The 72,089-nt window shown below is 38.2% G+C and overlaps 1 protein-coding gene and 2 pseudogenes across 1 annotated transcript; 2 read left to right on the top strand and 1 right to left on the bottom strand.

Moving 5' to 3' along the window:
- Positions 1 to 38,414: 38,414 nt before the first annotated feature.
- On the top strand, positions 38,415 to 39,681 carry LOC119522789 (charged multivesicular body protein 1b). The gene has a single exon (XM_037821428.1). It carries the CDS (start codon positions 38,476 to 38,478, stop codon positions 39,073 to 39,075), a length of 600 nt encoding a protein of 199 aa, XP_037677356.1. The 5' UTR covers positions 38,415 to 38,475; the 3' UTR covers positions 39,076 to 39,681.
- Positions 39,682 to 50,992: 11,311 nt separating this feature from the next.
- LOC119522220 lies at positions 50,993 to 53,781 on the bottom strand (annotated as a pseudogene).
- A 10,955-nt stretch (positions 53,782 to 64,736) lies between these two features.
- LOC119522219 lies at positions 64,737 to 66,249 on the top strand (annotated as a pseudogene).
- Positions 66,250 to 72,089: the final 5,840 nt, after the last annotated feature.

Here is a 72,089-nt window from a genome sequence, read left to right as displayed (position 1 = left end):
AAGTTAGAAAGAAAGAAGTAAAACTTCCACCATTTGCAGATGACATGATCCTATATATAGAAAGTCCCAAAAAATCTACAACAAAGCTACTAAAGCTAATAGACAAATTCAGCAATGTGGCAGGCTATAAGACCAATATTCAAAAATAAGTAATGATTCTATTCACTAGTTATGAACAATATGAAGAAGAAACAAGAAAACAAATTCTATTTACAACAGCAACTGAGTATCAAATATTTAGGAATAAATTTAACCAAGTACATAAAATATTTATACATGGGCAACTACAATACTTTGCTAAAAGAAATCAATGAAGATCTAAATAAATTGAAGGATATTCCATGCTCATGGATTGGAAGACTAAATATTGTCAAGACTACAATTCTACCTAAAATGTTTTACAGATTCAACAGAATCCCACTGTGATGGTTGGGTTCATGTGTCAACTTGGCTAGGTGACCCAGCTGTCTGGTCAAGTGGGCACTGGCCTGACGATTGCTGTGAGGATATTTGAGGCTGGTTAATAAACCAACAGGCTGGTTTGTTGGATCATCAGTCAATTGACTGCAGCTGACTGATGACTCATCAAGGGGCGTGCCTTCCACAATGAGAGAATGCAATTGGCTGGATTTGGTCCGGGTGATCAGTTGAAGGTTTATAAGCTGGACGGTTAGAGAACCTTCACTTCTTCCTCGGCTGCCCAGTGAAGCATTTCCTGGGGAGCTCGTCGAAGTTGCTGGTTCGTTTCCTGAGGAGTTCATCGAGCACGTTAATCGAAAATCCCAGTTCATTTCCTGAGGAGTTCATCAAAGTTGTCAGTTCATTTCCCGAGGAGTTCATTGGACATCTTCCTTGGAGTTGACAGTTTGTTACATCTCTCATTGATTCTGTCTCCCTAGAGAACCCTAACTAATACAACTTGGTACCAGGAGTGGATCACTAGGAGTGATAGTGAGTGGTGCCACTCCTGTTTTCACCCCTTGTTTCCTGGACCCATGAATCCTGGCTATGGGAGAAACAGCACCATAGAGTGGACGCTGATACAGAGCATACACAGCCTCCTGTAATCACCTCTCCTGAGGAAGCAGCCCTCACTCCTTTGTCTGGAGAGATTAATCCTGTTTAAGAGATGAAAATGCAACAGAATGTCCTGAGGTGAATGGCTTGAGAGATAATTCTAACTCTTTTCATGACCCACCCCCACCACCAGTTTTTGCTTCAAGACCTATAACTAGGCTAAAGTCCCAACAAGCCCCAAAGGGTGAGGTACAAAGTGTGACCCATGAGGAGGTACGCTATACTCCAAAAGAACTGTATGAGTTTTCCAACTTATACAGACAGAAACCAGGGGAATATGTGTGGGAATGGATATTAAGAGTGTGGGATAATGGTGGAAGGAATATAAGGTTGGATCAGGCTGAATTTACTGATATTGGCCCACTAAGCAGAGATTCTGCATTCAATGTTGTAGCTTGAGGGGTTAAAAAGGGTGTTAACAGTTTGTTTGGGTGGCTGGCTGAAACATGGATCAAAAGGTGGCCAGCATTACCAGAGGTTGAAATGCCGGAACTGCCCTGGTACAATGTGGAGGAGGGGATTCAAAGGCTTAGAGAGATTGGAATGTTAGAGTGGATTTATCATGGAAGACCTGCTCACACAGCCCTGGAATGTCCACTCACAAGGTAAAGAATAGTCTCTTTAACAAATGGTGCTGGGAGAACTGGATACCCATATGCAAAAGAATAAAGGGGGGCCCTGTCTCCTAACTTATACAAACATTAACTCAAAATAGACCAATACCTAAATATTATAGCCAGGACTAAAATATTCCTAGAAGAAAATGTAGGGAAGCATCTTCAGGACCTTGTGTTGGGCAATGGTTTCTTAGACTTTACACCCAAATCACAAGCAACAAAATAAAAAATAGACAAATGAGTCCTCATCAAAATTAACTTTCATGCAACAAAGTGAAATGACAACCTACTCAACAGGAGAAAATATTGGAGACCACAGATCTGATAATGGCTTAATATTGAGAATAAATAAACAAATCTTACAACTCAACAATGAAAAGGAAAAATACCCATTTAAAATGGACAAAATACTTGAAAACACATTTGTCCAAAGAAGTTATACAAATATCCAAAAGGCACATGAAAAGATGCTCAATATCCTTAGACTTTAAGGAAATGCAAATCAAAACCATGAGATACCATTTCACACCCATTAGAATGGTTATTATTATTTTAAAAATGGAAAATTACAGGTTTTGGAAAGAAATTGAAGAAATAGAAACACTCATTCATTGTTCTGGAGAATGTGAAATGGTGCATCTGCTGTGGAAGGTAGCTTGGCAGTTCCTCAGAAAGTTAAGTATTGAATGACTATATGGCATGGCAATCCCACTTTTAGGTATATACCCAAAGGAATTGAAGCAGGGACTAGAACAGATATTTGCACTCCATTGTTTATGGTAGCATTATTCACAATTGCCAAAATGTGGAGGCAACCCAAGTGTTCATCAAATGATGACTCAGTAAATAATCTGTGATATATGTATAAAATGGAATATTACTCAGAAATAAAAAGGAATGAAGTTCTGATACATGAGACGACATGGATGAACATTGAAGACAACATGTTTATTGTAATAAACAAGAAACAAAAGGACAAATATTGTATGATATCACTGATAATAAATAAACAAAATAAGTAAACTCAGTCATAATCAAGAATATATATACCAGGGAATAGGGTGGGGTAGGGAATGGAGAGTTAATGATTAAATTGTAGTGTTTCTATTTGGGTTGATTTTGTATTGTTGATAATGGATGGTGACGATGAAAGCACAACATTGTGAATGCAATTAATACCACTGAATTATATATGTGAGTGTGGTTATGTTACTGGATTCAGCTTCCAAGTTCTTGGCCATGCTGTGAGAAAGAATTCAAGGGCACCACACAGCATAGAGTAAGCAGGCAGAAAATTTGTCAGGTAAACATGTGAGAGTGTAACCAGAGCTCCATTGTGATATGAGCCTCTGTTGTAGGCTCAACATCTTGTTGTGAGAAGGAATTCAACGATGAGACAAGCAGGTATGAGCAAGTGAGAAACCTTTATTGATGAGAAATAGAGTACATGCTTAAGGGGTAAGCACAGGTGTGCTCAAGGGAAAGTTGTTCCAGGTCATTTGGCACATGGGTTTTTATTAGTTTAAACAGAGATGAGGACAGAGACATTGGCATATTAGATCAGCAGTGACACTGGATTTTTGTGAGGAGGGCATGAGTAATTTCTCAATCTTCTGTTGTTTTAAGCATGCCTTGTTTCAGCTCCAGTGATCAGATTTGTATATTGATGTGCAAGCTCTTACATGCAGGGTCTTCATGACTTTTTTTAGCTGATCCTCAGGAAAGTCAAACTTTTGTCTTTTGAGGAGAAAGTCACTGATTCACTGGGCCACAAGGTGTTTTATGCTATTCTGTTATCTTATTTTTGAAAGCAGAACTGAGAAGATTTGGTTAATGTCCTTCTGGAACTAAGTACAAAGAGTAGATTGCTAAGCTCAGCTAGAGTAAGCATATTTTTCAGGTATCAGTTAAAAAGGAGAAATTTTAGGTTGTTTATATGTTACTATAGTAAATTTAAAAAAATCTAAACACAGTAATGTAGAACCCAAGCAGTGAACCCTATTGTGAATATGTCATAGTGAATAGTACAATCATAAAAATGTTCTTCCATGAATTGTAACAAATGTACCTCACTAATGCATGGTGTTAATAATAGGATAGTATATGGGAACTCTGTATTTTTGCATGATTTTTGTGTAAACCCACATCTCTAATATTAAAAGGAAAAATCTAACCAAGAAAGGAAAGAAATTTTTCCATCCATTATCCAGTGTATTGCCAGATGAGTAGAAAAATGGGGACAAAGAGTAAATTAATAATAGGGTGCCATGGGGGTATGAGATGTCCTGGGTGATTTTTTTTTTACTTTTTAAAATTTTTATTCTTATTTTTATTTTTGGAGTAATGAAAATATTCAAAAGATGATTGTCATGATGAATGCACAACTATATGATGATACTGTGAACAATTGATTATACATTTGGATGGTTTACAGTATGTGAATATATCTCAATAAAATTGCATAAAAAAAGGGAAAGGAATATAGACTGATCAATGATCCAAAACTACCTTTCCCACTTAGAAGAATAAATAATAATAGGTAAAAATCAGTATGAATGATTCAGCTGAATAAATGGCTTTGGGAGCAATACAATCAATAGCCAAAAACAAAAAAAAAGAATGACATTAAATGTGAATGGATTAAATAATCAAATGAAAATGCAGATATTTTCATGCTGGATTAATAAAAATGTGATCCAACTATATGCTGGCTAATGGAGACCTACCTTAGTATCAAAGATACAAATAGAATGAAAGTAAAAGGATGGAAACAGATATATCTTATGAACAGCAACCACAAGAATGCTGGAGTCATTATACTGATATCAGGAAAAAAAGACTTCCAACAAAAAATGTTAATAGATACAAAGAGGGACACTTTATAATGATAAAAGTCTGTAAATTAGAATGATACAAAAATTAAAAATATATATGCACCTAACAACAGAGCAGTAAAGTACATGAAGCAAAACCCAAAGAAATTTAATGGAGAATTTGACAACTCAAAAATAATAATTGGTAACTTCAAAACCCAACTTTCAATAATGGGTAGAAGACAGAAGACTAGCATGGAAATAAAGACTTGAACAGCATTATAAACTAACTAGATCTAACAGCATCTACAGAACACTGCACTCAACAACTGCAGATCATACAGTCTTCTCAAGTGCACACTGAATATTCTCTAGAAAAGGACATAGCCAGGAAGTAAATAAACCTAAATAAATTTAAAAGAATAGCAACAACACAAAATATTTCTATGACAACAATGCAATTGAATTGCAAATAAGTAGCAGGAAAAATTTTGTGAATCTAGCATATATGTGGAAATTAAACAACACATGCATAATAATATAAATCAAAGAAGAAATCAAAAGAAACAAGTAAATACATTGCAATGAATGAAAATGATGACACAGCATACCAAACTTATGGTATGCAACTAAAGCAATTCTTAGAGGAAAATTTTTAGATTCAAATGCATATATTAAAAAAGAAGAAATAACTCAAATCAATAACATAATCTTCCACCTTAAAAACTGGAAAAATAAGAGAAATCTACATCTAAAGCAAGTAGAAGGAAAAAAATAATAAAGGTTAGAGCAGAGTATATGAAGTGGTGAACAGCAAATTAATAGAGAAAAACAAATGAAACCAAAAGCTGGTTCTTTGAAAATAAAAACCAAACTGACAAACTTTTAGCTAGACTGAAAACAAAGAAGAGTCAAATTACTAGAATCAGAAATGAAAGAAGTGCAGTTGAGTACTGAACATGGCTTCTAATCAAGTTTGAAATGCTGGGTTCCTCCAAAAAGCAGTTTTATCCAGCCCAGAACACAGGTCTGCATGGTCATTGTTTCAACACCAGTCTTTAGAAGTTGAAGAAATATGATCCCTCCTTATGGTGGAGGGGAAAGGTTTGCCAAAGAGTGCTATTTGCTGGGCAGGCCAGGACAGCATTAAGGGAGGTGAAGGAAAAATATACCAGCTTTTCAGCATCTTTCCTGACCTCCACTACAGGACCCATTGGAACTGGTCTGTGACCACTTTGTGGATCTCTGGACCTTTCTTGAAAAGTTAAACATGGTCAACTCTACTTATTTAGAATAAGTTGAGCTAAATATCAATCAAGAACCTTACTTGTGTCTCTAAGCCAACTCTGCAAATTAACTCACTACTCTTCCCCCTACATGAGACATGAATCTCAGAGGTGTAAGTCTCCCTGGTAACTTGGGACATGACTCCCAGAGATGAGCCTGGCCCTGACATTGTGGTATTGAGAATGCCTTCTTGACACAAGGGAGAAAAGAAATGGAACAAAGTAGTTTCAGTGGCTAAGAGATTTCAAATACAGTCAAGAGGTCATTCTGGAGGTTATTCTTATGCATTATATAGCTATTCCTTTTTAGTTTATAGAGTATTAGAATAGCTAGAAGGAAATATCTGAAACTGTTGAACTGCAGTGCAGTAGCCTTGATTCTTGATGATTATTATATAACTACATAGATTTTATCATATGACTATGTGAGTGTGAAAAACTTGTGACTGACACTCTCTGGATCCAGTGTATGGGCAGATGAATAATAAAATGAAGACATATATATATGTGTGTGTGTGTGTGTATATATATATATGTATATGTAATAGGGGGATAAAGGGATGTTTTCATTGTTCTGTTTTATTTTTATTTTATTTTTTCCTTATTTTGGATTTATGAAAATGTTCTAAAATTGATTGTGGTGATAAATGCAGAAGTATATGATGATATTGTGAACCATCGATTGTATACTTTGAATGGATTATATGGTGTGTGAATATATCTCAAAAAATTGCATTTAAAAAAATATAACTACTAAAAAGAGTTTCATCAATTGTAACAAAATTTTCACACCAATGCAAGTGTTGGTGATGAGGTGGTGTATTTGAATCTATTTTATGCATGATTTTTCTGTAAACCCACAACATCTCTAATAAAAAAAGTTAAGAAAAAAATAAAAAAGGAGAGCCTTAACACAATGTCAATCAACAAACCCTAGACAAGAGAGAGAAAAGGATCATCAGAGGAAGCATGTCAAGATAATCAGATGCCTAGACATCAGCAAAAAATTACAAGCCATACTAAGAAATAAGAAGATATGGCCCAGTCAAAGGAATAAATTAAAGAGTCACACGACACAGAATTTGGAACAACTATACAAGGTGCTCAAACAAAACTCCTAAATCAATACAAGCAGATGAAGGAAAACATGGTTAATGAAATAAAGGATATTAAGAAGAAACTGGGTGAGCATAAAGAAGAATTTGAAAGCATGCAGAGAAAAATAAATAATAATACAGTAAATGAATAATAAAAATAATAAATATGCTAGAGGCATTAAACAGCAGATTTGACCAGACAAATGCAAGAATTGGTGAACTATAAGACAGGAAAATCAAAATTTTACAGACAGAAGAACAGCTAGAGAAAAGAATGGAAAATATTGAGCAGCGGCTCAGGGTATTGAATGACATCATGAAGTGCACAAACATACATGCCATGAGTGTCTCAGAAAGAGAAGAGAAGGGAAAAGGGGCAGAGGAAATAATGTAAGAAAATTTCCCAACACTTATGAAACACATGAATATACATATCCAAGAAGTGCAATGTACTCAAAACACAATAAATCCTAATAGATCTACCTGAAGACATAAGAATCAGATATCAAATATCAAAGATAAAGAGAGAATTCTGAAAAACACCAAGAGAAAACAGTTAATCACATTCAAGGGATGCTCAATAAGAGTCCCAAATTTTCATCAGAAACCATGGATGGGAGAAGGCTGTGGTATGATGTATTTAAGATACTGAAAGAAAAAAAAAATCTGCCAGCTAAGAATTCTTTATCTGGCAAAACTGTCCTTCAAACATTAGAGAGAGTTTAAAATATTCACAGATAAAGAGAAACTGAGAATATCTCCTAAAGAAAATACTAGAGATTTCTGCAGGTTGAAAGGAAAAGACAGGAGAGAGAGGCATGGAGGAAAGGGTGAAAATGAAGATTGTCATTAAGGGTAACTAAAAAGGTAAAAAGAGAGACAAAAATAAGATATGACATATAAACACCAATGGAAATAATGGTTGAAGTAAGTAATACCTTTACATTAATATTGACTGTTAATGGATTAAACTCACCAACCGAAAGACACAGATTGGCAGAATGGATAAAAATATGATCCATCTCTATGCTGTATACGAGAGACTCACCATAGACCCAAGGACACAAATAGATTGAAAGTTAAAGGTTGGAGACAGGTATTCCATGCAGTGTCCAGAAAGAGCTGGGATAGGTATACTAATATAGGACAAAATAGACTTTAAATGCAAAACTGTTATAAGAGACAAAGAAGGATATTATATATTAGAAAAAGTGGCAATCCACCAAGAAGAAATAACTATCATAAATGTTTATGTACCTAACCAGAGCCCCAAAATACATGATGCAAAGTCTGTCAAAACTGAAGGAAGTAATAGATATCTCTATAATAATAGTTGAAGACTTCAATACACCACTCTCATCAATGGAACATCTATCCAGAGGATTGTAAGGAAAGAGAGAACTTGAATAATATGATAAATGACTCTGAGCTAACAGACATATACAGAATATTGTACCACAAACCAACAAGATATAAATTCTTCTCAAGTCCTCATGGATCATTCTCCATTATAGACCACATGTTGGGTCACAAAACAAGTCTCAATAAATTTAAAAAGATTGAAATTATACAAAGCACTTTCTCTTATCATAATGGAATGAAGCTAGAAATCAATAAATGGTAGGGAACCAAAACATTCACAAATATATGGAGGTTAAACAAAATAATCTTAAACAGTCAGTGATTCAAAGAAGAAATTGCAAGAGAAATCAGTAAATATATCAAGAAGAATGAAAATTAGAGCACAATATATCAAAACTTATGGGATGCAGCAAAGGCAGTGCTGAGAAGGAAATTTACAGCTGTAAATGCCTGCATTAAAATAGAAGAAAGAATTAAAATCAAAGACCTAGCTGTACACCTGAAAGACCAAGAAAAAGAATCACAAACTACTCCTAAATCAATCAGAAGGAAAGAAATAAAGATTAGACCAGAAATAAATGAAATTAAGAAGAAGAAACAATAGAGAGAATCAACAAAACCAAAAGTTTGTTCTGCAAGAAAAGATCAATACAATTGGCAATCACTTAGCTAGACTAACAAAGAATAAAAGAGAAGATGCAGATAAATAAAATCAGAAATGAGGAGACATTACTACTTATCCCACAGAAATAAAAAGATTATAAGATAATGCTATGAGCAACAGTATTCTGACAAATTAGACAACTTAGATGAAATGCACAATTTTCTAGAAAGGTATGAACAACCTACACTGAGTCTAGAAGAAGTAGAAAACCTCAACAAACAAATCACAAGTAAAGAGATGGAATCAGCCATCAAAAACCTCCCCCAAAAGAAAAGCCCAGGACCAGATGGCTGCACAGGTGAATTCTATGAATCATTCCGAGAATACTTAATACCAATCCTGTTCAAAATATTCCAAAAAATTGAACAGAAGGGAATGCTACCCACCTCATTCTATGAAGCCAACATCTCCCTAATATCAAATCTAGAAAAGACAAAAAAGAAATTACAGAACAATATTTCTAGTGAATATAGATGCAAAAATTCTCAACAAAATATTTGCATATCACATCCAACATCAGATTGAAATAATTATACACCATGACTCAAGTGAGTTTTATCCCAGGTATACAAGAAGGGTTCAAAACAAGAAAATAAATTAAAGTAATATACAGTATTAAAAAATTGAAGGGGAAAAACCATATCATCATCTCAACTGATGCATAAGTCTTTTGACAAAATACAGCATCCTTTCTTATAAAAACACTACAAAAGATAAGAACAGAAGGAAACTTCCTCAACATTATAAAGAGCATATATGAAAAAACCACAGCTAACTTTGTACTCAATGGTGAAAGACTGGAAATGTTCCCTCTAAGATCTGGAACAAGACAAGAATGCCCATTGTCACCACTGTTGTTCAACATTGTGCTAGAATTGCTAGCTAGAGCAGTTAGGCAAGAAAAATTAAAAGGCATTGAAATCAGAAAGAAAGAAGGAAAACTTTCAGTATTTACAAATGACATGATCCTATATTTAGCAAGTTCCAAAAAATCTACAACACCATGTTACAATATGCTGTTGCCCTTCTGCACTCCACTAAAGTTTCAGCTCACCAGATGCCCCCAAGTGTGGCCAGGGTGGACACCAAGAGCCACATGCTGTTTCCTTTTGGGTTGGGACATGCCATTGGGTATATCTGGCCTTGAGTGGGGCTCATCGGGGATGCAGACCACAGAGTCCATCCCTTTTAATGACAAGATGTCAACATGGCTTTGGAGATGTCTTGAACTTGCTCCATTATCTCAGTACTGCAGCCTTCAATGGGAAAGATTTAGGTCCCATGAGCCGCCTCACAGGTTGTGAAACAGACAAACAATGTCACAACACTACTCTTCTGGCTGCTACAGACTTACTAAAAAGGCTATTCCACCAGGCCCACTCTGCTTGTGCTGCTAAGGATACGGGGCTTGCAAGCCACAAATATAGTATCTCCACTCAAAGGGTAGATTATAACCTTTGAAAGCAAATGAGGTTCCAGGGCAAAATGGTGGATTGGTGAGCTGTATGTTTTAGTTACTCCTCCAGGAAAGTAGGTAGAAAGCCAGGAACTGCGTGGACTGGACAACACAGAGCAATTTGACTTTTGGCATACTTCATACAACACTCATGAACACGTCGAACTGTTGAGATCAGCGAAATCTGTAAGTTTTTGTGGCCAGGGGACCCGCACCCCTCCCTGCCAGGCTCAGTCTGGTGGGAGGAGGGACTGTCAGCACTGGGAAGGAGAAGGGAGAACTGCAGTGGCAGCTCTTATCGGAAACTCATCCTACTGATCCAAACTCCAACCATAGATAGACTGAGACCAGACACCAGAGAATCTGAGAGCAGCCAGCCCAGCAGAGAGGAGACAGGCATAGCAAAAAACAGCAAGAAAAACTCCAAAATAAAAGCGGAGGCTTTTTGGAGTTCTGGTGAACATAGAAAGGGGAAGGGCAGAGCTCAGGCCCTGAGGCTTATATGCAAATCCCAAAGAAAAACTGATCTCTCTGCCTGGTGGGCCTTTCCTTAATGGCCTTAATTGCTTTGTCTCTTAGCATTTCAATAACCCATTAGATCTGTGAGGAGGGCCCTTTTTTTAAAAAATCTTTTTTTCTTTTTCTAAAACAATTACTATAAGAAGCCCAATACAGAAAGCCTCAAAGACTTGCAATGTGGGCAGGTCAAGACAAGAGCAGAACTAAGAGAGCTCTGAGACAAAACGCAATAATCCAGTGGCTGAGAAAATTCCCTAAACACCACAATTTCCCAAGAAAAGGGGGGCATCCTCTCACAGCCATCATCCTGGTGGACAGGAAACACTCTTGCCCATCACCAGTCCCATAGCCCAGAGCTGCCCCAGACAAACCAGTGTGATGGAAATGCCTCAAATAACAGGCACACACCACAAAACTGGGCGTGGACATTAGCCTTCCCTGCACCATCAGCTGAGTGTCCCAGAGTTGGGAGGGTAGAGCAGTGTGAATTAAAGCCCGATTCAGCCATCATTTCAGCAGACTGGGAGCCGCCCTAAACAGCCCAGCAGCCCAGAACTTCCCTGGGGGGATGGCACTCACCTGTGACATAGCACAGTCATCCCTCAACAGAGGACCAGGGGGTGCGTGGCCTGGAAGAGGGACCCACTTCCAAGTCTCAGGAGCCATACGCCAATACCAAGGACTTGTGGGTCAGTGGCAGAGACAAACTTTGGCAGGAATGAACTGAAGGATTAGACTATTGCAGCAGCTTTAAAACTCCAGGAACACCAGGGAGATTTGATTGTTAGAGCCACTCCCCTCCCTGACCACCCAGACACACGCCCCATATACAGGGCAGGCAACACCAACTACACATGCAAGCTTGGTACACCAATTGGACCCCACAAGACTCACTCCCCCATTCACCACAAAGGCAAAGCAGGGGAGAACTGGCTTGTGGAGAACAGTTGGCTCGTGGATGCCACCTGCTGGTTAGTTAGAGAAAGTGTACTCCACAAAGCTGTAGATCTGACAAATTAGAGATAAGGATTTCAATTGGTCTACAAATCCTAAAAGAACCCTATCAAGTTAAGCAAATGCAAAGAGGCCAAAAACAACAGAAAATTATGAAGCATATAAAAAAACCAGATGATATGGAAAGCACAAAAGAAAGAATGGGGAAAAAAATCAAAAAAATTGAAATGGACCTCAGGGATATGATAGATAATATAAAACGTCTGAATATAAGACTCATTGGTGTTCCAGAAGGGGAAGAAAATGGTAAATGTCTAGGAAGAGTAGTGAAAGAAATTGTTGGGGAAAACTTCCCAAATCTTCATAACACTATAAATACACAAATCATAAATGCCCAGTGAACTCCAAATAGAATAAATCCAAATAAACCCACTCCGAGACATATTCTGATCACACTGTCAAACACGGAAGAGAAGGAGCAAGTTCTGAAAGCAGCAAGAGAAAAGCAATTCACCATATAAAAAGAAAACAGCATAAGACTAAGTAGTGACTACTCAGCAGCCACCATGGAGGTGAGAAGGCAGTGGCATGACATATTTAAAATTTTGAGTGAGGAAAAGTTTCCAACTAAGAATACTTTATCCAGCAAAGCTCTCCTTCAAATTTGAGGGAGATCTTAAATTTTTCACAGACAAACAAATGCTGAGAGAATTTGCTAACAAGAGACCTGCCCTACTGGAGATACTAAAGGGAGCCCTACAGACAGAGAAACAAAGAAAGGAGAGAGATACTTGGAGAAAGGTTCAGTACTAAAGAGATTTGGTATGGGTACATTAAAGGATATTAATAGAGAGAGGGGAAAAATATATATGACAAACATAAACCAAAGAATAAGATGGCTAATTCAAGAAATGCCTTCATGGTTGTAACGTTGAATGTAAATGGATTAAACTCCCTAATTAAAAGATATAGATTCGCAGAACAGATTAAAAAAAATGAACCATCAATATCTTGCATACAAGAGACTCATCTTAGACACAGGGACACAAAGAAATTGAAAGTGAAAGGATGGAAAAAATATTTCATGCCAGCTACAGCCAAATGAAAGCAGGTGTAGCAATATTAATCTCAGATAAAATAGACTTTAAATGCAGGGATGTTTTGAGAGACAAAGAAGGCCACTACATACTAATAAAAGGGGCAATTCAACAAGAAGAAATAACAATCATAAATGTTTATGCACCCAATCAAGGTGACACAAAATACATGAGAGAAACACTGGCAAAATTAAAGGAAGGAATTGATGTTTCCACAATAATTGTGGGAGACTTCAACACATCACTCTCTCCTATAGATAGAGCAACCAGACAGAAGACCAATAAGGAAATTGAAAACCTAAACAATCTGATAAATGAATTAGATTTAACAGACATATATAGAACATTACATCCCAAATCACCAGGATACACATACTTCTCTAGTGCTCATGGAACTTTCTCTAGAATAGATCATATGCTGGGACATAAAACAAGCCTCAATAAATTTAAAAAGATTGAAATTATTCAAAGCACATTCTCTGACCACAATGGAATACAATTAGAAGTCAATAACCATCAGAGACTTAGAAAATTCACAAATACCTGGAGGTTAAACAACACACTCCTAAACAATCAGTGGGTTAAAGAAGAAATAGCAAGAGAAATTGCTAAATATATAAAGACGAATGAAAATGAGAACACAACATACAAAAACCTATGGGATGCAGCAAAAGCAGTACTGAGGGGGAAATTTATAGCACTAAATGCATATATTAAAAGGGAAGAAAGAGCCAAAATCAAAGGACTAATGGATCAACTGGAAAAGCTAGAAAATGAACAGCAAACCAATCCTAAACCAAGTAGAAGAAAAGAAATAACAAGGATTAAAGCTGAAATAAATGACATAGAGAACAAAAAAAAACAATAGAGAGGATAAATATCACCAAAAGTTGGTTCTTTGAGAAGATCAACAAATTGACAAGCCCCTAGCTAGACTGACAAAATCAAAAAGATGGAAGACCCATATAAACAAAATAATGAATGAAAAGGGTGACATAACTGCAGATCCCGAAGAAATTAAAAAAATTATAAGACGATACTATGAACAACTGTATGGCAACAAACTGGATAATGTAGAGGAAATGGACAATTTCCTGGAAACATATGAACAACCTAGACTGACCAGAGAAGAAATAGAAGACCTCAACCAACCCATCACAAGCAAAGAGATCCAATCAGTCATCAAAAATCTTCCCCCAAATAAATGCCCAGGGCCAGATGGCTTCACAGGGGAATTCTACCAAACTTTCCAGAAAGAACTGACACCAATCTTACTTAAACTCTTTCAAAACATTGAAGAAAATGGAACACTACCTAACTCATTTTATGAAGCTAACATCAATCTAATACCAAAACCAGGCAAAGATGCTACATAAAAGGAAAACTACTGGCCAATCTCCCTAATGAATATAGTTGCAAAAATCCTTAACAAAATACTTGCAAATCAAATCCAAAGACACATTAAAAAAATCATACACCATGACCAAGTGGGGTTCATTCCAGGCATGCAAGGATGGTTCAACATAAGAAAATCAGTCAATGTATTACAGCACATTAACAATTCGAAAGGGAAAAATCAAATGATCATCTCAATAGATGCTGAAAAAGCATTTGACAAAATCCGACATCAGTTTTTGACAAAAACACTTCAAAAGGTATGAATTGAAGGAAACTTCCTCAATATGATAAAGAGCATTTATGAAAAGCCCACAGCCAGCATAGTACTCAATGGTGAGAGACTGAAAGCCTTCCCTCTAAGATCAGGAACAAGACAAGGATGCCCGCTATCACCACTGTTATTCAACATTGTGCTGGAAGTGCTAGCCAGGGCAATCCGGCAAGACAAAGAAATAAAAGGCATCCAAATTGGAAAAGAAGAAGTAAAACTGTCATTGCTTGCAGATATGATCTTATATCTGGAAAACCCTAAGAAATGGACAATACAGCTACTAGAGCTAATAAACAAATTTAGCAAAGTAGCGGGATACAAGATTAATGCACATAAGTCAGTAATGTTTCTATATGCTAGAAATGAACAAACTGAAGAGACACTCAAGAAAAAGATACCATTTTCAATAGCAACTAAAAAAATCAAGTACCTAGGAATAAACTTAACCAAAGATGTAAAAGACCTATACAAAGAAAACTACATAACTCTACTAAAAGAAATAGAAGGGGACCTTAAAAGATGGAAAAATATTCCATGTTCATGGATAGGAAGGCTAAATGTCATTAAGATGTCAATTCTACCCAAACTCATCTACAGATTCAATGCAATCCCAATCAAAATTCCAACAACCTACTTTGCAGACTTGGAAAAGCTAGTTATCAAATTTATTTGGAAAGGGAAGATGCCTCGAATTGCTAAAGACACTCTAAAAAAGAAAAACGAAGTGGGAGGACTTACACTCCCTGACTTTGAACCTTATTATAAAGCCACCGTTGTCAAAGCAGCATGGTGCTGGCACAAAGATAGACATATAGATCAATGGAATTGAATTGAGAATTTGGAGATAGGCCCCCAGATCTCTGGCTGACTGATCTTTGATAAGGCCCCCAAAGTCACGGAACTGGGTCATAATGGTCTTTTCAACAAAAGGGGCTGGGAGAGTTGGATATCCATATCCAAAAGAATGAAAGAGGACCCCTACCTCACACCCTACACAAAAATTAACTCAAAATGGACCAAAGATCTCAATATAAAAGAAAGTACCATAAAACTCCTAGAAGATAATGTAGGAAAACATCTTCAAGACCTTGTATTAGGCGGCCACTTCCTAGACTTTACACCCAAAGCACAAGCAACAAAAGAGAAAATAGATAAATGGGAACTCCTCAAGCTTAGAAGTTTCTGTACCTCAAAGGAATTTCTCAAAACGGTAAAGAGGCAGCCAACTCAATGGGAAAAAATTTTTGGAAACCATGTATCTGACAAAAGACTGATATCTTGCATATATAAAGAAATCCTACAACTCAATGACGATAGTACAGACAGCCCAATTATAAAATGGGCAAAATATATGAAAAGACAGTTCTCTGAAGAGGAAATACAAATGGCCAAGAAACACATGAAAAAATGTTCAGCTTCACTAGCTATTAGAGAGGTGCAAATTAAGACCACAATGAGATACCATCTAACACCAATTAGAATGGCTGCCATTAAACAAACAGGAAACTACAAATGCTGGAGGGGATGTGGAGAAATTGGAACTCTTATTCATTGTTGGTGGGACTGTATAATGGTTCAGCCACTCTGGAAGTCAGTCTGGCAGTTCCTTAGAAAACTAAATATAGAGTTACCATTCGATCCAGTGATTGCACTTCTCAGTATATACCCGGAAGATCGGAAAGCAGTGACACGAACAGATATCTGCACGCCAATGTCCATAGCAACATTATTCACAATTGCCAAGAGATGGAAACAACCCAAATGTCCTTCAACAGATGAGTGGATAAATAAAATGTGGTATATACACACGATGGAATGCAATTGAATATTCCTCTTCTGGAAATTCTGTTGATGAAATAAGAACATCCTGCCCCAAGACTATTGCACATATTTTCAAGATTCAATTTATTTTAATAAATTTACAGCAGCAAAAAGAAAATATTTTTTAATCTGAAAATGGAAAAACCTTTTCCCTTTATTCAGAAGTTACTACACATTGTCAGTATGCACTTTTAAAAATAAGTAAGATAGAAAAAAATGCTTTTGAAACCTCACTTATCTTTTAAATATTTGACACTTTTTTCTTAATATGCTTGGCAAAATTGTTCTTTCAAAGGAAGCAAAAATCAAATCTGAATAGCTCATAATCTTTCTTTTTTAAACCACAAAAGGAATAAAATCATAGAACTTTGGACATACACAACCACAGCAGTTTTTATTACACACCATTAAGTTACTACTTCAAGTTCAATGTATAACTATAGCACTTATTTCTGGATCACTTCACATTCAATTTGCACCCCTTTGTCATTTTTCTCAAGAAAAATACAAACTGATCTCAAGCATATTAAAGTACATGTGTGCACTAAATCCCTATTTAATCCCAATAAAGCTATGAGAGATAATAAACTGGTTCAGCATAGTGGCATGATACAAAATCAACATGCAAAAATCAGTATTGTTTCTATATATTAGCAATGAGAAATCTAAGGAGGAAAACAAGAGAAAAATTCCATTTACAATAGCAACTAAAAGAATCAAATATATAGGAATAAACTTAACCAAAGGTGTAAATAGAAAACTAAAAAACATTTTTAAAAGAAATCAAAGGAGACCTAAATTAACGGAAGGACATTCCATGTTCATGGATTGGAAGACTAAATGTCATTAAGATGTCAATACTCACCAAATTGATTTACAGGTTCAATACAATCCCAATCAGAAATTCCAACAGCCTAATTTGCAGAAGTGTAAAATCGAATTATCATATTTATTTGGATGTGTAAGGGGCCCCAATTTGCTAAAAACTTCTTGAAAAGAACAATGAAGTTGGAGGACTCACACTTCCAGACTTTAAAAGACATGACAAAGTTAACATGGCACTGGCATAAAGATGAACATATTGATCTATGGAATTGAACTGAGAGTTCAGAAATAGACCCTCACATTTATGGCAAACTGGTTCTTGACAAGGCTGCCAAGTCCTCTAAACAGACAGAACTTTCCCTTCAAAAAATGGTGCTGGGAGAACTGTATATCCATATCCAAAAAATGAAAGTAGACCCCTATCTTACAATGTATACAAAAATTAATTCTAAGAAATCAAAGACCTAAATACAGGGGCCAGGATCATAAAACTCCTAGAAGAAAATATGGGGAAGCATATTCAAGATCTTGTGGTGGGTGGTAGTTTCTTAGACCTTACAACCAAATCACAAGCAATAAGAGAAATAATAGATAAATCATATCTCTACAAAATTGAATACATTTGTGCTTCAAAGGACTTTAACAAGAAGGTGAAAATGCAGCCTACTCAAACTTGAGATTATATTGAGTAACCTTGATGACATTATATTGAGCGAAATAACCCAGAAATGAAAGGACAAATGTTGTAAGATCTCACTAATTCAAACTAACTATAATGAGAAAATGCTGAAAATTGAATTTGAAGAGCATAGGTTATCAGGGGATAGAATGTTGGCAGAGAATGGTCAATCAACAATACAGGAGTACAGAATGTTCAATAAAGCTTATTGTAAAGGTTCCTAGACTGTAAGCTTTTAGAGAAGTCACATCTATTCCTGAGTTTTAACTATTATTTAAGAAATGTTTATTTGGTACAAAATTTTTATTTTCTGTAGCAAAATATCTAATTTAACCTGTGTGGTCAGTTTATTGAAATAGCATAATTGTATGGAACCTAGAATATGGAATGAGATCATGTTATTCTGTACAGATTAATGTAATACCCTGATTCTGCCCAGAGTATTTGGGGCAGAAAATAAAATAAGTATTTGTAAATTCCCCTTGAGGGACTAGGGGAAAGTGTGGAAATATTAAACTTCCCCACCTGGGGAATTCCTTATATTCTCACAAGCATTGTGGGATTGAGAATCCTTTCTTGACCAAAGGGGAAAAGAAATGAAACCAGATAAAGTTTTAGTGGCTAAGAAAATTCAAATAGAGTTGGGAGGTCATTCTGGAGGTTATTCTTACGCATTATACAGATGTTGCTTTTTAGTTTCTAGTATATTTCAATAGCTTGAAGATAATACCTGAATCTGTTGAACTGTAATCAAGTAGACTTGATTCTTGATGATGATTTTATAACAATATAGCTTTTATTGTTTGACCATGTGAGTGTGAAAACCTTGTGACTGACACTCCCTTTATCCAGTGTATGGGCATATGAGTAATAAAATAAATTTTAAAAATACATAAATAATAAGGGGTGGATTAGGGGTATGGGATATTTTGGGTGCTCTGTTTATTTTTATTTATTCTTTGTTTTGGGGTTATGAAAATGTTCTAAAACTGGTTGTGGCAATGAATGCACAACTATATGATGATACTTTGAGCCACTGATGCATACTTTGGATGGGTTATATGGTCTGTGAATATATATCAAATAAAATTGAATTTTAAAAAATGCAGCCTACACATGGGAGAAAATATTTGGAAACCACATATCCAAGAAGGGTTTAATATACAGTATATAAAAAGAGATCCTACAACTGAACAATAAAAAGGCAAACAACCCAATTAAAAAATGAGCAAAAGTCTTGAACAGAGGTCTTTCCAAAGAGGACACACAAATGGCTAAAAGCACAAGAAAAGATTCTCATCACCACTACTTTTTAGGTAAACACAAATCAAAACCACAATGGGGTATCATTTCATATCTAGTAGAATGTCCACTAGAGAGGAACAGAAAACTGGAAGTTTTGAAGAGGATTTGGAGAAATAGAAGCACTTATTCACTGCTGATGGGAACATAGAAAGATACAGCCACTGCAGATGTTAGCTTGGTGGTTCCTGAGTAAGCTAAGCTTAGAATTTCCGTATGATCCAGCAATCCTGCTACTAGATATATACTCAGAAGAACTGAAAGCAGGAAGGCAGACAGATATTTGCACACTGATATTTATAGTTGCATTATTCACAATTGCTAAAAGATGAAAACAACCCAAGTGTCCATCAACTGATGAATGAATAAACAAAATTTGGTTTATACATATGATGGAATATGATTCGGCTGTAAGAAGTGAAGTCCTGATGCATGCAACAACATGGATTAGCCTTGGGGACATTATGTTGAGTGAAATATGCTGGACACAAAAGGACAAATATTTTATGATCTCACTAATATGAACTAATTATAATTAGCAAACTCATGGAATATCTAGGAGATGTAAGGAGGGTAGTGAATGGGGAGCTGATGCTTAATTTGTGCAGAATTTTTAATAAAGTGGGTTGTAAATATTTGGGCATGGATAGAGGAGATGGTAGCACATTATTATGAGTGTAATTAACAGCACTGAATTGTGTGTGATCATGGTTGAAAGGGGAGGTCTAGGGTCATGTATTTCACTAGAACAAAAGCTAGAGGATGAAACATGGGACTGTATAACATAGTGATCCCTGTTGTGGATGATGAATGTGATTAACTGTATAAATATGGGAATGTCGTTCCATGAACTAGAACAAATGTATGACAGTATTAAAAGATGTTAATAATAGAGTGGTATATGGAAAAAATAAACCTAACACAAACTATGGACTATAATTAACAGTAATATTTCAATATTCTCTCATCAATTGTAACAAAGGTGCCACACCAAGACTGAGTACCAATGGTCTTTTTTTAAGAATATTATGACAACTGTAAACCAATAAATTAGACAAATTAGAGGAAATGACAAGTTCCTAGAGGTACCCAAATGACTGAAACTAACTTTAGGAGAAATCAATTATTTGAATAGACCTGTAAGTAGGGAAGAGATTGAATTAATAATACAAAAAACTTCCCAAAAGAAAAGCCCAAGTCTAGATGGCATCACCACCGAATTCTACCAAAAATTTAATTACAAAGGAATACTTATGCTTCATATACTTCTCCAAGAATAGTAGAGAAGGGAGCACTTCCTAACTCATTTTGTGATGGCAGTATTGTCCTATTGACAAAACCAGAGAAAGATATAACAGGAAAGAAAACTACAGACTAATGTCTCCTAGGAAGAGATACAAAAATTCTGAACAAAATGCTAAAAAATTGAATTCAGAAACACATAAAAACATTACACAACAACTGGGATTTATCCCAGGGAGGCAAGTTTAACATCCCTGAATCAATTAATATAATATACTATATAAATAAAATTTTTTAAAATCATGATCATCTTACTTATGAAGAGAAAACATTTGACAAAATCCAACATTCTTTTATGATAAAAGCACTTAACAAAATAGGAATAGAAGTTATCATATTTTGCCAGGCTCCTATAACAAACACCACAAACTGGTTGGCTTGATTGTTTCATGCAAATTTATTGAGATATATTCACATAACATACAATCATGCAAAGTGAACAATAATATATGTATCATCATACAGTTGTGCATTCATCACCACAATCAATTTTTGAACATTTTCATTACTCCAAAAATCAAAAATAAAAATAAGAGCAAAAATTAAAATAGTAAAAAAGAACACCCAGAACATCCCATACACATGCTCCTCTGTATTCATTTAATTTTTGTCCCCATTTTTCTACTCTTCTGTCCATACATTGGCTAAAGAAAGTGTGAGCCACAAAGTTTTCACAATCACACGGTCACACCATATAGGCTATATAGTTATAGATCTTTTCAAAAATCAAGGACACTGGATTGCAGTTCAACAGTTTCAGGTATTTCCTTCTAGCTATTCTAATACTCTAAAAACTAAAAAGGAATATCTCCATAATGCATAAGAATAACCTCCAGAATGTCCTCTCAACTTCATATGAAATTACTCAGCCACCAAAATTTATTTTGTTTCATTTCTCTTCCTCTATTTGGATCAGATGCCTTTCTCAATCCTATGATGCTGGGTCCAGGCTCATACCCAGGAGACATGTCCCACATGGCCACAGAGGGTCACACTCCTAGAAGTTAGGTTCCACATAGGGGGAAGGCATCAAGTCCACCTTCCAAGTTGGGTTAGAGAGAGAGGCCACATCTGGGCAAAAAAAGAGGTTCTGTTGGGACAATTTGTAGGCACATTTATAAGTAGGATTAGCCTCTGCTTTGCAGTAACAAGATCCATAAGGGCAATCCCCAAGATTAAGGGCTCAGCCTACTAAACTGGTAGTCCCCAATTCTTGCAAGAATATCAGTAATTGCCCAGGTGGGGAAGTTTAATATTTCCATATTTTCCCCAGTCCCTCAAGGGTGTTTTGCAAATACTTTTTGTTCTCTGCCCAAATTACAGATGTACTGGGGGTTCACACTAACCTGTACAAACCAACCAGATCTCACACACTATTCAAGGTTCCATGTAATTATGGTGTTTGAATAAACTGACCACACAAGTTAAATTATGTCGTGTGCTACACAAAATATAGATTTTGCACCAAATAAATATCTCTTCCTTTGGTCTCCACAGAAGTTGAAGTTTTAAAACACAGTCATTCCCAAATGGCCACAGCATGCTAAGCCCTAACAGTAGTCTCAAAATACCTAGGTCCCTATCCGGCATTTCTTAAAAGTTTTACTCACTAAGTTTATGTCACATAATCTTAAATCCACCAAAGTGTTCCTATGCCAAACAAGTCCTAAAACCCAGAAGCAACAGCCTCTTTAAGAAAAATAAGCAGATGCAGCCCCCTTCCCCAAAATTTTGACACCTCTTCTCAACATGAACAAGTTAGGTGGTCACCATTCTACTTCCACACCAAAAGTGAGTAGGTCCATCTCACTCTCCACATTTTTTTCCAGCACTTGTGTCCCTCTGTTTTTTAAACACAGTTTTATTCACACATGATAAAATCCATCCTAACTAAACAATCATGGTTCCCAGTATAGTCACATAGATATGCATTGACCCCAACAATTTATATAAGGACATTTCCATTTCTTCCACAAAGAAAGATGAAGTTGAGAAAAAGAATGAAGAATAAAAAACAAAAGATAGAAGAAAAAATAAAGTAAAATAAAATAAAATAAAATAAAAAGAAAAGAAAAGTTCAAACAATGATACCAGTACCCATTCCCCTCCATTATATCCCCCTCTTATAGACATTTAGCTTTGGTATATTGCCTTTGTTACAATTAATGGAAGCACATTACAATGTCCCTGTTAATTATAGACTCTAGTTTACATTGATTGTATTTTTCCCCTATACCATCCAATTTTCAATACCTTGCAATGTTGACTTTCATTTTTTCTCCCTCTTTTAAAAACATTCTGATATTTGTACATTTAATCATCATCATTGGCTACTCTAGGTTTTGCTAAGTTTTATAATCCCAGCCTTTATCATCTATCATTCCTTCTGATGTCACACATGCCCTTAGGCTTCCTCTTTCAACTGTACTCACACTCTTCTTTGTTCAAAATACTTACAATATTTTGCTACCATCACACTGTACTGTGCTATCCACTTCTGGATCTATACAATCAATCCTGTTGAATGTTCTGTACTTCTTCAGCATCAAATGCCTGATCTCTACCTTCTATTTCCCAATAATCGGTGTTCTCAACTTTAACTCTTAAAGTTCACACATTAATGTTAGTCAATATTAGTGAGACCATACAGTACTTGTCATTTTGAATCTGGCTAATTTCACTCACCCTAATCTCTACTGTCTATCACTTTGTCCTTTGGATTTTGTATGTCATATCATTTTATTTTTTCTCTGTTTCTCTTTTTATGCTTACTGATATTCTTCATTTCTGCACTCTTCTCCAAACTTCTCTCTCCTTCTTTTCCTATCTTCCTGTAGTGCTCCCTTTAGTACTTTTTGTAGAGCAGGTCTCTTGTTCACAAACTCTCTCAGTATCTGTTTGTCTGAAAATATTTTAAACTCCCCTACATTTTTGAAGGCCAATTTTGCAGGATATTGAATTCTTGGTTGGCAGTTTTTCTCTTTCAATGTTTTAAATGAACCATACCACTGTCTTTTCATTTCCATGGTTTCTACTGAGAAATCTGTACATAGTCTTATTGAGCTTCACTTGTATATGATGGATTGCCTTTCTCTTGCTGCTTTCAGAATTCTCTTTGTCATTGACATTTGATAATCTGATTATTAAATGTCTTGGAATAGGTCTATTCTGATCTATTCTGTTTGGGGTACACTGGGTGTTTGGATCTATAATCTTATGTCTTTCAAAAGAGATGGGAAATTTTCAGTGATTATTTTCTCTATTATTGTTTCTGCCCTTTCCCCTTCTCCTCTCCTGGGACACCCATGACACATATATTTGTGCACTTCATGTTGTCATTCAGTTCCCTGAGACCCTGTTCATATTTTTCCATTCTTTTCCCTTTATGTTCGTGTGTAGGATTTCAGATTGTCTGTCCTCTGATTCATGAATCCTTTCTTCTGCCTCTTCAAATCTGCTGTTGTATGTCTCCATTTTTTTCATCCCTTCTGTTGTGCCTTTCATTGCCATAAGTTCTGCCAACAGTTTTTTCAAACTTTCAAGTTCTTCTTTATGTTCAGCCAATGTCTTTTTTATATCCTTTATCTTTTTTGCCATATATTTCCTCAAATCATTGATTTGATTTTTGAATTGATTTAGCATACTTGTTTGAACATCTTTAATTAGTTGTTTCAACTTGTATCTTATTTGAAGTGTAAGTTTGTTCCTTTGACTGGGACATATATTCATTTTTCCTAGTGTGACTCATAATTTTTTGTTTTGTAGTCATCTGGTTTCCTTATTTTCCCCAATGAGATTTTCCCAGACCAGATAGGCCCCAGTCTCAGGAGGAGGGTGCAATCAGTATCAAGTTTCCCTGGGGAAGAGACCCAGAAGATTGTCAGACTTTCCTGTGAGACCTCTAGACTTTGTGTTTTTCCTATCCTGCCCAGCAGGTGGCACTTGCCAGCCCACAGCTCACCATTGGCATAAAGAAGTGTGCTGCCCTTAATTCTCAGCAGATCCTATCCATGCCAGGGACCATGGGTGTGTCAGAAGCCAAGCTTAAGCTGTTTTTGTTTTGTTCCCCAGACCCTGGAGTCTGAATTATGTGAGGGGGATAGTCACTTGATCAAACCCCCCTTTTCTTAGGGAAGATATGCCCTGTAGGGAATTATCTCCTTCACTTGCCTTCTTCCTTTGTCTCTCTATCTTAACTCTACCCTTCCCTGATTCAAAGCTGAAAACTGAAAATGCCTGAGGCTTCCTCTAATGAGCTGCTTAGAATGAGAGAATAAAAAAAGAATAAAAGAAGGAACCCCCTTTTCCAAGCCTGTCCCCAGTCCCCCAGTTTCACCAGTTAAGAGCCAAAATTGGTACCTGGTCCCATGTGCCACTTTTCCTGGGACACATCCCTTTTCCAGTATTCTGAGCTCAGCCAACTCCAAAAGCCTCTGGTTTTATTTATTTATTATTATTATTATTATTATTTCATCAGCCCCACCACCTCATTGCTGGAAGAGACCTCAGGATTCCGTTCCTGCTTACTTTGGGTGTATATGTGCTCATTGCTTATATTCAGTAGTCCAAATTTGTTAATTAAAACTGCTATTGGAGCTTGGTTGAGCTACCCTTCCTTACTCCTAGTAGAGACTGCTTCTTTTTCCCACAGGGGTATGTTGCAACTCAGCCTGCCATGCTGGTGGTGGAGGGGCACAAGCCTAAGCAGTGCTTTTTCTTACAGTTATTGTGCTGAGATCTTGGCATTCCACCCTTTCCAGACTGGTGTACAGTGTGTGTCCAGTCATGGATTCCCCAAAGCAGTTGTTCTAGACTGTTAACTAGTTGTTCCTGGCTATTTACTCATTGCTCTAGAGGACTAACTAAATTCCACACCTCCCTATGCCACTATATTGCCCTGCCTCTGGCTTTATTTTTCAGTTTATCATCTCACAGTTTTGGATTCCAAAACAAAGGTACCAACAGGCCATGCTTTTGCTGAAGTTTGTAGTGTTCCGATGGTGGCTTAACCCTCTGCCTCCAACATATGGCAGCCAGTTTCCTTCTGTTTCCTTCTCTGGCTTCCACTACTATGTCCAAATTTCCTTTGATCATTAGACATATTGGATTGAAGCCCACCTTGATTCTATTTGGCCTCATTTTAATAGGATCTTGGAAGTACCCATTTAAAAATGAGTTCATACCCACAAGGCTAAGAATTGGGTCTTTCAAATCTCTTATAGTGGCATTATTCAATTCCCAAAAGATGGGAATCTTCTTAAGCTAATAACAGTTATCTATGAATAACCCACAGCTATCATCATACTTAATGGTGAAAGACAGGATGCTTTCCCACAAGGTAAGGAACAAGGTGAGGATATTCACTCTCTTCACTTCTATTCAGTATTGAACTGGAGATTCTATCTGGGGTGAAAGAATTGTCTTTTCCACAAATGGTCCTGGGACAAATTTACACGCACATTTGTAAGAGTGAAATTGAACTGTTATCTCATGCCATACACAAAAATTGGATCAAAGTGAGGCCAACCACACCTGTAGTCTTAGGATGGGGGATAAACACACTGAAAAGATGAGCCATGTGAGGAAGGGCTTGGGGATTGAGCCACCTCATATCAGCCCACCTCCCTGACCTTAGGGGATGGGATGGTGGCTGCAGATTGAGTTCAAACATGGGCATTGATTCCACCAAATATGCCTGCATAATGAAACCCTATATAAACTCTGGACACTCAAAGCTTCAGTGAGCTGCCATGATTGAGAAGATGCATCTCTGTGCCAGGAAAGTGATGTGTTCTGACTCCACATACATTTGAGACTCTCTCAGATCTCACCCTCTGTGGCTCTTTTAGTTTCTTCTTATTTGTATCCTTTTAGCCATAATGCAACTATAATCATAAAAATCAAAGACCAAAATGCAAAAGCCAAAAGTATAAAACTTTTAGAAGAAAACAGGGAAAATCTTTATGAACTTGGATTTGGCAAATAATTCTTTTATATAACACTAAAGGCATGCACAACACAAGAAAAAATAGACTTCATAAAAATAAAAAAATGTGCTTCAAAGAGCACCATCAAAAAGTGAAAGGAAACCTAAAGAATGAGAGAAAATATTTGGAAATTATATATCTGACAAGGGACCTGTATCTACAATATATAAAGAATTCTTACAACTCAAGAAAAAATGACAAATAACCCAATTTAAAAATGAGCAAATGATGTGAAAAGACATTTCTCCAAGGAAGATATACAAATGACCAATAATCACATGAAGAGGTGCTCCACATCATTAGTCATTAGAGAAATGCAAATAAAAACCACAATGAGAACTTCTTCATACCCACTGGGATGGCTAGTATTAGAGTCCAGTAATAACAAGTGTTGGTAAGGATGTGGAGAAATCAGAACACACATACATTGCTGGTGGGAAAGTTAAATGGTGCTGACACTTTGGGAATGAGTCTGGCATTTCATCAAATGATTAAACATATCATTATCACATGACACAGCAATTCCATTCCTAGGTATATACTCAAGAGGTATGAAAACATGTATCCACACAGAAACTTGTACACAAATGTTTATAGCAGCATTTTTCACATGAGTCAAAAGGTAGAAACAACCCAAATATACATCAACTAACGAATGGGTAAGAACATTTTGTATATCTATAGACTATTTAATAATATTCTATCATAAAATGGAATGAAGTACTGATACATGCTACAACATGGATGAAACTTGAAAACCTTATGTTAAGTGAAAGAAGCCAGTCTTGGAGGGCAACAAATTATATGATTTTATTCACATGAAAGTCAAGAATAGGGAAATATAGAGAGACAGAAAGTAGATTAGTGGTTGCTTAGGGCTGGGAAGGAATTAAGGGGATAGGGAGGTGATAGCCAAAGATATAAGTGTTTGATGAAACTATTCTAAAATTGAGTGTTGTTATGGTTCCACATCTCTGTAAATATACTAAAAAACATTTAATAAAAAAAAACAACCATGTAGGGCTACCAACAATTGTCATAGCAGATGACTTTACATTTTAGGCTCTCTTGCCTTTTTGATGTTCCAGCCTTTTTGGTGGTTCATACCCTTTCAGGCATCTCCCTAGTTCAGGTATCTTATAATTCATGAGCCATACTTCCCAGCTCCTGCTGATAATGATATTTGAAATTCAGGGCTCCCAAACTCCACATGTTCCTTCCTGTCCTTCCTGTCATCCCTTACTTTCCAGTCCAGGAGGCAGCCTTGTGAAAGGTGATAAATTGGTCAAAGCTCTCATAGTAACAATGTACTTATCGAAGAGAGCTAGAGGTCTTCATTATCCATTAACATATTGCATTTTCACCTGGTAGTAGGCCTCTTTTTTCTGTCATAGTTAAGTAATTTATATTACAAGGATTTGAGTTTGAAAAAGGAGGAGGGTAGGACTTGAGAGTGGAGTGAGATATTAGGAGGCAAGAATAGAGCTCTGTTTTCAAATCAGACTACATAAGTAGATACCTAGTCTGCCCATGCTTCAGATGGTCCTGTGATTCAGATAGACTTGGTTCTTTTCTGAATTTTCTCAAACTCCTAAAATGGTCCTGTGCATTTTCAAATTACACATGACATTTCCAGGAACATTCTGACATCTTTGAAATTTTGTTCATTTCCTATCACCTCAGTAATTGTAAAAGGTATCTTACCAACTTCATTGTGTCTTTATTTTCTGTTTCCACATTCCCTAGCGGAGGACTCAGTCTTTCTTCTTCCTGTGTCTAGAAGGAATACTGAAGAAAAAAAATGGTTATACTCTAAGACAAAAGTCCAAAATCACAGTTTAAATGAACAATTAATGTCCTTCATTTTTATTTCTCCCCTCCCAGTACACCATACCCACCCAGTGTCATGGAGAAGGAAGCAGGAAAAGTTGATTTTCTTTTGAGGCTATTGAAATCAAGCTACCTAGACTGCCTCAGAAGTATATCTCATGCTAGGATAAAACAATAGGCTCTGCCCCAAGTCTTTAAAGTCAATACAGCAATAGTGCAAAAGGAAGAAACAATACCTATCCTTGGAGAGCTCCCCAATTGCCTCACTGACATAATTTGGTTACCTCAAGATACCACCCATAGATCATTTGAGCCCATCCCAGGCCTGGTGCTCAGAGTGAAAAGGAAGCTGGTGACATTTTGATTACTGTTCAAAGCCACCAAGAGACCTTCATCAGAAATGTGATGGCTTCTAAATATGACAAAATGGAGACATAAACTGAAGTTAACCTTTGTGAAGGAATTTCCCCAAAGCAGAATGCTGCCTCTGCTTTAAAGCTATGAAGTACTGATGTAATGATCTAGACAGGGGAAAAAAAATATGAAATCCAAAGATTCCTCAAATCATTTAGGGAGGAATCAACTTCATTTATGATTAGGGTTTGGGTCTCAACAATGTATACATCTTTACATCTGGCATTTTGTTGATTCATTATAAGGACTGTTACTGAGCAGCAACAGCTCTACAATTATATTTTATGAAGAGGGGAGGCTCCCTAACTTATTTCCCTTCCCTTTCTTGTGCATTTCCAGAAGATGTTTTGTTTTTCTTCTGCCAAAAATGTCAAGCAGAAAACATTGATGTAAGTCTTGTAAGATTGATTTCCAACATTTGCACTGGAACATAGTTCTATCTCAAGTATGATTTTCTCTAGGGGAACACCATTAATCAAAATATGTTTTCTCATCCTTCCATGGCACAAAAACAAATGTTGGAGAAGCTGAGACTGTGGGTTACAGGCTCAATAAACCAAAACCCACAGGAGGAGAGGGTAAGAGGGGCAAGGGTATGGCCTTTTCCTTGGTAGCTCCTTCACATTCATACACATAGGGACAGAAGCCCTGGAATGGTTTCATAAAGCATATGCTATATTGTTATTTCTTAATTTTCCAAAGCAATTGGTGGGGTGATTTACATATGGAAGGTTGTTTGCATGGATATCACAAAGAAAGTCTTGGGAAGCTGAACTTGGCAGTAGTTTTAGTTGGAGGCTAAAAAAAAAAAGCAAGTCAGTAACTATCATTTGGTAGTACTGACCCTAGATTGAGGTTTTCTGTAAGCATCTCCTGAAAATACTATTTAGGTTGGCAATCAAATTCTTCACAATTTGGTCCCAATTTTTTTAAAACCCCTATTTCCCAGCATGAGCCATCTTATTAGAGTCCAGCTCTTCTATTTATTGTCAAAATATGTCATATACATAACTGTCTCCACATTTATACTTATGCCATATCCACTCCCTGACCTGGAATTTCCTTATTCCTCCTCTTCTCTTCATTTATGTACATGTTTCTCAGACTTCTAGGCTCAGATCACACTATACCTTCTCCAAAATTCTTTTCTGATATTCAATACACCCAACAGCGCACTGTGGTGACATCTATACTAGTCTGTACCGCTCATTTTGTTCTTAGCAGCTTTACTGGTGACCTCTTGTTTACCTCTCAGACTCTGGGCATTGTCTGTCTAGACTACTGAATACAAAGTAAGTATCTGATTCAGGCTCTATTTGAGTTTAGTTTGGTCTACACAGAATTTAAAATTCATCCATTATTTTAATAACAGGAGAGTTGACACTTTTTAAAATCAATTCATTTTCTTTGAAAACTAGAAGATTTGGCAATCCTGGCCTTGCAATCCCAGTTAGCAGCAATTGGTTGGAACTGAGTAGAAGCTTTCCTCTTTAGACTGGATACTTTTCCTCTACCTTGCCTGCTTTATTCATCTATAATACCTGCTTGGTCTCTATAAATTTCCATGTGCAATCTCTGGTCAGACCTAGGACATGTACTTGAATTTTTCAATTTTAGCTGACTTTACAGGACTTGTGTTCTGCCTGATATACATCCTTGAACTTAACAACACTATCCAATTCTCTGGAAATAAGCCTCTTGTTTTCTTGAGTGGTATTTTCTTCCACTTCCTCACAAAACTCTAGATCTGCACTGTCCAATACAGTAACCACTAACTGCAGGTGGCTATCTAAATTAAAATTAAGAAAATAAAATAATAAAATTCAGTTCTTTGGTCATACTAGCCACATTTCAAGTGCTCAATACCACATGTAGATAGTCATCACAATATAGAACATTTTAGGTCCTATTTTCACTTAGCCAGCCTTGCTACCACTCACTCCACAAGTCAAAAATTAATCTTCCAGACTTCTAGACCTTTGGCATGAGCAATAGAAACAATACCCACAAGGACCCTTCTAATAATCCCTATTGCTCATGGCTCCCACAAAATAAGTCATATTAGCTGTACTTGGATGATCAAGATGGCTGATGGATGGTTCAATATTCAGTTTGCATACTTATTGCATTCTGTTCCTACCTCGAATCCTGACTAATTGATTAGATGTTCCCCAGGGAATATCTTTGTTGCATATTTAGACAATGTCTTTATGAGTGGAAAGAACAGACTCAGGATCAATATGTTAATTTCAGTAAAAATCATAATTATTATAATGTAATTAGTAACAACCACTAATTATTGAAAACCTACATGTCCTAGGAAATTTCTATGATTATCTCATTTAATCCTCACAAAATCCTACAAAGTCAGTTTTATTCCCTCAATTTATGGTTAAGGTAAATAAAGCTCAAATTAGTTAAGTAACTTGCCCAAGTCATCAAGCCAAATGTGATCCAGAGCACCAAAGTGTGTTTTCCCAAAGCCCTTGTTCTTTCCATTAGGCCACTATTTGACAACCACACTGGGCATGTCAATATCCATAGGGAAGACAACTGAAACTAAATCCATTTGCCAAGTCAATTTACTGTTCCCTTAACAATAGATATCTTGTTTTGTTCTGTTTTGGGGAAGAAGGAGGCATGTGTTTATGGATTTTTTAAGTACATACTGATAAGAAATAGGATTAGGTTTTCAGGAAAATTGGTTCATCTTCTGCCCCCCCCCCAATAAGTTTCCATGAGAATTGGAAAGTAACTGTAGCCAATGGAGATTACTCCTAATAAGGTCTATAATCCATGGAAGTGCTAATAGGATATCTGTCTCTATGTTACAGGGCTTGAAAATTTCCCAAATGAAGCTAAATTTAGTTTTCCAGTATATTTGAGAAGCTTCTAATGTCTTCTAATTATCCTTAGGGATAATTTGAGATAAAACAGCTGATGTAGGACTTTTACCTCTCTCCCCCTGCATTATTTCATTTAGAACACTGTGTTCTTGTCTAGCATCATGTTTAGACTATACTTAACATTTCCTTGGTGCCTAGAGGTATCTGACTGTAACAAAAATGTGAACTTATGTCCAGGCTGTAACCCAGCAGAGTAGCAAGAACTTTTGAGTCCTTGCCCCAATAAAAATGTCAGCTGACTTCAGTAACAGTAATTTTGCTATATCCCTAAGAATTCAAAGAATTTTGCAATCCTTGGGTGATAATTGACATGGGGGTAAGGATTCAAAGTAGAAGATGCTGAGGCTGAAAATCAGATTAGAATTGATTTCCTGATAAAAGAAAGATAAAAAAGTGGTACAAAGGGGACAAGGGAAGTGATGTGGAAACTTAGACACAGCTTGTAGTGTCTTGGAGCAAATATAAAGTTCATAAAAATAAAAGGCTTCTAATGAGGAGATAATATGGGTCTAAATGTAGATGAACACTAAAATTAAAGGAAAGGGGGTTGCCACTCTCCAAAACGTTCTGCTACTCACTTGCTTCAGCATTTAAATGTATTTTTGTAGTGGGGGAAACTCCAATAAATAAAGCAGTTGAAAGCAGATCTGGTATTGTTTGAAAGCAAGTCGGGAGACCTACAGCACTGTAGGTTAGTTTCCCTCCCTACCTTCTACTTCACTTGCTCTAGCCCCTAAGATACCTCTATGGAACCCCAGGGTTCTACAGAACACAGCTTGCACATCTTTGGCTCAGTCTAACCTACTCATTTTATGTATGAAGAAATTAAAGACCAGAGAGGAGACAGGACCAACTGAAACAAGGTTGCACAAGGTGTTTGTCAAAGGTCATGCTGTGTTTGAGACCATAGGTTCCAGACTCAGACTACCTATGTTTAGACTTAATTCTGCCACTTAATAGCAGGAGGACCTTAACTATGTTACTTAACTTCACTTGTTTCAGTTTCTTCAACTGTGAAATGCAGATATCAATATGAGTTAGTATACATAAAGTATTTAGATCACTGTCTGGAGCAGTAGGATAGCTATTTGTGTATATATCACTAGAAATATAGACCAGGATCTCTTCTAATACCTGCTGCCTCCCATATATTCCCAAATTAAATTGTTCAGGTGAGTTTTGGGGCACACCTGAGGGTTGATCAAGTAACTGAAGGAATATTTTGTGGGTTTTTTGTAATCTATGCTGAGCCCTGTTTTGACATTTTGGGGAAAACAAGCCATGGGCTTTGGAATCAGGCAATTCTAGTTTTGGATCTCAGCTCTGTGATCTCAATTTTATGATCTTATGCATGTTTCTTAAACTTTCCTTGTCTCAGTTGCCATGTTTTAAAAATGGTGATAATAATAACTACCTTATGGAGTAGTGGCCATGCAACAGAGCTTTTTCAAAAGCACTTCTCTGTGGAAGTGTGATAAGTACATTCAAGCCCTAGAAAACAATAAGCACTAAAGAGGGAGCAGAAAGGTTTAGTGTGGTCCCAGATAATCTAACAAAGAGTAATAGATTGAAAGACATTTTAGACCAAGGAATAGGAAAAGTTGAAAAAAAGTCACATTGAATTATGTAGTGAGCTTTCCTAAGAGAAGATATGGAAGTCCCTTGGTTTGAGTCATTTCCCACTGAATTGAAGTAAGGTAAAGTAAAATCTCTTTTGGGAGCAATCTTTCCATTACCAGAAGACCAAGGAGATGAGCTAATAAGGACTTTGCATCTGTCTTTTTCCTCAGCCTGTGATGGAAAAGTCTTGTGGATGCACATCTGACTGGAGTATGAGCCAGCTGGGGATAATAAAGAGAAAAATAAACCCACAGATAGGGAGGAGAGAGAAGAAAGAAGGAATGTAGGAATGTAACAATGAGAGAGAAATTGGAAAGAGAGGATAAGAAATAAAAGATAAAATGAAATGGGGAGAAATGAGAAGGGAGTAGAGTAAAGCAGAAGACCAGGAGAAAAAGGAGAGAGAGAGGAGTAACAGGACTTTAACCAAGGGTACTTAGGTGCCACTAGGCTGAAATCCATTGTTCATTAATGATACTTGCTCTCATTACATAGGCCCTGTGACCCAGGGCTAGGCTTCAGAAAACAGTTGATTCCTAGCAGCTGATAAATAAACAAAACCAAGCCCAGAGATGATCAGAGATATCTTTTTTCTCCCCAGTGAAAGAAGGGTCACTTTTTTTCCCCTCTTCAAAATGTAAACAACGCTTGTTTCCTAGAAACAGCTGGGTGTATAGTGAGGAATATCAGCTGTTCTTGCCAGCCCCAGAGTTCATTCCAGGGATTCAATTCCCTTTTCTAATATACTGGTGCTTTAGCCAACCCATTTTTATAAATGAAGCTCCCCACCCATAATTTCTGTGCCAAAGAAAACAGAAACTTTTATACCCCTTCAGAGCCCACAGGCTTTGGGCAATGACCTTCATTCTTGTACAAAAGAACAACCAATTTCCTAGATTTTCATTTTAGAAAAAAATCAGGAAGTCTGCATAAGATGCTGATTATCTGTCTCAACTTGGCCTTTATATGTTCTATTCCTAATTCTGCTGTAACTGACCCCAGCCTTCCTTATATAGCTCCTGTTGTTCTACTTTGCACACCCTCCCCACAACTACTCAAAGCCTTCAACTGTCTCTCTCCATCTTCTCTACACATGGCTTTAGTTGGAAAAGTAAATGATTCTAGCAGTTACCGAAAGATTAACAATCATAAATTACAGGCCATAGAGGGAAGCACACAGAAAACTGCCTGCTTCTCTCTACCTTGGAGAAGCTGTCCTTCTTCCAATTCTATCAGAGACCAAATTTTCTAAGGCCAGTGAACAAAACAACAAGAACAATAATCTGTAATCTTCTGTGGCATTTTACAATTTACCAGGTAGCTTTATATTTGTTATTGTATTTGAATCTCAATAACCTCATGATATTGTAATTCAAACATTCAGTTCACAGTTGAGAAGACAGATTAGAATGTACAAACTGAAAGAACTGTGAGCCATAAGTTTTGGGGAACATTGACAAAACTGCTGAGTTTAAGATGGAGTCTCCAAGAAGGCAATCAGATATTTGTTCAGTTGTCAGTGGACAAGACCAGCCTAATATGGTCTATATAATGATGTAGAGTTATTTTTCCTACTTGGAATTTCAGACCTCATGTTTAAAATTCCCTTTCTACCTGACCACTAACATGGAATTATTGACTCTTGGGATTTGAAAGGGACCTAAAGATAAGTTGATCTAATTTCTCACCTGATATCTTGCCTCCTCTATTATATTCCTGTCAATGCCAATTAGGCCTCTCCTCAGAAACTTTCAACAACAGAAACTTACTACTTCTTAATTTATTTCTATTTAATGAAAATATTTCCCTCTGTAGCCTCTATATACAGAATCCCAGTATACATTTGAGTCAGGTATGAAGTCACCCCTCTTTCCCACAAGAGCCCATAAGACAGCTAGAAACAGGTGTCCAGACCTTTCTGGGGTCTTCTACTAGCTACCCATCCTGATTGTTCTCACATGGCACAGTTCAGAGTACATTCGCCGTTCTGATCACAGCCCCCAAACTAGTGCAATCTTTTTGTGTCCCCCCCAAAATGTGGCACTCAGCAGTGAGAACCACAGTCCTACTTTGCCATGACAAGTAAGAAGCAGAGTGGGTCTATTTGCCACCCTCTCCCAAGATACCGTATTTCTGTCCTTGCAACCTCATCACTAGTCTGACTCATATTAGCCCTGCTAATTGGGACCTGCTTTAGGAGATATGGGTTAAATTGGGAAAACATTTTATGTCCTCCTGGAAGTTCACACTTTATCAAGCTTATTCATTTTTCTGTTTCAGCGATTACCACCCTGAGCAAGACAATGATTACTACTGTTTAGCTTTCACAAATTACCAAATGTTTAAGCTGAGAGGCTCAAGGAGATAAAACTGTCTGCCTAAGGTCATGCAGGGAGTTGATGGCTGAACGTAGTCTAAGACATAGATTCTCTGAAGTCAAGGCCAGAGCTCCTCAGGGCCTCAGGTCAGCCTCAGATGACTGTTCAAAGGCTCTTGTCTTTCAAATCACAACTCACCAGTGAAAACACAGACCCCCAAACTGCCAAATATTTATGTCCTGACTCCTTCTCTATACCTTGCCAAAATGTGGAAGAATCTCAGGCTGTATTAATGAAAAGCCTAAAGAACCCTAGGGAAAAATAAGGCTGCACTTCTTCAATACAGCCTCTCAAACTATGGCAAATGGCAGGAGGCCAAAGGAGCTCGGGAAATGGGGCCAAAAAGTAGCATACTCTTGGATTTTCCTTCCTCTTCTGAGTGTGTGACGTTCCTATGGGACAGGAAAAATTGGGGTCAGAGTAGGAGAAATAAGTGTGCAGAGTGGGCAGAGTGGGAGAAGTTAAATTTCTGAGAAAAGATGGTAGATTGGACACACATCTGTCTTCATTACTTCTTAAAACCCTACAAAAACTTGTGCAAATGAATCTCTTTTAAAGAGATAGACCCACAAAGAGAGGAGAAATAGGAGACGAGATGGCAGCAACCAAGTTTTTCTTTGTTTTTGTTTTTGTTTTTTTTTAAATTCAGTTTTATTGAAATATATTCACATACCATACAATCATCCATGGTATACAATCAACTGTTCACAGTACAATCATATAGTTATGCATTCATCACAATCTATTTCTGAACATTTTCCTTACATCAGAAAGAATCAGGAAAAGAATAAAAAATAAAAGTAAAAAAAGAACACCGAAACCATCCCCCCATCCCACCCTATTTGTCATTTAGTTTTTATCCCCATTTTTCTACTCATCCATCCATACACTGGATAAAGGGAGTGTGATCCACAAAGGTTTTCACAATCACACTGTCACCCCTTGTAATCTACATTATTATATAATCGTCTTCAGGAGTTCAGACTACTGGGTTGGAGTTTGGTAGTTTCAGGTATTTACTTCTAGCTATTCCAATACATTAAAACCTAAGAGGTGTTATCTATATATGCATAAGAATGTCCACCAGAGTGACCTCTCGACTCCATTTGAAATCTCTCAGCCACTGAAGCATTATTTTGTTTCATTTTGCATCCCACATTTGGTCAAGAAGATGTTCTCAATCTCAACATGCCAGGTCCAGATTTATCCCCGGGAGTCATATCATGCCTTGCCAGGGAGATTTACACCCCTGGTAGTCAGGTCCCATGTAGGGGGGGAGGGCAGTGAGCTCACCCACCAAGTTGGCTTAGCTAGAGAGAGAGGACCACATCTGAGCAACAAAAAGGTACTCAGGGAGAATCTGAGGCACAATTATATGCAAGTTTAGCCTCCCTTTTGCAGTAACAAGCTTCATAAGGGCAAGTCCCATGATTGAGGGCTCGGCACATCAAACCACCAGTCCCAATGTTTGTGACAACATCAGCACCAGTCCAGGTGAGGAAGTCCAACACTTCTGCACCTTCCCCCAGCTCCTCGGGGTGGGGGGGAGGCTGTAAATATATTTTTTATTCTCTGCCCAAATTACTTTGGGATGTGTCACTATTTCACTCTAACCTATACTAACCTACCATATCTCACTTCCTATTCAAAGTTCCATGTAATTGTGGTGTTTGAACAAACTGACCATAGAGTTATATTGTTTAGAAAATACAGATCCTGCACCAAATAGACATCTCTTCCCTTCATCTCACATGGAAGTTGAAGTTTTAAAAAACAGTCAGTTTTGACTTTTACCCTTTGGCCCAGTTTGCCTTAGTCTTAACCAGATCTGGCAGCAACCAAGTTTTAACACTAGAATGCAGGTGGATAAGAAGCAACAAACAGTATGCCCAAAATACCAGAATCTTATGCTGGCAGTAGGGGAAAGCTAGGAACAAACATGTTTTATGAATCATAATCAAAAACTCAAGAATTGGTGGCTATAGTTACTTCTGAAGTAAGGGTGAAGGGGAACCTATCAGTGAATATAGACTAGGTTATACTGTGGTAACCAACAAACCCAGAATCTAATAGACTTAAAACAAAAAAAAAGATTTTTTTATTACTCACACTACATGTCCAGTATAATCACTCTGGGACCCAGGCTTACAGGGGTTCCATCTTGAAATGTACTTCCATGATTTCCATAGCAGGAAAAAAGTAAAAGTCAAATCACACACTCACTCTTAAACCTTCTGCCTGGAAATGACATATGTTACCTGCTCACATTTCATGGCCAAAACAAGTTGCATAGTCACGCTTAATTTCCAAACAGGATAGGAAAATTAAATCCTACCTATATGCCTAGAATGAGGGAAACTCAAATCAATGAGTTGAGGGAAGATACAACAAAAGAGATGAAGAATATAAAGAAGATATTGGGTGAACATAAAGAACTTGAAAGCTTGAAAATGCAATTGGCAGAACTTATGGGAATGAAAGGCACAACAGAAGAGATGAAAAACACAGTGGAGACATACATCAGCAGATTTGAAGAGGCGGAAGAAAAGATTCATGAATTGGAGGACAGGACATCTGAAATACTTCACACAAAAGAACAGATAGGGAAAAAATGGAAAAATATGAGCAGCATGTCAGGGAATTGAATGACAACACGAAGTTCATGAAAGTATGTGTCATGGGTGTCACAGAAGGAGAAGAGAAGGGGAAAGAGGCATAAAAAGAAAGGAGGAGTCCGTCCTCCTGCGTCTCTGCCGCGCAGACCCCGGCCCCAGCCGCAGACCCGAAGAGCCGACCGACCATGTCCAACATGGAAAAACACCTGTTCAACCTGAAGTTCGCGGCCAAAGAGCTGAGCAGGAGTGCCAAGAAATGCGACAAAGAGGAAAAGGCCGAAAAGGCCAAGATTAAAAAGGCCATTCAGAAAGGCAACATGGAAGTGGCAAGGATACACGCGGAAAACGCCATCCGCCAGAAGAACCAGGCGGTGAATTTCCTGAGGACGAGTGCGCGGGTGGACGCGGTGGCCGCCCGAGTCCAGACGGCGGTGACGATGGGCAAGGTGACCAAGTCCATGGCCGGCGTGGTCAAGTCAATGGACGCGACGTTGAAGACCATGAACCTGGAGAAGATCTCTGCCCTGATGGACAAATTCGAGCACCAGTTTGAGACGCTGGACGTGCAGACGCAGCAGATGGAAGACACGATGAGCAGCACGACGACGCTGACCACTCCCCAGGGCCAAGTGGATATGCTGCTCCAGGAAATGGCAGACGAGGCCGGCCTCGACCTCAACATGGAGCTGCCGCAGGGGCAGACCGGCTCGGTGGGCACGAGCGTGGCCTCGGCCGAGCAGGATGAGCTGTCGCAGAGACTGGCCCGCCTGCGGGATCAAGTGTGATGACGGAACCCACCCTGCGGCTTCCCGGCCGCAGCCACCTTCAGGTATACAGAGAGCCACCTTTGCCCTCTGTATATTACGGAGATACGATACACTAGAGATTGAACATACCTGAATGCTGAAATGCTCTCTATTTAAGATGCTTCTATCTTTGGGTTTACGGCGCTCACCAGATACATTAAAAAATGCCCGGCTTTCTCCATTCTTAACTGAATTTTATAGTTCTGTATAGCTTGTGATGGTGTGTATTTTTATAGCTGCCTTTGACAGAACTAGTTAATTTGGTGTATATGAATCTTTCTCAAAAATTTCCTTTAAACTCTAGTTCCCGTGTACGCGATTTTCTGCGGAGAATTAATCAAATCGAAGGATTTTTTTTTTAATTTAGTGTAACTGCTAATACCTGTAATTGGCAGGTAATGCATAAAAATTAAAGAGGGGAGAATAATTACTTAGTTTGATTACAGGGCTATAAACACCTCGTTCAACATATTTAATGGACAGTGCTATGTCTGTGTATTCTGTTGCCTTTTTTTTTACTTCCTTTTTGCCATCAAAGTGAGACTACAATTGACTATTTGTTCTCCTAACTTGTTTTGCATAATACTCCTATGGTTTACCTTCTATAAGTTTTTCATGTAATAATTGCCTTTGCAAAACTGGATAAAATGCCAACTTCGTTTATGGGAAAAATTGTTCTCTCATTTTTGTTTGCTGTTTAAATAGAGTTTTTAAAAAGACTTAACCAGGCTCTCTAACACGTTTCTAGTTATTTTCCTATTTCTACCTTGTGTTTTACTTAGGCTTCTTATAAAGCATGTTAAGTAGCATGGCAGTCATAATAATCACTCTAACATTGCCAAAGAACTCTTGATTGGTTTGGGAAAACCCTGGGTCTATGTGTTTGTAGGTTTTGTTTTATTTTTGACAACCAAAAGTAGAAATAAAATTAGAACTGTATTTTAAGTTCTAATTACTTGCATTATTTATTGGTCTTAAGCGACAACTCTTAGAGAACCTTGGGAATATAAGTTGAAATATTTGACTTAACCTGTGCCAATAACTTAAATATACAGCCAGCCAGTTGGAAGTCTGGGAAGAGGGAAAGAGGTGAGATTGGAGAGCAAGCTTAACTAAAAGGCTAGAGCCCACCTGTACTTCCTTTCGTTTTCCTGGGTATAGCTGTGTGCTCTCTGGCTGAAAAGTGCAGCAGTAGCCTCAAAATACGGAGAACAGTGACTTGCTTTTGCATTGGCAAGTATATTTCTCTTAAGTTAAAGACTTAAGGGTTTTTTAACTCTTTTCTCTCACTGCAAGATTTCTCCAAAAGAGAATTCCTGTGTTCCAAAATATAGGAATTCTTGTGAGTCATTTGAAAAATTTGTAACCAAATATTCATCATTATAATATATTTTCCAGTGTGAATGAGTGTGTTTAAGAAAAAAGTTATTAACAAGCAGATGAGAAATGATTCTCACATTTTACACCTCTTGGTTGTCTGCCCAGCATCTTTTCTCTAGAAATCTCTCACCCCTTGGTTGTAACAGAAGCAGCCATGTGTGGGTTCAGAAAGAGTCTTCAGCTGGAAACAAGTAGTTACAACTTAAAAATAGTTTAGCATTGAATCCTTTGGTAAATTGAAGACCCTTTTATAGTGCAAATATTCCCTAAAAAATTAATATATTTTGTGAGATTAAAGAATGTTTGTATATGCTTGAACTTTCTCAAAATATGTTCATTTCAAACTAGCTGAATGTACATTTTTATGAACCATAAATATTATTTTCAGGAGCACACTAGGCCCATGAATTATTTCCTCACTTTTGCAGTTGTTGAAATGCTGAAATGTAAATCACAGAAATTTATCAAATAAATAATTTTAAACTGCAAAAAAAAAAAAAAAAAAAGAAAGGAGGAAATAATCACTGAAAATTTCCCATCTCTTATGAAAGACATAAAATTACAGATCCCAGAAGCACAATATATTAGAGATATCTGTAAATATATGATGTTATAAAATTACCTAACACAACTGTGGAGATGCACGAGTCCAAATTCCATAGGGCAGAATGCACAAGTCCAAATTCTGTAGGGCAGGCATCAAACTGGCAACTCCGTTGAAGTGTTTGATGAACTCCTCAGGAAATGCTTCACTGGCTAGATGAAGAAATGAAGGTTCTCTCTCCATTTCCCTTAAAAGTCTTCAACTGATTGGGTTAAATCCAGTTGATTGAATTCTCTCATTGTGGAAGACATGCTCTTTGTTGATGTAATCAGTCACAGGTGCAGTCAATTGACTGATGATTTAATAAACCAGCCTTCTAGTTTATTAACCAGACACAAATGTCCTTGCAGTAATGGTTAGGCCAGTGCTTGCTGGGCCAGACCGCTGGATACGATCACCTGGCCAAGTTGACATATGAACCTAAGCATTACAGCTCACACATTGTCAACCTGGCAGTTATACAGATCACTTTAAACCAAACTTTATCTCTAAGTAGAGAACAATAACAGACATATGTTTCACATAACAATACTCAGCTGTACTGCATACAACTGGAAAGACACTGAATCTCTCCAGAATAGGGTGCAAATCCATGGATGACATTGGCTCTTAAACTTGATTTCCTTTAACTTAAGCAGTGCAAAAAGAGCAATACACATTATGTCATATGATAAAGGGATAAGATAGAGGAGAAAACAAAGATATTTGCTTTATGGATGAACATAAACATATTCATAAAAAACAAGGAGGAAATATTCCATCTTAGTCCTTGTTTCTGTAACTGGCCACATGATCATAGTTCATATTTAACACTGCCTTCATCCACTACCCATTCCATGTTCCCTTTAACCTCAGCAAGCACCTCAGCTGGCTGTGGCTCTTTGCCTGGTAGGGTGACCCAAACTTTCATTCCTGAAGTTTCTTGGCCATTGGTATTCCTGCCTGGATCAGGTTATTGCAGTTTTCCATTGACTTTAATCACAGGGCATGGTAGTATTAAGAGATGCCCAAGAGGATCTCCTGTATTCCAGGAAATCTATTTTTTACCTGCATTGTGTAGTTGCAGTGTTATTTCCCATGGATAGTCACAATCAATCACCCCAGCCAGTAAAGTAATCCCCTTCCTTGCCTGTTGATTCAGAGGCATGAGAAGCCCAAAGTGGCCAGGTGGCAGTCTTAACTTCTAGTTCAATGGAATTATTGTTTTGTCTCCCAGTGGAAGCACTCCTTTTGGAACTGACATGTAGACCAGCAGAGCTTAAGGTTGCAGGGACAGGAAGCAAAGTTTTCCTAGTGGACCACTAGGAGTGATAGTGACTCATGCCACTCATACTTCTGCCCCTTGATTCCTGGACCCATGAATTCTGGCTATGGGAGAAACAGCACCATAGAGTGGATGCTAATTCAGAGCACACACAGCCTTCTGAAGAATACTGACCCAGATCTTCAAGGTACTGCAACCTAGTTGGCACTGTATTTGAGTCTTCAAAAGGCCAATCCACCATTCTATCAACCTAGCTGCCTCTGGATGATGGGGAACATGGTAAGACCAGAGAATTCTATGAGCATATGCCCATTCCTGCACTTCATTTGCTGTGAAGTGGGTTCCTTGTTCAGAAGCAATGCTGTGTGGAATACCATGATGGTGGAAAATGCATTCTGTAAGTCCACAGATGGTAGTTCTGGCAGAAACTTTGCATGCAGGGAAGGCAGCGCCATATCTAGAGTATGTGTCTATTCCAGTGATAACAAATCGCTGCTCCTTCCATGATGGAAGTGGTCCAATGTAAATGACCTGCTACCAGGTAGCAGTCTGATAATCTTGGGGAATGGTGCCAACTTGGGGACTGAGGATGGGTCTCTGCTGCTGGCAGATTGGGAACTCAGGAGTGGCTGTGGCCAGGTTGGCCTTGGTGATCAGAAGTCCATGTTGCTGAGCCCATGCATAACCTCTATCCCTACCACCATGACCACTTTGATAATGATCCCATTGGGCAATGAAAGGAGTGGCTGGGGAAAGAGGCTGGCTAGTATCCACTGAATGGGTAATCTTATCCACTTGATTATTAAAATCTTCCTCTGCTGAAATCACCCTCTGGTGAGCATTTACATGGGACACAAATATCTTCATGTTTTTTGCCCACTCAGAAAGGTCTATCCACATACCTCTTTCCAAGACTTCTTTGTCACCAACTTTCCAATCATGTTCCTTCCAAGTCACTGACCACCCAGCCAAACCATTAGCAACAGCCCATGGATCAGTATACAAAAGCACATCTGGTCAGTTCTCCTTCTAAGCAAAATGAACAAGGAGGTGCACTGCTCAAAGTTCCACCCACTGGGAGGATTTCCCCTACCGCTGTCCTCCAGGGACATCAGCAAAAGGGGCTGCAGTGCTGCAACTGTCCACTTTCAGGTGGTGCCTGTATATCATGCAGAACCATCTGTAAACCAGGCCTGAGTGTTCTCTTCCTCAGTTATCTGACTGTAAGGAACTCCCCAAGGGGCCATAGCACTGGGCTGGGAAAGAGAAGGTAATGTGATAGGAGTGGGGACATGGGCATTTGGGCCACCTCCTCATGTAACATACTTGTGCACTTAGGAACCACTCAAGCTCTATCTCATATATTCCATTCCCATTTTATGATGAAGTGCTGCTATGCATGCCCAACTTTATGGCTTGTCAGGTTGGACAGCACCCAGCTCATGATAGGTAACTCAGGTCTCATGGTAACTTGGTGGCCCATGGCTAAGCATTCTGTCTCTACTAAGGCCCAATAGCAGGCCAAAAGTTGTTTCTCAAATGGAGAGTACTTATCTGCAGAGGATGGTAAGGTTTTACTCCAAAATCCTAAGGGCCTGCATTGTGATTTTCCTGTAGGAGCCTGCCAAAGTCTCCAAACAGCATCTCTGTTTGCCACTAACACTTCCAGCACCATTGGATCAGCTGGATCATATGGTTCAAGTGGCAGAGCAGTTTGCACATCAGCATGGACCCTTCACAGAGCCTCATCTTGTTCTGGTCCCCACTCAAAACTAGAAGCTTTTCTGGTCACTCAGTAAATGGGCTGGAGTAGCATGGCCAAATGAGGGATATGTTGTCTCCAAAATTCAAAGAGGCCAATTAGACATTGTGCCTCTTTTTCTGGTCATAGGAGGGGCCAGAAGCAGCAGCTTATCCTTCACCTTAGAAGGGATATATTGACATGCCCCACACCACTGGACACCTAGAAATTTTACTGAGGTGGAAGGCACCTGTACTTTTGATGTTTTTATCTCCCATCCTCTGACATGCAAATACGTTACCAACAAATCTAGAGTAGTTGCTACTTTTTGCTCAGTAGGTCCAATAAACATTATAACATCAATATAATGGACCACTGTGATGTCTTGTGAGAGGGAGAAATGAAAAAGATCCCTGCAGACAATATTATGAAATAAGGCTGGAGAGTTGTTATACCCCTGAGGTAGCATAGTAAAGGTATGCTGCTGGCCTTGCCAGCTGAATGCAAACTGTTTTGGCAATCCTTACTAACAGTTATTGAGATAAAAGCATTTGCCAGATCAATAGCTGCATACCACATCTGGAACAGCACCTGCAATTGGAGTCACCACCTGGATAAGTCTATGATAATCCACTGTCATCCTCCAAGACCGATCTCTTTTCTGCACAGGCCAAATAGTAGGGTTGAATAGGGATATAGTGGGAATCACTACCCCTGCATCCTTCAAGTACTTAAGAGTGGCATAATCTTTGCAATCCCTCTAGGAATCTGATCTTGTTTCTTATTTACTATTTTTCTAGGCAGAGGCAGATCTAGTGGCTTCCACCTGGCCTTTCCTACCATAATAGCCCTCACTCCATGAGTCAGGGATCTGATGTGAGGACTCTGCCAGTTGCTGAGTATGTCTATTCTAATTATGCATTCTGGAACTGGGGAAATAACCACAGGATGTGTCCAGAGACCCACTAGACCCATTGTGAGATGGACCTGAACTAAAACTCCATCGATCACCTGACCTCCCATAAGCCCCAACTCTGACTGGAGGACCAGAGTGACATTTTGAGTCTCTTGGAATTAATGTCACTTCTGAACCAGTGTCTAAGAATCCACAAAATATCCTATCATTTCCTTTTCCCCAGTGTGCAGTTACCTGGTAAAAGGCTGCAGGTCCTCATGGGGAAGGTTGGAGGAAGATTAACAGTATAAATTTTGGGCAGTGTAACAGGGTCCTTCCCCAAGGGTACCCAGCGTTCCCCTCATTCAAGGAGCTCTGGATCTGTAAACTGTTTCAAGTCTGGGAATTGATTAATGAGCTATGACTGTCTGCTACTGTAATTCAAGGCAGACTTTTGTTCACTTGACTATAATTCTTCTTCTTATACATATCAAACAAGAATTTAGTAGACTGTTCATGTGTTTTACTTCCAGGTACTCCATGATCTACTAGCCAATGCCATAAGTCTCTGTGAGTCAGATTATTTTGACTGTTGCTTTGAGCCTGTTTTCCATTATGGTAGCCATGCCCACCTTGTCTTTTGTGATTAACTGCTGCCACGTGGCTTCTGCCAACTCAGGGTCTGATTATCCCCATTGTGTTTAGGGATTCCAGTTCAGAAACAGCAGTTCCCACAGTAATATCTGACCTACAGAGATGAGTGACTATAGAGCACTTTAGGGATGATGCAGCTAATCTCACAAATTTATTCCTCATTTTCCCAGTAAAAGGTGTGTCCTCTTGACATTCCAGGAGTGCTTGAGCATGTCTTCCATGATAAATCCACTGTAACATTCCAATCTCTCTAAGCTTTTGAATTGCCTCCTCTACATTATACCATGGCAGTTCTGGCATTTTGACCTCAGGAAATGTCAGCCACCTTTTGTTCCATGTTTCAGCCTACCATCCAAACAAACTGTCAATGCCCTTTCTAATCCCTTGAACTACATCAATGAATGCAGTATTTCTGCTCAGTGTGCCCATATCAATAAATTCAGCCTGATCCAACCTTGTATTCCTTCCTCCATTATCACAAACCTTTAGTATCCATTCCCACACATATTCTCCTGATTTCTGTCTATATAAATTGTAAAACTCATGCAGTTCTTTTAGAATATAGCATACTACCTCATGGGTCACACTTTGTCCCTCATGCTTTGGAGCCTGTTTGGTCTTTAGTCTAGTTATAGGTCTTGAAGCAAAGAATGGTGGTGGGGGTGGGTCATGAAAACCATTAGAAGAATCCCTCAAGCCATTTACCTCAGGAAATTCCACTGCAGTTTCATCTCATGAAACAGGATTAATCTCTCCAGACAGAGGAATGAGGGCTGCTTCCTCAGGAGAGGTGATTACAGGTTTAGCAGGCACTGAAGGGTTATTCTCTTTAGGTAGAGGTTGGATGGCAGGCTCCTCAGGGCAGACTGGAGGTCAGGAAACTGTTTCCTCAAAGCATGCTGGAGGCTGGGTAGCTGTTTCCTCAGGGCAGACCACTACAGGTATAGCTAGCAAATACTAAGCAGAATCCGGGGTTCAAATGTCCTTACTGCCATTATTGTCTATCCATGTGTCCCCATTCCATTTCAGGATCCCATTCTTTTCCAATCAGTGCCTTTACTTTAACAGCAGAGACCCTACAAGGTTAAGAATTTAGTTTACATTGTAAATCTGCTACTCACACAATGAGATGCTGGGTCTGGTTTTCAAAAATCTCAAGTCTGCAGCCACAGGAAATAAGATTTTCTTTCAGGGTACACATAGAAACCTTTACATGTGTTATAAGGTGCTTAAGTATCAAATTTGAAACCTTTAGCTCATCCCTTTCTCTTATAACTTTACTCAGTGTATCTAAGAGCAACCAACCAACAACATTATACCTATTTACTCCACAAAACACTGTTAATGTGTCAAAAACACTGTCACTCAGAGCCTTGCTTCATTCAAGAGTATGATTAGGCAATTTAGATGGTGACATTTTGTGTATCTCCATTGCCAACTCATGCCATGGACTATCAGTGCCATGTTCATTATTGGAAATGGAGTCATTAGTGCCTTTGAATCTAATGAGAGTAGAAAACCAATTGTAAATGCCTGTTTTAAGATTTTGTGTCTCAGGAACCACCCTCAATACCAACTCTATTAGTTAGGGTTCTCTAGGGAAACAGAACCAACAAGAGATATCCTTAAATATAAGATTTTATAAAAGTGACACAACTGTGGGGATGCACAAGTCCAAATTCCATGGGGCAGGATGTATGAGTCCTAATTCTGTAGAGCAGGGATCAAACTGGCAACTCCAATGAAGGTTTTCAATGAGCTCTTTTGGAAATGCTTCACTGGCTAGCCTAAGAAGAAGTGAAACTCCTCCCTCTCTTTCCCTTAGAAGTCTTCAACTGATCTGATTAAATCCAGCTGGTTGGATTCTCTCTTTGCTGAAGACATGCCTGTTTTTATGTAAGCAGTCACAGGTGCAGTCAATTGACTGATGATGTAATAAACCAGACTTCTGTTTTATTAACCAGCCACAAATATTCTTGCAGTAACAGTTAAGCCAGTGCTTGCTTGACCAGACACCTGGACAACATCACACACAGCTTACCCTAAACAGAATAGATTCAAATAGACCTACAACAAGACACTTAATGATGAGATTATCAAATGTCAATGACAAAGAGAGAATTCTGAATGCAGCAAGAGAAAAGCGATCTATCACATACAGGACTCTGTGTGAATTTCTCAGTAGAAACCATGGAGGTGAGAAGGCAGCAGCATGATATACTTAAGATACTGAAGGAGATAAAACTGCCAACCAAGAATTGGATATACAGCAAAACTATCCTTCAAAAATAGGGAGAGATTAAAATATTCTCATACAAATAGACATTGAGAGAGTTGGGAAGAAGATATCTGCTTTACAGGAAATACTAAAGGGAGCACTACAGACAGATAGGAAAAGACAGAAGAGAGAGGTTTGGAGCATGATTTTGTGTAATGGTAGCACAATAATGTAAGTACACTGAACACAGATGACTGTGATTACAGTTGAAAGAGGAAGGTTAGGGGCATGTGGAGTACCAGGAGGAAAGATAGAAGATAAAGATTGGGACTGTATAACTTAGTGAAACCCAGAGTGGTTAATGATTGTGATTAAATGTACAAATATGTCATTACATGAGGGAGAACAAATGAATATCAACTTTGCAAGGTTTTAAAAATGAGGTGGTATTGGGAAACAATACAATCAATGCAAACTAGAGTCTACAGTTGAGAGTATCATTGTAGTATTCTTCCATTAATTGTTGCAAAGGCAACGTAACAAAGCTAAATATAAAAGGAGGATACAATGGAAGGGTTTGGGATTCTTGGCATTAGTAATGTTGTCTGACTTTTTTATTGTATTTTATTTTAATTTTAATTTTTCTTTTGTTGCTTTTTAGTTTTCATTTTATTCTTTTCCTTTTTTCTTTTTACTTTTTTCACCTCTTCCTCTATCTTTGTGGAAAAATGGAAAGTCCTTATATAGATAGAGGTGTGAAACGCAGAACTATGTGATTATACAGGAACCATTGTTTACTTACTTAGGATGGAATGTATGGTGTGTGAATAAAACCATCTAAAAAATAAAGAGAGGGATACAAGTGTTGGAGAAAACGTGGAGACAGGGATGTAGCTAATCACCATTGGTGGGGAAGTAAAATCTGGACAGCAGTGTGGTGGCTCCACAGGAAGCTAATCATGGGGTTGCCATAATGTCCTGCAACTTGGTTATTGGGTACATACTTGGAAAAACTGAAAATAAGGTCATGAATGGACATTTGCACTGTGGGGTTATGGTGTCAGTTTTCACGATTTGCAGTGGATGGAAGTGGCCTCAGGGCACCTTGACTGATGAATGGAATTCTGAGCTGTGGTGTATACATTCAATGGAATATTGAGCTGCTACAAGAAGGAGTGAAGTTGAGAGGTGAATGGACATTGAGGACAGTATTTTGAGTGAAATAAATAAGAAATGAAAAGAAAAAACATTATAATGTCTCACTAATATGGACTAACTATAATGTGCAAACTTTGAGAATAGAGTCTGAGAGCATAGGTTATCAGGGGAAGGCTTATAAAGATTCCTAGATTGTAAGCTCTTACAGCAGTTATATCTATTCCTGAGTTATAATGGCTATTTCTAAATTCTGAGATGCTGAGCTCTTTGTGTGTAACCTGGTCAGTCCCTGGCACTCAGTGTGACATCCGAGACTCAAAACCAGAGTCTTGCAGCTCTGAATGTCAACATTACCCCATACAGCAAATTTCAAGGAGTCTGAACAAAGAAATCAGACTTTAATTAGAGGTGTGAACTAAATGGACTTGGTTACAACTACAGTAAATCAGACTAAAGTGTAAAGGATGATATTGACAGTATTTTTAAAACTTCAACTTCTGTGTGAGACCAAAAGAAGAGATGTTTATTAGGTGCAAAATCCATACTTTTTATAACACAGTTTATAATTTAACTTGTATGGTCAGTTTATTCAATCAACATATTTACATGGAACGTTGAATAGGGGGTGAAATCTGGTTTGTTTGTATAGGTTAGTGTGAATCCCCAATATATCCCAGAGTAATTTGGGCAGAGAACAAAAATGTATTTGCAAATCCCCCTTGAGGGACTGGGGAATAATGTGGAAATACTAAATTTCCCCACCTGGGGAATTAATGATATTCTTACAAGCATTGGGGGCTACCAATTTAGAAGGCCAAGCCCTCGATCTTGGGGTTTGCCCTTATGAAGTTTGTTGTTACTGCAAAGGAGAGGTTAACCCTACTTATAATTGTGCCTATAAGTCTCCCCCAGAGAACCTCTATTTTGCTCAGACGTGGCCTCTCTCTCTAAGCCAACTCTGCAGGTAAACTCACTGCCCTCCTCCTCTATGTGGGACATGACTCCCAGTGGTGTAAATCTCCCTGGAAACCTGGGACATGACTTATAGAGATGAGCTTGGCTCTGGCATCATAGGGTTGAGAAAGCCTTCTTGGACCAAAAGTGGGAAGAGAAATTAAACAAAATTAAGTTTTGATGACTGAGAGACCTCAAATAGAGTCAAGAGGTCATTCTGAAAGTTATTCTTATGCATTTTATAGACATCCCTTTTTAGCTTTTAGTATATTGGAATAGCTAGAAGGAAATGCCTGAAACTGTTGAACTGCAACCCAGTAGCCTTTTTTCTTTTTCTTTTTTCTTTTTTTTTTTTTTTTTGCTTTTCATATTTATTTTTTTAAAAATCCAGAATTGATCAAAATGAACAATTATCAAGGATATAAGTGCCAGACACACAGGCTATAAGACAGGAAAGTGTGCCTTAGGAAAGTTAGGGAGACTCATTATCACCTTGCTTTAAAAACTGTACCCAAGAAATAGTTAGCTTAGTTTCTACAGAGCTAGCTTCCATTGCCCTGCTTCCCAACAAGGCATGGCTGGCTCACCTTGCAAGGCCTCAGCAGAAGGACCCCATGTACCTCAGGACAGTACAGCAGCATGCAACTAACTAGAAGGACCTCAGTCCCAAATGGTCTCACACCCATTCAGTGACTTTTGTGTGACATGTCTCAAGCCTTAAAAATATGGCCAATTCAGCACAAAACAATGTTAAGTCTTTATAATGATAAATAAATTGTCCTCTCCACTTTTACATGCAGCTGGAAAAATGATAGGCTAGGGACAGAACATTGTGAAGTTTGTACTGTTGGAATTATCGTTCATTAAATGATCATTAGCTAATGGTCACTAAATTTACACATTAAGGGAATTATATATAGACTACTGCAAAAACACAGTAAGACTGAAGTTTGCTCCATTTCTGCTTAGGAAGTCCCTTCACTCCCAAGTGCCATATGTTCTCCTTTCTGCTCCAAAGTTTGCTGTGACTACTGTTTCTCTTCCTTTTGATCTTCCTTTTGTTCCCCAGAGCCAGAACTTCCAGAGCCTTCTAGCTCAGATGCCATCTTTTTGTATGCCATTTCGAAGAGCTTCAATGATGCCTGCTGAAGGGAGGATGCTGCCTGTCTTATGTTTTCTCCTGTTTCACTATCTTTTCAAGCCAGGAGCTCCCTCAACTTGGAAATCTCTTCTTTTAGCTTGTTGCACTCATCTGCAGGCAATTGATTCTTGAATTCTTCCATCTTGGTTTCTGTGTCTTGAATGATTCCTTTGGCCATATTAATTGCTTCAACTTGTTCTTTCTTTTCTTCGGTCTTCCTCAGAATACTTCTGTGCATTTTTAACCATATTTTCAATATCATCTTTGCTTAACCCACCAGAAGATTGGATAATGATCTGCTGCTCCTGTCCTGTGCCCTTATCTTTGGCAGAAACATGAACGATCCCATTGGTATCAATGTCAAATGTAACTTCAATCTGAGGGACTCCACGAGGGGCTGGGGGAATTCCAATTAAAGTAAGTTGTCCAAGAAGTTTGTTGTCTCCAGCCATTTCTCTCTCACCTTGACAGACTTTAATCTCCACTTGAGTCTGTCCATCAGCAGCTGTAGAGAATACCTGGCTCTTCTTGTTTGGAATAGTGGTGTTCCTGTAAATAAGTTTAGTAAAGACATCTTCCAAACTTTCAATACCCAGAGACAGGGGAGTCACATCCAGGAGCAATACATCTGTGATGTCACCAGCCAACATGCTTCCCTGGATGGCAGCTCTAATGGCCATAGCCTCATCAGGGTTGACAGCTTTACTTGGGGCTCAGCCAAAAAGGTCCTGCACTGTCTGCTGAACCTTGGGCATCCTAGTCATGCCACCAACAAGAATGACTTTTATGTTGCTCTTGCTGACTTCTGCATCTTGCATGGCTTTCTAGCATGGGGCAATAGTTCTCTGTATTAGATCACTGAAGACAATTGTATAACTATATAGCTTACACTGTGTGACTGTGTTATTGTGAAAACTTTGTGGCTCCCACTCCCTTTATCCATTGTATGGATGGATGGATAGAAAAATGAGGACCAAAGTATATAAACAATAGGAATGGATAGGGGGTATCAGATATTTTGGGTGTTCTTTTTTACTTCAACTTTTATTCTTATTCTTTTTGTGTATTATAATGAAAATGTTCAAAAATTGATTGTGGTGATGAATGCACAACTATATAATGGTATTGTGAACAATTGATTTTATACCATGTATGATTGTATAGTATTTGAATATATCTCAATGAAATTTAATTTAAAAAAAAGATTGCTGAAGCAATACCATTTTCATTGTAATCTGAGGACAGACTACATAGGTCAATTGGACCCAGAATCTTCTGAACACTTGGCTTTTTCAGAGTATGTGCTGTTAAAGCTCTTCTATTACCTTTCTTTTTTTTTTTTTTTTTTTTTTTTTTTTTTTTTGTTTGTTTTGTTTTTTTAAATTCAGTTTTATTTAAATACAGTCACATACCATACAGTCATCCATGGTGTACAATCAACTGTTCACAGTACCATCATTATAGTTGTGCACTCATCTCCCCAATCAAGTTTTGAACACATTCTCCACTCCAAAAAGAATAAAAATAAGAATAAAAATAAAAGTAAAAAAGAATACCCAAAGCATTCCATTCCTCCTATCCCTCCCTATTTTTCATTTAGTCTTTGTCCCTATTTTTCTTTTTTTTTTTTTTTATCATCATTTTATTGAGATATATTCACATACCATGCAGTCATACAAAACAAATTGTGCTTTCGATTGTTTACAGTACCATTACATAGTTGTACATTCATCACCTAAATCAATCCCTGACACCTTCATTAGCACACACACAAAAATAACAAGAATAATAATTAGAGTGAAAAAGAGCAATTGAAGTAAAAAAAGAACACTAGGTACCTTTGTCTGTTTGTTTGCTTCCCCTACTTTTCTACACATCCATCCATAAACTAGACAAAGTGGAGTTTGGTCCTTATGGCATTCCCAATCCCACTGTCACCCCTCATAAGCTACATTTTTATACAACTGTCTTCGAGATTCATGGGTTCTGGGTTGTAGTTTAATAGTTTCAGGTATCCACCACCAGCTACCCCAATTCTTTAGAACCTAAAAAAGGTTGTCTAAAGTGTGTGTAAGAGTGCCCACCAGAGTGATCTCTCGGCTCGTTTTGGAATCTCTCTGCCACTGAAGCTTATTTCATTTCCTTTCACATCCCCCTTTTGGTCAAGAAGATGTTCTCCATCCCACGATGCCGGGTCTACATTCCTCCCCGGGAGTCATATTCCACGTTGCCAGGGAGATTCACTTCCCTGGGTGTCTGATCCCACGTAGGGGGGAGGGCAGTGATTTCACCTTTCAAGTTGGCTTAGCCAGAGAGAGAGGGCCACATCTGAGCAACAAAGAGGCATTCAGGAGGAGACTCTTAGGCACAAATACAGGGAGGCCTAGCCTCTCCTTTGCAGCAACCGTCTTCCCAAGGGTAAAACTTATGGTAGAGGGCTCAACCCATCTATTACCTTTCATGCTATCTGGATCAGCTGAGTACTCTCTTTCAACCTACATGGCAGATAATGCTCACCCTGCCCACTCACATTAGACTGTGATATGTGTTCAAAAGAATATTTTATTGTGTTGAGCTATTGAGATTTTGGTGTTTGTTACATTCACTATCCTACTGTGACTGATACATACTCAATAAAGTGGTTTTTGAACTGTACCTGAGATAGAGTTTTGTCATGGTGGGTTTAGAAGAAAAAATATAGATCAGCATTCCCATGACCATATTCCTGTCATATGTCCAGTACCTAACCCACACTACTTTCCTGCCATATACCCCCAATATGGTGAACTCTACATTTCCTAGGCCTCATTCAAGGCCTTGCTCAGAAAAGGTATAATATAAACTTTCAGAGGAACTGAAGCTGGACTATGAAACTCAAGAACTCTTTTTCAGTCTTCATCTGTCTGAGGCAATATTGTCCATTCATTACACAATGAGGATTGTCTTGGTTGCTGAATTTATATATTGATCACCTTTCCCATTCATTTATATGTAAATATTTGTTAAAAATAGCACAATATTTTTATTCTTTTTTTAAACTTTATCAAAAAATTTAAAAAAATTCAAACAAAACAAAACAAAGGAATAAGAAAAACAAATATCCTAAAATAGCTACATTGCTTCCAATATGTTCCTACCATACCCCAAGAAAATTAACAAACCATACTCATTCCTGAGCTTTCCCATATCACTAATATTATCCTCAATATCTTATCTGTTCTTATTAGATTATCATTTCCCTTTAACTAGTTGCTGTCTATCTTTAGGACCTCTATATTCTACAATACGAGACACTTATTTTTATGTTTTTCACACAGTTCGCATTAGTAGTAACATACAATATCTCCCTTTTTGTGTCTGAAAATTAGCACAGTATTTGAGAAAATAATCAGAAAATAAGGAATTGGAGAAGCAAATCAAGAAGGTTGAGGAGGTCAGAGGATAAGGATAATGCCATAAGCAAAAAATGTTTTGTGTTCTCTCTAAAACTTTCCCATAAATTAGTAGTCCACCCCATGACCCCTTTCTAACATTCCAGTCTTTCTTGATGACCCCAGGCCATACTGACTGCCACATTTAACACAGAAGGAAATGAAAAGGTAATGTAATTATCTTCTTTGTTTTACAGCTGTGAAAAGTGAGCTGTGTCTTGCACAAAGCCACATGGATATTAAATGGAAGAGCTGGAATTTGTTATGACATCAGTATGCAAGCATGTTCCCTTAATCATTATGCTCTACTGTCTCTTCAGACCTAAAATATAGAAAGATGGATTTTCATGGAAAAAGGAGTCTAAATAATCTAAAGAAAGCTGAGTGCCTGAGATGTAATGGAGGCTTTAGGAGGAAAAAAACAAATGTACACTGAAGGTTTTAGATGGCATTAATAGAAAAGCATCAGGAAGACCATATAAGAATGTGGCCATTGAGAATTTTGTAAGAATCTTAAAACTTTTGTCAATGCCCATATTTGCTATTTTAGTTTCCTTCATTAATTTTCCAATGGTTAGTAGTGTTAAATCACACAGGAACATTGAGCACATTCAAAGAGATACAAAAGAAGATAGGAGTTAGATAAATGATGTTCCACATTTTTACCAGATATGGTGTGAAAAAAAGAGACTTCCACAAAATATGCCTGGTAATGTCAGCTCTGTATGTAAAAAGGTTACAATCTGAGGGTGGTAGGTTCTTCATCAAGTACAGAAATGAGAAATACTAAGCCAACTAGAACTGAGAAGTGAACCAGGGACTGAAGTGAATTGGTATTGGCTTGCATGTTGGAATTCCCTGATGCATTCTAAGCCATCATTTAGTGATACTTGGGGACCCATGGCTATTCTTCTTGTACCACGTATTGCAATTAGCTCTGGTACCAGTGGAAATCTTTTACTTCCTTTATTATCTGCTCTTCTTTCACCTTTGTCTGGGTATGGTGTAGTGACTGAAAATTAGTGAGCTAGTAATAAAATAATGATTGAACAGTAGGTGGGTCCTTATAAATGGGGGAGATGGAGGCAGGCTTCTTGGTAATTTGGACACATTTTTGTATTAAATCAGGAAAAAGTATCCCAAATTAAAAACTCAACTCACCAACACGTATTAAACTTTTTGGTTAGTAGTGTCTGCTCTAGGTTAAGGTGACCAGTCCTATATTACCTTGAGTTCCAAACAACTTGCAGCTAATATCTCATTCCTCAAAGGTGGCCCTCATCTCCAGACTGTCCTGTATACATCAGGATAGTTTATCTTGGTTAGAAACAGAGAAGCTTCCTTTTAAATTGTGTAAGTGTAGCAATTCCACAGATTAGAGCTCTCTTAGGAAGGAGTGATCCAATCATAGGATTGAGGACATCAGCTAGTTTGGTTCAAGGTTGGCCATAATTAAAGAGAAATAAAAAAAGATTTTGCAGTTCTTGAAAAATGCTAGAGGAATTTCTTCTCTACCTTGAATAGGTGAGTTTTGGGGACAGTGTGAGAAAATACCTGAAAGTTTAGCATTTGTCAGTAAGTTAGAGTCTGTATTTCCTCAGAGATACATTTGCACACATTTTACTTAAATAATAGAAATATTATTTAAAATAGTAGTAATTCAGAAGCAACCTAACTGTCTCATATTAAAAGAAAGGGTAATAAATTATGATACATCCATATGGTAGATTATGTTGGATTATTCCACAGCATTAACAATGATAACTCAAAACATTTTTAATTAAAGGACATGTAAATATGCTAATGATATGTGATAAAAATCCAGAATACTAAATTATCTATGCCATATGTTCACAATTATGACAAAATGTGTTCAAAGAAAACACACAGGGGAGACTTGCTTCAAACTGTTAACAGTAGCTCTCACTCTTGTTTATGGGGTTATGGATGATGTTTATTTTCTCCTTTAAATTTTTTGGTGTTTTCAAGATTTTCCATAATTAATAAGTACATATTTTATAGGCAGGGGAAAATATTGAAAAGAGAAAATTATATAAAGGAAAGAAACAGAAGAGATCTCAGTATCTGCCTGACCATTCTTTTCTACATAATCAAGAATGCCTCACCATGCTGCAGCCTGGAGGTTTCAGGGATGGGGAAGTCATGCTCATATGGCAGAGGTGCTAGCTAGCATGTGTCTGTAGGTTATGTTCATTTGAGGCTTCTCCATCAAAATCACCTGGTATTACCAAGTGTCCACTAAAGCCAGAGTTTGCTGCTTGATTTCTTGCCATGTCGAACAAAGTAGAGACAAGTAAAACTAATGGTCAGACTACTACTTCCAAGAGGCGGGGCAAGATGGCAGACTGGTGAGCTGTAAGTTTTAGCTACTCCTCCAAGAAAGTAGGTAAAAAACCAGGAACTGCGTGGACTGGACACCACAGAGCAATCTGACTTTGGGCATACTTCATACAACACTCATGAAAACGTGGAACTGCTGTGATCAGCGAAATCTGTAAGTTTTTGCGGCCAGGGGACCCGCGCCCCTCCCTGCCAGGCTCAGTCCCAGGGGAGGAGGGGCTGTCAGCTCCGGGAAGGAGAAGGGAGAATTGCAGTGGCTGCTCTTATCGGAAACTCATTCTACTGATTCAAACTCCAACCATAGATAGACTGAGACCAGACACCAGAGACTCTGAGAGCAGCCAGCCCAGCAGAGAGGAGACAGGCATAGAAAAAAAACAACACGAAAAACTCCAAAATAAAAGCGGAGGATTTTTGGAGTTCTGGTGAACGCAGAGGGGGGAAGGGCGGAGCTCAGGCCTTGAGGCGCATATGCAAATCCCGAAGCAAAGCTGATCTCTCTGCCCTGTGCACCTTTCCTTAATGGCCCTGGTTGCTTTGTCTATTAGCATTTCAATAACCCATTAGATCTCTGAGGAGGGCCGTTTTTTTTTTTTTTTTTTTTTTTTTTTTTTTTTTTTTTTTTAAATCCTTTTTGCTTTTTCTAAAACAATTACTCTAAGAAGCTCAATACAGAAAGCTTCAAAGAATTGCAATTTGGGCACGGCAAGTCAAGAGCAGAACTAAGAGAGCTCTGAGACAAAAGGCAATAATCCAGTGGCTGAGAAAATTCACTAAACAACACAACTTCCCAAGAAAAGGGGGGTGTCCGCTCACAGCCACCATCCTGAGGGACAGGAAACACTCCTGCCCATCGCCAGCCCCATAGCCCAGAGCTGCCCCAGACAACCCAGTGTGACGGAAGTGCTTCAAATAACAGGCACACACCACAAAACTGGGCGTGGACATTAGCCTTCCCTGCAACCTCAGCTGAATGTCCCAGAGCTGGGAAGGTGGAGCAGTGTGAATTAACAAAGCCCCATTCAGCCATCATTTGAGCAGACTGGGAGCCTCCCTACACAGCCCAGCAGCCCAGAACTGCCCTGGGGGGACGGCACTCACCTGTGACATAGCACAGTCATCCCTCAACAGAGGACCCGGGGTGCACGGCCTGGAAGAGGGGCCCACTTGCAAGTCTCAGGAGCCATACGCCAATACCAAAGACTTGTGGGTCAGTGGCAGAGACAAACTGTGGCAGGACTGAACTGAAGGATTAGACTATTGCAGCAGCTTTAAAACTCTAGGATCATCAGGGAGATTTGATTGTTAGGGCCACCCCCCCTCCCCGACTGCCCAGAAACACGCCCCACATACAGGGCAGGCAACACCAACTACACACGCAAGGTTGGTACACCAATTGAGCCCCACAAGACTCACTCCCCCACTCACCAAAAAGGCTAAGCAGGGGAGATCTGGCTTGTGGAGAACAGGTGGCTCGTGGACGCCACCTGCTGGTTAGTTAGAGAAAGTGTACTCCACGAAGCTGTAGATCTGATAAATTAGAGATAAGGACTTCAACTGGTCTACAAACCCTAAAAGAACCCTATCAAGTTCAGCAAATGCCACGAGGCCAAAAACAACAGAAAATTATAAAGCATATGAAAAAACCAGACGATATGGATAACCCAAGCCCAAGCACCCAAATCAAAAGACCAGAAGAGACACAGCACCTAGAGCAGCTACTCAAAGAACTAAAGATGAACAATGAGACCATAGTACGGGATATGAAGGAAATCAAGAAGACCCTAGAAGAGCATAAAGAAGACATTGCAAGACTAAATAAAAAAATGGATGATCTTATGGAAATTAAAGAAACTGTTGACCAAATTAAAAAGATTCTGGACACTCATAGTACAAGACTAGAGGAAGTTGAACAACGAATCAGTGACCTGGAAGATGACAGAATGGAAAATGAAAGCATAAAACAAAGAATGGGGAAAAAAATTGAAAAACTCGAAATGGACCTCAGGGATATGATAGATAATATGAAACGTCCGAATATAAGACTCATTGGTGTCCCAGAAGGGGAAGAAAAGGGTAAAGGTCTAGGAAGAGTATTCAAAGAAATTGTTGGGGAAAACTTCCCAAATCTTCTAAACAACATAAATACACAAATCATAAATGCTCAGCGAACTCCAAATAGAATAAATCCAAAAAAACCCACTCCGAGACATATACTGATCACACTGTCAAACATAGAAGAGAAGGAGCAAGTTCTGAAAGCAGCAAGAGAAAAGCAATTCACCACATACAAAGGAAACAGCATAAGACTAAGTAGTGACTACTCAGCAGCCACCATGGAGGCAAGAAGGCAGTGGCACGATATATTTAAAATTCTGAGTGAGAGGAATTTCCAGCCAAGAATACTTTATCCAGCAAAGCTCTCCTTCAAATTTGAGGGAGAGCTTAAATTTTTCACAGACAAAGAAATGCTGAGAGAATTTGCTAACAAGAGACCTGCCCTACTGGAGATACTAAAGGGAGCCCTACAGACAGAGAAACAAAGACAGGACAGAGAGACTTGGAGAAAGGTTCAGTACTAAAGAGATTCGGTATGGGTACAATAAAGGATATTAATAGAGAGAGGGAAAAATATGGCAAACATAATCCAAAGGATAAGATGGCCGATTCAAGAAATGCCTTCATGGTTTTAACGTTGAATGTAAATGGATTAAACTCCCCAATTAAAAGATATAGATTCGCAGAATGGATCAAAAAAATGAACCATCAATATGTTGCATACAAGAGACTCATCTTAGACACAGGGACACAAAGAAACTGAAAGTGAAAGGATGGAAAAAAATATTTCATTCAAGCTACAGCCAAAAGAAAGCAGGTGTAGCAATATTAATCTCAGATAAAATAGACTTCAAATGCAGGGATGTTTTGAGAGACAAAGAAGGCCACTACATACTAATAAAAGGGGCAATTCAGCAAGAAGAAATAACAATCGTAAATGTCTATGCACCCAATCAAGGTGCCACAAAATACATGAGAGAAACACTGGCAAAATTAAGGAAGCAATTGATGTTTCCACAATAATTGTGGGAGACTTCAACACATCACTCTCTCCTATAGATAGATCAACCAGACAGAAGACCAATAAGGAAATTGAAAACCTAAACAATCTGATAAATGAATTAGATTTAACAGACATCTACAGGACATTACATCCCAAATCACCAGGATACACATACTTTTCTAGTGCCCACGGAACTTTCTCCAGAATAGATCATATGCTGGGACATAAAACAAGCCTCAATAAATTTAAAAAGATTGAAATTATTCAAAGCACATTCTCTGACCACAATGGAATACAATTAGAAGTCAATAACCATCAGAGGCTTAGAAAATTCACAAATACCTGGAGGTTAAACAACACACTCCTAAACAATCAGTGGGTTAAAGAAGAAATAGCAAGAGAAATTGCTAAATATATAGAGACGAATGAAAATGAGAACACAACATACCAAAACCTATGGGATGCAGCAAAAGCAGTGCTAAGGGGGAAATTTATAGCACTAAACGCATATATTAAAAAGGAAGAAAGAGCCAAAATCAAAGAACTAATGGATCAACTGAAGAAGCTAGAAAATGAACAAACCAATCCTAAACCAAGTACAAGAAAAGAAATAACAAAGATTAAAGCAGAAATAAATGACATAGAGAACAAAAAAACAATAGAAAGGATAAATATCACCAAAAGTTGGTTCTTTGAGAAGATCAACAAGATTGACAAGCCCCTAGCTAGACTGACAAAATCAAAAAGAGAGAAGACCCATATAAACAAAATAATGAATGAAAAAGGTGACATAACTGCAGATCCTGAAGAAATTAAAAAAATTATAAGAGGATATTATGAACAACTGTATGGCAACAAACTGGATAATGTAGAAGAAATGGACAATTTCCTGGAAACATATGAACAACCTAGACTGACCAGAGAAGAAATAGAAGACCTCAACCAACCCATCACAAGCAAAGAGATCCAATCAGTCATCAAAAATCTTCCCACAAATAAATGCCCAGGGCCAGATGGCTTCACAGGGGAATTCTACCAAACTTTCCAGAAAGAACTGACACCAATCTTACTCAAACTCTTTCAAAACATTGAAAAAAATGGAACACTACCTAACTCATTTTATGAAGCTAACATCAATCTAATACCAAAACCAGGCAAAGATGCTACAAAAAAGGAAAACTACCGGCCAATCTCCCTAATGAATATAGATGCAAAAATCCTCAACAAAATACTTGCAAACCGAATCCAAAGACACATTAAAAAAATCATACACCATGACCAAGTGGGGTTCATTCCAGGCATGCAAGGATGGTTCAACATAAGAAAAACAATCAATGTATTACAACACATTAAAAACTCGAAAGGGAAAAATCAATTGATCATCTCAATAGATGCTGAAAAAGCATTTGACAAAATCCAACATCCCTTTTTGATAAAAACACTTCAAAAGGTAGGAATTGAAGGAAACTTCCTCAACATGATAAAGAGCATATATGAAAAACCCACAGCCAGCATAGTACTCAATGGTGAGAGACTGAAAGCCTTCCCTCTAAGATCAGGAACAAGACAAGGATGCCCGCTGTCACCACTGTTATTCAACATTGTGCTGGAAGTGCTAGCCAGGGCAATCCGGCAAGACAAAGAAATAAAAGGCATCCAAATTGGAAAAGAAGAAGTAAAACTGTCATTGTTTGCAGATGATATGATCTTATATCTAGAAAACCCTGAGAAAGCAACGATACACCTACTAGAGCTAATAAACAAATTTAGCAAAGTAGCAGGATACAAGATTAATGCACATAAGTCAGTAATGTTTCTATATGCTAGAAATGAACAAACTGAAGAGACACTCAAGAAAAAGATACCATTTTCAATAGCAACTAAAAAAATCAAGTACCTAGGAATAAACTTAACCAAAGATGTAAAAGACCTGTACAAAGAAAACTACATAACTCTACTAAAAGAAATAGAAGGGGACCTTAAAAGATGGAAAAATATTCCATGTTCATGGATAGGAAGGCTAAATGTCATTAAGATGTCAATTCTACCCAAACTCATCTACAGATTCAATGCAATCCCAATCAAAATTCCAACAACCTACTTTGCAGACGTGGAAAAGCTAGTTATCAAATTTATTTGGAAAGGGAAGATGCCTCGAATTGCTAAAGACACTCTAAAAAAGAAAAACGAAGTGGGAGGACTTACACTCCCTGACTTTGAAGCTTATTATAAAGCCACAGTTGCCAAAACAGCATGGTACTGGCACAAAGATAGACATATAGATCAATGGAATCGAATTGAGAATTCAGAGATAGACCCTCAGATCTATGGCCGACTGATCTTTGATAAGGCCCCCAAAGTCACCGAACTGAGTCATAATGGTCTTTTCAACAAATGGGGCTGGGAGAGTTGGATATCCATATCCAAAAGAATGAAAGAGGACCCCTACCTCACCCCCTACACAAAAATTAACTCAAAATGGACCAAAGATCTCAATATAAAAGAAAGTACCATAAAACTCCTAGAAGATAATGTAGGAAAACATCTTCAAGACCTTGTATTAGGAGGCCACTTCCTAGACTTTACACCCAAAGCACAAGCAACAAAAGAGAAAATAGATAAATGGGAACTCCTCAAGCTTAGAAGTTTCTGCACCTCAAAGGAATTTCTCAAAAAGGTAAAGAGGCAGCCAACTCAATGGGAAAAAATTTTTGGAAACCATGTATCTGACAAAAGACTGATATCTTGCATATACAAAGAAATCCTACAACTCAATGACAATAGTACAGACAGCCCAATTATAAAATGGGCAAAAGATATGAAAAGACAGTTCTCTGAAGAGGAAATACAAATGGCCAAGAAACACATGAAAAAATGTTCAGCTTCACTAGCTATTCGAGAGATGCAAATTAAGACCACAATGAGATACCATCTAACACCGATTAGAATGGCTGCCATTAAACAAACAGGAAACTACAAATGCTGGAGGGGATGTGGAGAAATTGGAACTCTTATTCATTGTTGGTGGGACTGTATAATGGTTCAGCCACTCTGGAAGTCAGTCTGGCAGTTCCTTAGAAAACTAGATATAGAGCTACCATTCGATCCAGCGATTGCACTTCTCGGTATATACCCGGAAGATCGGAAAGCAGTGACACGAACAGATATCTGCACGCCAATGTTCATAGCACCATTATTCACAATTGCCAAGAGATGGAAACAACCCAAATGTCCTTCAACAATTGAGTGGATAAATAAAATGTGGTATATACACACGATGGAATACTACGCGGCAGTAAGAAGGAACGATCTCGTGAAACATATGACAACATGGATGAACCTTGAAGACATAATGCTGAGCGAAATAAGCCAGGCACAAAAAGAGAAATATTATATGCTACCACTAATGTGAACTTTGAAAAATGTAAAACAAATGGTTTATAATGTAGAATGTAGGGGAACTAGCAGTAGAGAGCAATTAAGGAAGGGGGAACAATAATCCAAGAAGAACAGATAAGCTATTTAACGTTCTGGGGATGCCCAGAAATGACTATGGTCTGTTAATTTCTGATGGATGTAGTAGGAACAAGTTCACTGAAATGTTGCTATATTATGTAACTTTCTTGGGGTAAAGTAGGAACATGTTGGAAGTTAAGCAGTTATCTTAGGTTAGTTGTCTTTTTCTTACTCCCTTGTTATGGTCTCTTTGAAATGTTCTTTTATTGTATGTTTGTTTTCTTTTTAACTTTTTTTTTCATACAGTTGATTTAAAAAAGAAGGGAAAGTTAAAAAAAAAAAAGAAAAAAGACAAACAAGGAAAAAAAAAAAAAAAGATGTAGTGCCCCCTTGAGGAGCCTGTGGAGAATGCAGGGGTATTCGCCTACCCCACCTCCATGGTTGCTAACATGACCACAGACATAGGGGACTGGTGGTTTGATGGGTTGAGCCCTCTACCATAAGTTTTACCCTTGGGAAGACGGTTGCTGCAAAGGAGAGGCTAGGCCTCCCTGTATTTGTGCCTAAGAGTCTCCTCCTGAATGCCTCTTTGTTGCTCAGATGTGGCCCTGTCTCTCTGGCTAAGCCAACTTGAAAGGTGAAATCACTGCCCTCCCCCCTACGTGGCATCAGACACCCAGGGAAGTGAATCTCCCTGGCAACGTGGAATATGACTCCCGGGGAGGAATGTAGACCCGGCATCGTGGGATGGAGAACATCTTCTTGACCAAAAGGGGGATGTGAAAGGAAATGAAATAAGCTTCAGTGGCAGAGAGATTCCAAAATGAGCCAAGAGATCACTCTGGTGGGCACTCTTACGCACACTTTAGACAACCTTTTTTAGGTTCTAAAGAATTGGGGTAGCTGGTGGTGGATACCTGAAACTTTTAAACTACAACCCAGAACCCATGAATCTCGAAGACAGTTGTATAAAAATGTAGCTTATGAGGGGTGACAGTGGGATTGGGAATGCCATAAGGACCAAACTCCACTTTGTCTAGTTTATGGATGGATGTGTAGAAAAGTAGGGGAAGCAAACAAACAGATAAAGGTACCCAGTGTTCTTTTTTACTTCAATTGCTCTTTTTCACTCTAATTATTATTCTTGTTATTTTTGTGTGTGTGCTAATGAAGGTGTCAGGGATTGATTTAGGTGATGAATGTACAACTATGTAATGGTACTGTAAACAATCGAAAGTACAATTTGTTTTGTATGACTGCGTGGTATGTGAATATATCTCAATAAAATGATGATAAAAAAAAAAAAAAAAAAAAAAAAAACTAATGGTCAGCCTGACCAACATGCCACACCAAAGGCCCCATTGAAGAAGGAAAAGAAGAAAGGCTATAAAAAGACAGATGAGTATCTCTTGGCCAGGTTTAAAAGTGATGGTGTGAAATACAAGGCCAAGCTAATTGACATTAATGTTCCAGATGCAAGAGAGGATAAAATGAGCTAAGATTCTATGATAAAACTAAAGGGAATGGCAAAAGCTCCTCAGTCTCAAAGACAACACAAACAAAACTCTGGGTCAACATTTCACTTTCTGGGATAAAATTGATAAACATCCAGTAAATAAAACTTCTTTCATTGCCTGTGACATGAGACACAACTGAGCATTCAGTTATGTATGTGGAGAAGGCCAGCAACAAGTTTGCTGTAAAACAGGGCAACAAGCCATGCCACTGGTCATTGATCTTAAAGATCTTTTCCAAGTATTCTATAATGTAAAGAAAAAAGAAGAAAAGAAAAAGTATGAAGAAGCCAACAAAACAGTAGAGAATGGGAGAGCCTCCTGACCCTTGATGACCAAGCTAACAAGTTCAAATTGTCTTCAGCCAGTGTCTTGCTTCCATCAGACCTCTTTGCTCCTTCTGTCTCAGAATCTCCAGGCCAGATGTCATTTGCAGGCAAACCTGCAACCCAGCAGACCAACCCTCTGGATCTCTTCAAAACAAGTGCTTTTGTCCCAGTAGGGCCCATTATGGGTTTAGGTGGTGTACCAGTTACACCCCCTCAAGCAGGACCACAGGACCACCCACCATTTTTAGCATCCAGTCAGCCCCTTTCAATGGTCCCAGGAGCTATTTTGGGTGGTCAACCTTCAGGAATTTGTCAGTTGCTAATTTTTGGCACAAGTCCAGCTATTCCAGGTTGGAGCCAGTCTTCATCCTTTGCAGCCCCAACTTCCCCTCCAGCCCCTGCTGTTTGGGTCCCTTTAGCATCTGTGGGCACTAATGCTTGGCCATCAACAACCTCTTTCTGGAATACTTTTCAGAGCAATATTTTTTCAGCTCCTATGTCAGCCCAATATTCTTCTATGTTCCCCACTCTTCTGGTTGCTCCTCCTCAGCCACCTCCTAGAACTGCTGCTGAACAGGACATCTGCAATAATGCCTTCACTGCCTTAGACCCACTTAGGGGATAAAGAAGTTAAGGAAATTAAAGAAATGTTTAAGGACTTACAACTGCAGAAGCCACTTGCACCTGCAAGAAAAGGAGATCAGACTTCCTCTGGGACTTCCAGTGCTTTCTCCAGTAACTTTCTGAGCAAACTTGGCATTCTTCAAGATAATGCAGACTATGCTAACTTTGATACTAATCAACTGTTGAGCAGGATCAATGAAACAAAGCCAGCTCCCAGACAAGGTGCCCTTCCAGTTACCAAATCTACTGACAATGCATTTGACAACCCTTTCTCTAAACGTTCTTTCAGTTCATCACAAATCCCTGTGGCTCCTCAGTCCACAGCTCCATATATATATATATATACTTTTGCAAATCCATTTGCATAACTTCTTTGTGTTCAGAGGAGCACAAAGATTGGCTTTTTAGCAAAGACAAATAGCCAGATGCATCCTGACCTCTGCCCTTGTTTCAGGTTTAATATATTATCTGTTGCCTTATTTCTTGCTGCCTGTTCCACTTGTAAAATTCCTTTAACTTTCTAAGTTAAAACTAAACTGAGTCTATGGCTTTAAAATATTCAGAAGCTAAACTCTCTAGCTTAAATGTTAATGAAGTAGTTTCCTTGCTTGAGCCCTTGCCTATTGTGTCCCTAAAACCTTCAAGAACACTCTACCATGTACCTTCTGATTGGAAGATGCAGTCACTACAAACCCCTCAGATAAATTGTTTTATATAAACTTTCAAATCCTTATAAAAATGGTTCCTGGCCTGAGAATCAGAGAATTATTAGGCTAGGTTCCAGGAAAGCTCCTTTAAATGCAAATCTCAGAGACACATGCAAATTGTTTTTTGTAAGTATAATACATTTGTTTCAACAAGGTGTTTTTCAAAAGCAGAGGAGGAAGAAATGGTTTATTTCAGTGGAGCAATACTGCCACCAAAAGAAAAATGTTAAAGAAATACCCATGATGAGAGGGAATGAGGGAGGGAAAGAATGAGGGAGGGAGGGAGGGGGCAGAGAGAGAGAGAGACTTTATATGTACACTAACTGATTTCCTGACTTTGCAGAAGTCTTGCACCATAGATCATAAGGCAATCAATTTTACTCCCCCCAGTAGTTACTAATGAGCATGGTCATGCCTACCTTAGTATTGTGTCATTTGAGTCCTCACCAGAGAAAATAAGACACCCTGTGGTGAGAGGATGAGATGATAGGATGTGCTAAACAAGCAGGTCAGGATCAAGATGTGGTAGGATAGATGAACAGTTGTTTAGAAGAGTAGTTATCAAACTGCACTTCAAACTGGTAGGGGATCAGTGGAAGTGCTTCAGGAAACTCTTCACTGTAGCTCCTTTTATATTTTTTGTGTGTTGAATTTCCATGTTCAATTTCATTTAAAGAATGATAAGGCAATATCAAAACCACTGGCCTGTTGAATCACCTAGTTTTTGATACTTCCTTTTGTATGCCTATAGTGTCAGGAGGTTCAACCTGGTTTGTGGGATTAAGACCAGAACACTTATCCCCCTCACTTGGTCCTTTTCTCAGCCCTGGTTGAAATCATACCATCCTTAAGTTCATTTGCTTTTTTGGAATACACTATACAGTTGGGGGTTGTCAGGAAGTGAAAGATGAACTCCTCCTATGATGAGACTATAGCTGATCATGTCCCCACTAGACATTCAAAACTCACTCCCCATGTACTCCAATTTATCATCTGGGGATGTTGAGAAAAGGCAGGAGGTATGGAGGAGAGGTCAGGCCTGAGTGTTTTAAGCAGTGATATGACATGATAAGGATTCTTATTTTAATTAGATAAAAGGTTTTTAAAGCTCATCAGGAAAAAAGATTTTTAAATAGTTGTTAAATTCTGAAAAAATAGAAATGATGAAGAACAAGCTTACCAAATATTAAAATGTAAACCCACAGTGATTAAAACAGTGTGATACAATGGAGACTTCCAGGGTAGATGGCAGAGTATGGAGCTCCAGGGTTCAGTCCTTCTACCAAAATAATTATTAAACATGCAGGATCTGTTTGAAACATCTATTTTGAAACTCCAGAGGATAGAATACTGTACATCACCCAAGGAAAAGCAGCAGGAAGAGTCAGATAAATTACAATATAGAACTGTAAATTGCTCTCTCCACATGGTGGCTATCAGTGCCCATCCCCCATTATTGTGGCAGGATGCCATGGGGCCCAGTCCCTGGCTAGCTGCTGGTGACAGAAAGGGATGTAAAAGTCCTCTTCCCCAAGAATAGGGGTTGACAGAGCCAATGACTGATCATGGCTTTTGAATGGGTAATTCAGATTGCTTCTTCCCAGCTCCGAGGGCAGCTATTATTTCAACCCACCTAAGACAAAGGTGGAGGCAGCCCTTGTTTCAACCCCACCCCAGCAAATGTAGTAGCAGCTATTGTTTCAACCCTCCCCATAAGGGGGCAGATGTAATGGAGATTTAAAGCTACAGCACTTCCTCCGAGCTGTGTGGGAGCAGTTAGCTGACAGACTGCATTTGCTGGCAGGCCAAGAAAGTTCAGGGATCCATTGGAAAAGATTTTGGAGCCCTCCTGATCCACTTCCCAGGGCACTTAGTAGCTGGTCTGTGCACTTTTCCTGGGTCCCTGGACCTGTCTTCACTGAGAAAGTTTGAAGGGGGAAATTTCTCAGGGGTGGCTCTCCACCCAGAATTTGCTCTTCAAGCAAAAGCTGTGTGAGACAGCAAATGGAATGCAAAAATCTATAGAGGCAAACAGTCTGGGACATAGGCCTACTGGTGTCAAATCCTAGGAGAGGGAGGTCAGCATCCTGGGAAACAGAGAGGACAAACTCCTGTAGACAGAGGAACTACAAAACAACAAACAAGCAATGGTCCAGGACAAGATAGAGGCTCAGAAAACAGGGAAATCCTTTCACACTGCATTCACCTTTGGCAAATATTCCTGATAGGAGAGCTGAAGTGCAAGAAAATGTCTGTCTGATCACCAGCTGGTTATAAAACCAAGAAACAGATATCCCAGGGAGAAAATTATATTAATAAAATATATTTTAAAATATTAAACTGTACAGTGTGCAACAACAGAGCATGAGACCAGCAAAGAAACAGGCCCATCAAAAGGAAGAGGATAAAAGTATGGAAAACATCAATGAAGAAGACAAGACCATGGACATACTGAAAAAAATACTTTAAAAAAGGATCCTAAAATGCTCAAGGAGATGAAAGAAAGCAAAGAGAAAGAACTAAAGAATACCAAGAAAACAATGTATGAACAATACAAGGATCTAAGTAAAGAGATAGAAATTTTCAAAAGGAACCAAACAGAACTAATGGAATTGAAGACCACAATAACTGAAATGAAAAATGCCCAGGAGGGTTTCAAGAATAGATTGGAGCTGGCAGAAGAAAGAATCACTGAAAATGAAGACAAAGCATCTGAAAAGAGTCAGACTGAGGAGCAGAAAGAAAAAAGAAATATTAAATGAATATAGCCTGAGTGCTATGGGACACCATCAAGCATACCAGTAAACACATTATGGAATCCCTAAGGGAGAAGAAAGAGCAAAGGGGACAAAAGGAGTCTTCAAAGAAATAATGACAGAGAACTTCCCAATCTTAGCAAAAGATGTGAATACGTGCATCCAAGAAGCTCAGAGAATACCAAACAGGATAAGCATGAAGAAAAACACACCCTGTCATATATTGATTACCCTATCAAGTGCAAAGGACAAGGAGAGGGCTCTGAATGCTACAAGAGAAAAGCAGTGTGTTATGTACAGGTGTGCCACAATTAGAAAGCAGTGGGCTGAAATACATAAAGTGCTGAAGGAAAATAACTATCAGCCAATAATTTTATATCCAGTGAGACTCACTTTTTAAAATGAGGGAGATATTAAGATATTCCAAGATACGTAAAAGCTGAGGGAGTTCTTCATCACCAAAATGGCCCAACAAGCCATGCTAAAAGGAGTTATTCAGACTGAAAGGAAAGGGCATTAGACAGTGGTTCAAAGCAGCATAAAGAATAAAGACCTGCAGTAAAGATAAACATTTGGGTAATAATAAATGTCTACATTATTGTATTGTATAGTTTGGTATGTAACTTCTTACAGGTACTAAAATGCAAATGCATATAAAGTAATGATAAACCTAGGTTTGGGGGATGCAATGTACAAAGATATATATAAGAGTAACAAGTAAAAAAAATGGTGAGTGTCAGAGGGGTATAAGAAAAGTACATGTGCCTGCTATTGAAGATAAGTTGGTATCAAACTAAATATGATTGTTATGTATTTAGGATGTTAAAATTTAACTCCATGGTAAGCACAAAGAAAATAAAAGAAAAATATATCCAGATAGAAGTGAGAAGTCACTCAATATGGTACAAAAGAAGGCATTAAATACAAAAGTAAGCTTTAATAGAAGTGAGGGACAAAAACAGTATGACATAAAAGGCTAAATAGCAAAATGGCAGAAGAAAGTCCTATATTATAAGTAGTGACTTTAAATGTAAATTGATTAAACTCTCCTGTCAAAAGGCAGAGATTGGAAAAATGGATAAAAAAGCATAACCCAACTATATGATGTCTGCAAGGCACTCATAAAAAGCAAAAATACAAGTAGGTTGAGGGTGAAAGAATGGAAAAAAATATATACCATGAAAGTAGTAACAAAAAGAGAGCTGGGATAGCTATACTAATATCAGATAAAATAGACTTTAAGTCAAAAACAGTTACAAGGGACAAAGATGGTCATTATACAATGATAAAGGGAACAATTCAACAGGAAGATGTAATAATTATAAATATAAGTGCACCTAATAGCAGAACCACAAAATATATGGAGCAAATACTGACATATTTGAAGAGAAAAATGGATGGTTCTACATTAATAGTAGGAGACCTTAGCACACCACACTCAATAATGGATATAACATTTGGTAAGAACATTGATAGTGAAGTATGGGATTTGGAAGGGACACTAAACATGTAAGACCTAACAGACATATATAGAACCCTTCAATGAAAACAATACAAATTCTTCTCAAGTGTTCATGTATCATCCTCCAGGAGAAACCCTATATTGGGTTGATATTTTTAAAAATATTGAAATCATGCACTGTATATTCTCTGACTACAAAAGATTGATGCTAGAAATCAATAACAGAGGGGGAAATGGAAAATTCACAAATATGTGGAAGCTAAACAAGCTCTTAACCAACTAATGGTTAAAGAAATCAGAAGCAAAATTAGGAATTATTTTGAGGTAAATGAATATGAAAATACAACATACCAAAACTTATGGGATGCAGTGAAGGCAGTGCTGAGAGGGAAATTCTGGTTCTCTGGAAGATTCCACTTACAAGACTGAAGTGATTTGACCTGACTTTGTGCTCACCCAGTGCACAAAAGTTTTCTTTGGGGGCATTTACAAAAATATTTGGAGGCAATTGTTTAACTTTGTGAATGCCCAATGTGGTGGATGGACAAAAATTAGGCTAACCAAAACCTTATAAAGAAAAGCTGGGTAATGCACATATTCCTGGGAATCTAAAGGCCATGCACATGCAAAGGGTTGTGCACATACTCAGGAAAACAAAAAGAAGACCTTGAACTCTCACATATGGATGACCTTGAGGTTCTGAAGAAACATGAAGTGAGGAGTAAGGAAGAGTTCTCAGCCTCCTGGTTTAGTGCATATCGTGAGCCCCAATATGCTCAACAAAGACTAGGATACTTATTGATTCCAGGCATTTAAGGAAATCTCTATCCAAATATTGGCTTCCCACTAAGCAGACTGAGGATAGACTTCAGTGGCCACACATGATAAAGAATACACACTTTCCTGAAATTGTTCAGAAAAGTCACTAAAAAACAACCTACCAATAAAAAATGACAACTACAAGAAACTTGGGGAGATGGGAAAATGATTTCTAGAGTTGCCACATTTTATTTTTTAAAATATTCAGTTTTCAACAAAAATGACAAGGAAAAGAAAGAAGAAATTGTAGCCCATACACAGGGAAAAGGCAATTGATAATATCTGTCCCTGAGGAAACCCAGATGTTGGATTTAGTAGAAAAAGAACTTAAATAAGCTAATTAAAGTAAATTTAAAGAACAAAGAAACCATATCTAATGAACTAAAGGGAATTATGAAAAATGATGCTTCATCAAAGAAAGACTATCAATAAATAGAAAAAAATGCTTAAAAACAAATAAAAAT

Source organism: Choloepus didactylus, chromosome X (assembly GCF_015220235.1).
Source record: "Choloepus didactylus isolate mChoDid1 chromosome X, mChoDid1.pri, whole genome shotgun sequence".
In the NCBI taxonomy this organism is placed as follows: Eukaryota; Metazoa; Chordata; class Mammalia; order Pilosa; family Megalonychidae; genus Choloepus; species Choloepus didactylus.
This window is presented reverse-complemented; position numbering and strand designations above follow the sequence as displayed.

Excerpts from the sequence above, each read along its gene's own strand:
- LOC119522789 (XM_037821428.1), top strand. The coding sequence starts at position 38,476 with ATGTCCAACATGGAAAAACACCTGTTCAACCTGAAGTTCGCGGCCAAA.